Source organism: Chiloscyllium plagiosum, unplaced genomic scaffold, assembly GCF_037043375.1.
Source record: "Chiloscyllium plagiosum isolate Xiang-an unplaced genomic scaffold, Cpla_swu_hap1 HiC_scaffold_27, whole genome shotgun sequence".
NCBI classification, from domain to species: domain Eukaryota; kingdom Metazoa; phylum Chordata; class Chondrichthyes; order Orectolobiformes; family Hemiscylliidae; genus Chiloscyllium; species Chiloscyllium plagiosum.
This window is the reverse complement of record NW_028270165.1, coordinates 82,195,467-82,256,414: the sequence shown is the minus strand read 5'-3', so window position 1 is coordinate 82,256,414 and position 60,948 is coordinate 82,195,467. Positions and strand designations below refer to the sequence as shown.

Below are 60,948 nucleotides of genomic sequence, written 5' to 3'. Positions count from 1 at the left end.
CGCTCCCTGCCCCATTTTTAACATCACAACGCGGAAGTGGCAGTATCAGTTTCAATATGAAACACCCTCTTCTGGGCAACTCCTCATCCTGAGAGAGGGAGGGGAAAATCTGTTCACTTGTACCAACTGGAGTGAATCCAAGGAGGGAATCTACTCTGCCAACTCAGGTATGTGTCTTAATTACCTGGGTGAGGAGGGACGGATGATAGCAATTGGGGAGGGGGAGATACTTCATTTTTATTTTTAAAATGCATCTGATTCCCACAAATAAATGCATCAGGTTCAAGTACAGCACGTGCAATGATCCACATTGCAGCTTCAAGCTGGCTGCAACAGTTTTACATCCTCTGTTCTTGCTCCATGTTGGCTGCAGCACATTTGGCTTCCTTCCCTGATCTCTTCTTTCTGCTCCCGCCCCCCTCCCCCCGAAGTGTTGATGCTTCAAAGCTGACCCAGTGAAAACAGGAACTAATGTCAGTCTTTTGTAAAAGCAAAGTGGCATAAAGCAAACGTGCGATAAATGGGGGATATCAGTTTGCTGATGAGGGATGGGAAGGGGCGATGAAGAGGGGTGGGTGGAGGCTCAGGCAGAGCGAAAACACTGATAGAGGCCAATTGAGCCGACCGACATAGCCCTGTGCTGGAGACTCAATGGGACAGAGACAAATGTATCTATTTCAGACCTACCTGCAGGGTTGGACAAACATTACGCTCCATCCAGGGTAAAAATGCCCTCCATCTACTCCTGCAGATCAATTCCGTAGGGAAGGTGCTATCAGACAGCACTGGAAGTAAAGTGGGTGCGAGAGCAGCAAGCCCGACAGAAAGGATCCTCTTGCCCCTCCCACTTCACCCACTAAACAGGGTTCAAGGTGTGACTCAGCGGCAGTAACAGCAGAATATACTGGCACGAGAGTGTGTCCAGCAGAGATTCACACGATCGATCCCTGGAATGGTACGCCTTACATACGATGAATGGCTGATGATCCTGGAATTGTGTTCATTAGCGTTCGGAAGGATGACGAGAGATCTAATAGACACTTACAAGATCATGCTTGGCTATGAAAGGGTGAATACTGGGAAGTTGTTTCCATTAGGTGGAGGAGACTAGGATCCAGGGACACAGCCTGATAATTAGAGGGGGTCAATTTAGAACAGAAATGAGGAGACATTTCTTCAGCCAGAGAGTGTGGGCCTGTGGAATTCATTGCCAGGGAGCGCAGTGGAGGCCAGGACGTTAAATGTCTTCAAGGCAGAGATTGATAAATTCTTGATTAAGGAATTAAGGGCTATGGGGAGAGTGTGGGTAAGTGGAGCTGAAATGCCCATCAGCCATGATTAAATGACAGAATGGACTCAATGGGCTGAATGGCCTTACTTCCACTCCTATGTCTTATGGTCTTAATTCATTGATGTTGACTACATATTCTAAATTAATCTAGTCCCATATGCCAGCACATGGCCCATACCCCTCTGAACCCTTCCTATTCAGAAACCATCCAGATACCATTCACATATTGTAATTGTACGAGCCTCCACCATTTCCTCTGGCAGCTCATTCTTTACGCTCACTACCCTCGGAATTAAATAGTTGCCCTTAGATTTTTTTTAATCATCCACCTCACCCTAGAGCTATTACACTTTAGTTCTGGACACCCCCAAACCCAGGGGACAATATCTTGTCTATTTACCCTTTCATGAGAGGCAACGTCCTAGTGAACCTTCTCTGCACCCTCTCCCAGAGCATCCACGTCCTTCCAGTAGCATGCTGGCCAGAACTGCACGCAATGTTATGAATGTGGCCGGAATAAATAGCTGTAACATAACTTGCTAACTCTTACACTCAAGGCAAGCGTGCTGTATGCCTTCTTGACCACGTGCCTGCCTGCTTTGCCACTTTCAGGGATCTATATACCCAGATCCCTCTGTATGCGTTCTGTAATTTAATGTACAATTCTTGTATTTCCTTCTCTTCCTTTCTCCCTCATCTGTATCCAGCTTCCCGTTAATTGTATTCCTCTCTTCATCTCTTTCCCCCCCCCGTTCCTCACCCCTCCACACATCAGTGTATCATAAGACCATAGGGGCTGAAATTGTGACTGCTCTGCGATTCAGTCATGGCTGATAAGTTTCTTAACCCCATTCTCCCAGTAACCCTTGATCCCTTTCATACTCAAGAAACTATCTTTCACAGCTTAAATGTACTCAATGATCTGGCCTCCACAGTCTTCGGTGGCAGTGAATTCCATAGATTCACCACTCTAGCTGAAGAAGTTTCTCTTTTCCTCCATTCTAAAGGGTCTTTCCTTTGGTCTAAGGCTGTGCCCTCGGCTCCTAGCCTTTCCTACCAAAGGAAACATCTTCCCAACATCCAGTCTGTTCAGAATTCTGTCGGTTTCAATTAGATCCCCTGTCATCGTTCTAAATTCCATTAAATATAGACCCAGAGTCCTCAAACATTCCTTATTTGTTCAGATGATCATTCCTGGGACCATTCTCGTGAACCTCCTCTGAACACACGCCTAGGCCAGTACATCCTTCCTGAGATTTGGGCCCAAAACTGCGCACAATACTCCAAATATGGCCTGACCAGAGTGTTACAAAGCCTCAAGTACATCTCTACTTTTACATTCAAGTCCTGTCAAATTAAATGTCATCATTGCATTTGCCTTCCTAACTACCGACTCAACCTGTACGTTTACCTTGAGAGAATCCTGGACTCGAACACCCAAGTCTCTTTGCACCTTAGATTTATGCATTTTCTTCAGTTCCAAGGGTGACTGTTGGTGTCGGGGCAGCACCAGAGATTTCCTGACATGTGGATTGTATTCGGGGGTACCAAGTAATCTGAGGAACTGGCAGTATCTCAGGAGAAATGGTTATTCCTGGAGGAGGTAGAGAGGAATGTGGCGTGATTCTGTAAACTCGAGGTCTCCAGAAGTGTGCAGAGGTGGTGTTAGAATTTCACACCACAAATGTGAAAGCGAGGAAACTCCACCAGAATTCAGTTATCAGACATGACAGGCCAATGGTGTCTATCTGTGATGTTCGAATTCTATGATGCTTGAAACTGAAACATAAATTTTCAACCCCATGTATTTCATCTCCTTTGTAATAGAGGCCTCTATTTGTATTTTTCAATTGGTTTTTGTACCTGTCTGCTACTTTTGATGATTTGTGTACTTGGTCTCCAATGTCTTTTTTTCCCTTTTATAGTGCTTAGTTTCTCATAATTTAGCAGTTCTCCAATCAGTCTTTCTTGGGTGAAAAGTAAATGGTTCTGATTTTGTCGTATTGGGTGACATTAAACATTTTTTCCACTCATTCGTTTAACCCATGAATGCTGTTTAGCTTCTTCCTGCTCCTTTCTGCACAAGTTGATGCCCCTCTGTCCTTGGATAGTTGATAGTTGACCAAGAACTAGATAGGTGTTCCCCTTGATCCAACCTCTGAGCAATAAGCTATCAGTAACCAAGGACAAAGGTCTTGGACTCCAATTGTTAGCAGTAAACCTCCACTAGGGACAGAATCTTTGGACATGATCTTTGCTTTTGGCACAGAGGCAGGAAACATCTCACCTGTTTCAGATAAATCAAATTACTGACTGTCAACTCCTTTGATACTGACACTGTCTTAACACTGTCAACTCCTTTGATGCTGAGCAGCATGAATTGAGTATTTACTGGCCCAACAAGAATGGATTTCCCAAACTGCCACAGTGTTGGTGACAGTCATACACCCAAACCAGCTGCTAGTAGGGATCAGCCTTCTCTCTGAATCAGGAGGTCACAGGTTTAAATCACAGGATGTTGCTGGTAAGAGTTTCAGTGATGGAAATGTCATTCAGTGGAAAATACTAATAGCTTCCAGAAATTATGGCGATTGTAGGGGCTAGTATAAATGAAGAACTGACGGATATTAATATGTATGAAACAAAAATGCATCAGAGAATTGAATAGGATTTAAAGTAGCTAAATTCCCTGGGCTTGGTGGTTAACGCTAGTTCACTGGAAAGTGGTAATTGGAAAGTGGCGCATGACATCCCACTGTTTTAGAAAGAAGGAAGAGAGTACAGGGAATCTATAATGAAAGGTACAATAACAGGACAGTTAAAAATTAATGATAGGACTGAGCAGAATCAACATGGGCTTATTGGAAATATATGCTGGTCAAACTCAGGTCATTATAGCTAGCAGAATATATGAATGTCCAAATTAGGAGCTGAAGTAAGCCATTCGGCTCATTAAGCTGCTCCACTCCAAGAAGATAATGGCTGACTACTTTGAGTTATACATTGCACATTCGCATCCATCCCCATAACCTGAGATTCTTCTTAGGTAAATGAATTAATCTACTTCGGCCTTAGAAATATTCAATGGTCCTGTCTCCACTATCTTCTGTTGCAAAGTATTCCAAAGCTGCACAACCTTCCAAAAAATTTTCCTCCTTCTTTGTCACAAATGATTGCGTTTTTTGAAGAAGTAACAAAGAGGATTGATGAGGGCAGAGCAGTAGATGTGATCTATATGGACTTCAGTAAGGCGTTCGACAAGGTTCCCCATGGGAGATTGATTAGCAAGGTTAGATCTCATGGAATACAGGGAGAACTAGCCACTTGGATACAGAACTAGCTCAAAGGTAGAAGACAGAGGGTGGTGGTGGAGGGTTGTGTTTCAGACTGCAGGCCTGTGACCAGTGGAGTGCCACAAGGATCGGTGCTGGGCCCTTTACTTTTTGTCATCTACCAAAATGATTTTGATGCGAGCATAAGAGGTACAGTTAGTAAGTTTGCAGATGACACCAAAATTGGAGGTGTAGTGGACAGCGAAGAGAGTTACCTCAGATTACAACAGGATCTTGACCAGATGGGCCAATAGGCTGAGAAGTGGCAGATGGAGTTTAATTCAGATAAATGCGAGGTGTTACCTTTTGGGAAAGCCAATCTTAGCAGGACTTATGCACTTATTGGTAAAGTCCTCGGCAGTGTTGCTAAACAAAGAGACCTTGGAGTGCAGGTTCATAGCTCCTTGAAAGTGGAGTTGCAGGTAGATAGGATAGTGAAGAAGGCATTTGGTATGCTTTCCTTTATTGGTCAGAGTATTGAGTACAGGAATTGGGAGGACATGTTGCGGCTGTATTGGACATTGGTTAGCCCACTGTTGGAATATTGCGTGCAATTCTGGTCTCCTTCCTGTTGGAAAGATGTTGTGAAACTTGAAAGGGTTCAGAAACTATTTACAAGAATGTTGCCAGGGTTGGAGGATTTGAGTTGCTGGAGCATCGGAGGCTGAGGAGTGACCTAACAGAGGTTTACAAAATTATGAGGGCATGGATAGGATAAATAGGCAAAGTCTTTTCCCTGGGGTCGGAGAGTCCAGACCTCGAGGGCACAGGTTTAGGGTGAGAGGGGAAAGATATAAAAGAGACCTAAAGGGCAACTTTTTCACGCAGAGGTTGGTATGTGTATGGAATGAGCTGCCAGAGGAAGTGGTGGAGGCTGCTACAATTGCAACATTTAAGAGGCATTTGGATGGGTATATGAATAGGAAGGGTTTGGAGGGATATGGGCCAGGTGCTGGCAGGTGGGACTAGATTGGGTTGGGATATCTGGTCAGCATGGACGGGTTGGACCGAAGGGTCTGTTTCTATGTTGTACATCTCTATGACTCTATAAATGGGTGATCTAATTGTTCGTTCACAACAGTAAGTAAACATCCTTCAACATCCATCTTTTGAAGACCATTCAGGCTCCTAGAAACTTCAATCAAATCACCTCTTGCTATTCCAAACTCTGAAAGTCAGACCTGCCTGTCTAATGATTTTCCATTAGACAGTCTGTTCATTGTGGGTGTCAATCTAGTTTACCTTATGTGAATTGCCTTTAATGCATTTTCATTCTTCCTGAGGTAAGGATATCAAAACTGAGCACCGTGTTCAAGATGTAGTCCCACCATTGCTCTGTAACTGAGGCATAATCGCCTTACATTTATGTCATTGGCCTTTCTAATCATTTGCTGTGCTTGCATTCTAACTTGTGACTTATTTGCAAGGCCCCCGGATCCCTCTGCATCTCAGAATTATGCAGTTGTTCTCCAAGTAGGTAACAAATTGCATTTTACCATATTGTACACCACTTGCAAGAGTTTTGCTTATTTATTTAACCAATCTATCAATCTGCATCATTGATATGTCATCCCCACAATGTACATCTCCATCTATCTTTGTGTTGCCTGCAAAGGTAACCACATACCTTTGATCCCCTCCTGTAAGTCATCTATATAATTGTAGAAAGTTGAGGAGCCAGCAGAGATCCCTGTTGGAACCCCACCATACATTGTCATATACAACCAATTTGACAAAATAATCATTTTTGCATATTCTGTTTTCTGCCAGTCAGTTGATGTTCTATAACTATACTCTACACCATGAGCTCCTCTGTGTAGTATGCTTTTCGTGAAAACATGTCAAACACCTTTAGGATATTCAAGTTCAGTATATCCACAGGCTTCAATTTACATACTCTTTCAAAGAATTCCTTTAGGACAGCATGGTGGCACGGTGGCTCCCTCTCATGGCCAGAGACACCTATTTGATTTCAACCTTGAGTCGACTATCTATTTGGAGTTTGCATGTTCTATCTATGTCTTTGTGAGTTTCCACTGGGGGCTCCACAGTCCAAAGATGTGTAGGTTGGGTGGATTAGCTATGCTGGATTGCGTAATGTCCTTGGATGTTCAAGCTAGGTGAGTTAGCCATGCGAAATGCAGGGTTACAGGAGTAGGGTGGCGTTCTGGATCTGGTTGGGATGCACTTGAGGGTTGGTGCAGGACTTGATCGGCCAAATGGTCTCTTTCCACACTCTCGGAATTCTATGAATAAATTGGTGAAACAACATTTCGTTTTCATATTAGCATGCTGATTCTTTTCAATTACCACGAGCTTTTTGACATGGTGGTTATAATCTCCTTAATTGATTCAAAAACAAATGTTTAATTGCCATAGACTCAAGGGACCACATTTTCCGTGATGTATCTTTCCCTTCGAGAACAGAAGTATTAAATATGTTACTCTCCAGTCTGAGGAAAACTTGCCTGAATCTAATAAATCTTGGAAAATCAACATTAATGCAAAATGAACTCATTAGCCACCTTTTAAAATTCTCTGAAGTCCACCTGTACCCAGAGATGTGCCAGCCCATAGCTCAGTAGCATTTATCTAATGATTCTCATTTCACCAAACTCCTCTGTTTGTTCAACCTATGGGGTTAAAGGCAGGATTCTTGACTGTGGTGGAACAGAGGGATCTTGGAGTCCAAGTCCATAGATCGCTCAAAGTTGCCACCCAGGTTGATAAGTTGTTACGAAGGTGTACGGTGTGTTGGCCTTCGTTAGCAGGGAGATTGAGCTTAAGAGCTGCAAGGTTATGCTGCAGCTGTATGGAGTACTGGTTAGATCACACTTGAAATATTGTGTTCACTTCTAGTCACCTAATTTTAGGGAAGATGTGTAGGGAGAATGCCAGAGGAAACATCACAGAAGCGCTTCACAGGAGGCTCCCAAGCACTGAGGATGTCACCTAGACAGGGGACGAAACGTCTGCAACACAAATTCCCAGCTCGGTGAACAGAACCACAACAGGAAGCTGTGTAAGCTGAGAGAGGGTATAGAGGAGATTTACCTCAATGCTGCCTGGAATGGAGGGCATGTCTTAGGTTGGGGGAGCTAGGGCCTTTCTCATTGGAGCGAAGAAGGATGAGAGGTGACTTTATAGAGGTGTACTATGTGTTGAGAGGCATAGATAGAACGAATAGCTAGAGACTTTTTCCCCAGGTCAGAAATGACAGGGCATAATTTTAAGGTAATTGGAAGAAGGTTTAGGGAAGATGGCAGAGATAGGTTTTTTTTACTCCGAATGGTGAGTGCATGGAATGCACTTCCAGGGTTGGAATGAGAGTCCGATACATTTAAGCGACTGCTGAACAAGCACATGGACGGCAGTAAATTGAGGGGAATGTAGGCTAGTCTCATCTTCAAGTTGGATAAAAGGCTGGTACAACATCGACGGCTGATGGGTCTGAACTGTGCTGTATTGTTCTACGTTCTCGCTCCAGAATGATGCAGCAGCAGTATTGGAAGAACAATATTGTGTCAAACCCCTTGACCCTTCCAGAGATGGGCACTGTCGATGGAAACTCGGTTAAATTCTGCCAGCAATCAGGTGATAGCCGGGTGGGGGGAGGGTGGCAACGGTGAGACTGAACTTGCTTACTTGAGGGTTTTTAGTTTTAGTTGCTACGTGCAATGAAGTGTGAATCATTGTTTCAGCAGTTCGTTTCTGAGTCAGTGGCCAAATTAAGGCGATTCACCCACAACCAGAGCAAGAGGCTGGGATTAATATTGACTCCACTGCATTAAACATGACATCACGTCAATACTGTTAGACACCAACCCCCACCCCACCAGAGATCTCAAACCGAAACACCCAAAGAGAAGCGCATCACGCTATAATCTGTAAAATTAATGCGAAAAGTGGTGTAACCTGCTCTAATGTTTAAAAATAAATCCCTGACACTTTAAAATCAACAAAAATCCATTTATTTATCCAACAGTAACGGTGAACAGATAAACTAAACTATTAACAAACCAAATAAATCCTTTCTAACTACTGACTGTTCTGGAATGAAACAAGATTCTCGTGATAGGATGATCCAATAAATATGATTCCCTCTCGTAACAAAAAATGGAATTTAGTCTCTCAGATTACAGCCAGGTTATGTGTCTCTTGGAATACTCTGTGCCGCCTTCTGTTGAATCTTCTGTCAGGAATGCCCTTCTCAGTTTTTTTTTAAATGATGCATTTTCTAATACAGAGATGACTGACGGCCAATTTCCCCCTCTCAATAGAACTGAGGACTCTTGGCTCTCGCGAGGGGGAGTTAGAGATCTGGGTGTTCAGTCGATTGTACCCTGAAGGTGGCAACACAGGTCAATGGAGTGGTCATCAAGGTTTCATTCGGCGGTGTGTAAATGAATTGTTTTCCTGGAAGCCAAGTGATTTGACCAGCTACATGACTCCTGAGATATCTCTGCCGAAAACAACTAAAAAAGGTTAGGGTCTGGGCTACATTCCTAGAATGTTTTGAGGGGATCTGGCCTGGTCCATAACACTGTACACCTGCAAATTGTGTCTTCAGGAAGGATGTAGTGCAACTTGAAAGGGTTCAGAAAAGATTTAAATGGATGGTTCTGAGGTTGGAGGGTTTCCTTCCCTGGGATTGAGTACAATGGTTGGCAGGTTATGTTACAGTTGTATAGGACTTCGGTTTGGCCACATTTGGAACACTTCATACAGTTCTGGTTGCCACATTCCAAAGCATCCACATCCTTTTGGTAGAGGGTGCAGAGGAGGTTCACCAGGATGTTGCCTGGTAAACAGGACGCTTGCTATGAGGAGAGGTTGAGTAGATTAGGATTATTTTCATTAGAAAGATGCGGATTGAGGGGAGACCTGAATGAGATCTACAAACCATGGGGTGGCATGGTGGCTCAGTGGTTAGCACTTCTGCCTCACAGCACCAGGGCACTGGGTTTAATTCCCTCTTGGGCGAGTGTGTGGAGTTTGCATATTCTCCCCGTCTCTGATTGTCCTCCATGTGCTTTAGTTTCTTCCCACAATCCAAAGATGTGTGGGTCAAGAGAATTGGTGATGCTAAGTTGCCAGGTCAGGGGTAAATAAAGGGTAGGAGAATGTGTCTGGGTGGGTTACACTTTAGAGGGTTGGTGTGAACTTGCAGGGCCGAAGAGCCTGTTTTCATACTATAGTGTATCTGATCTAAGGAAAGAACAAGAAATTTTTATTCCCAGAATGGGAGACTCAATTACTAGTGAGGTCACAAGTTCAAGGTGAGAGGGGAAAAGTTTAAGGGAGATATGCATGGCAAGTTCCTTATGCAGATGGTGGTGGGTGCCTGGAGCGCATTGCCACTGGAGGTGGTAGAGGCGGACATGATAGTGTCATTTAAGATGTATCTAGACAGATACATGAAAGGGCAGGGAGCAGAGGGATACAGATCCTTAGAAAATAGGCAACAGGTTTAGAGAGAGGATCTGGATTGGTGCAGGCTTGGAGGGCCAAAGAACCTGTTCCGGTGCTGTAGCTTTCTTTGTTCCTTGTTTAGCTCTGGGCTTCTGTCCAACTGCCCCCTTCTTTTGTACCCTTGATGACATATCTTTCTTTTTTATGATAGGATTATTCCTCTGTTTTCAAAATCATCAGATTGAAATTTAACAGGTTTTTGGAAGCCAAAGGACCTGGTTTAAATTGATTGGCTAAATTGAAAAACTGTTGTCTTACCCTGCAAACTGTATGGCCTTTCAATACAAATGCTTCAGTTCAGGTGCTCTCTGTTGTGACAATGCTGCTCATTTGAAGAAGATGTTGTTCTTGGTTTTTTTTGAAGAGAGGTTGTAAAAGGCAGAGATTCTGATTCATCTGGGGTTAGGGACTTTGCTCATGGCTAACAGATACTGGCTAAGGCAATAATCAGGGAAAAGGGTTTGAGATGTTTTTTCTAAAACGCTTGTACAATGAAACGACAGTTCTCCTTTTTGTTAACCCTGATTTGGTTTGAGTTTTAGCAAGCAGTCTGTCTGAAGCTACTGGGGGAAGAAAGGTTCCCTGATTCAACAAATGTTTCTGGCTGACTCTCTCACTAACATCTCTCCTGTAAGAACCTGTGTTTGAACTAACCGTTCCTTTTTGCCATAGGGGTGTGTTTGAGAATGTTGCAGGAAATCTGAACAGCTGCTTTCTTAAGTTGCGGGGAGGTCGTGACGGTCGGGTTTATGAATGGCTGCTATTCTAAAATCTGTTTTCTTTTACTTGTGTTTCATTCGGCGGTGTGTAAATAGTTTTCCTGGAAGCCAAGTGGTTTGACCAGCTACATCACTCCTGAGATACCTCTGCCTAAAACAACTAAAAAAAGTTAGGGTCTGGGCTACCTTCCTAGAATGTTTTGAGGGGATCTGGCCTGGTCCATAACACTGTACACCTGCAAATTGTGTCTCCAGGAAGGATGTCGTGAAACTTGAAAAGGTTCAGAAAAGATTTAAATGGATGGTTCTGCGGTTGGAGGGTTTGAGTTATAGGGAGAGATTGAATAAGTTGCAGGTATTTTCCCTGGAACATTGGAGGCTGAGGAGTGACCTGGTAGATATTTATCAAATTATGAGGGGCACAGATAGGGTAAATAGTCAAAATCTTTTCCCCAGGGTGGGGAATCCAAAACTAGAGGTTTAGGATGAGGGGGAAAAGATTTAAAAGGGACCTGAGCGGTGACCTTTTCACGGAGAGAGTGGTGTATGTATGGAATGAGCTGCCAGAGGAAGTGGTGGAAGCTGGTACAATTTCAACATTTAAAAGGCATCTGGATAAGAACATGAATAGGAAGAGTTTAGAGGGATATGGACAAGTGCTGGCAAATGGGATGAGATTAATTTGGGATATGCAGTCAGCATGGACGAGTTGGACTGAAGGGTCTGTTTCCCTGCTGTGCATCTCTTTTGACTCGAAGTCTCTAAAAGATACCACATTGCTTCAACTGAACTCTGAAACCAACGTTACTGACAGATTCTTTGTGTGTGAACCCGAGAGGCCGAGTCGTAGAGATGTACAGCACTGAAACAGACCCTTCGCTACAACTCGTCCATGCTGACCAGACATCCAAAATTTAATCTACTCTGATTTGTCAGAATTTAGCTCATATACCCATCCAGATGCTTTTTAAATGTTGTAATTGTACCAGCCTCCACCACTTCCTCTGGCAGCTCATTCTCTACATGCACCATCCTCTGTGTGAAAACTTGTCCCTTGAGGTCCATGCTAAGTTGCCTGTAGTGTTAGGGTGGGTTACTCTTCGGAGGGTCGGTGAGGACTTGTTGGGCCGAAGGGCCTGTTTCCACGCTGTAGGGAATCTAATCAAAAGGCACCTGGATGGGTGTATGAACAGGAATAGTTTAGAGGGATACAAGCCAAGTGCTGGCAAATGGGACTAGATTAATTTAGGATATCTGGTCAGCATGAATTAGTTGGATCAAAGGGTCGGTTTCCAGCGCTTGGCCTATATCCCTCTCAACCATTCCTATTCATGTCCCCATCCAGATGCCATTTAAAAGCTGTAATTGTACCAGCCTCCACCACTTCTTCTGGCAGCTTATTCCATACATGCATCACCCTCTGTATGAAAAGGTTGCCCTTTAGGTCCCATTTAAATCTTTCCCCTCTCACCATAAACCCTCTGGTTCTGGACTGCCCAACCTCCAGGGAAATGACCTTGTTATTTGCCCGATCCAAACCCCTCATGATTTTATAAACCCATATAAGGTCACCCCTCAACCTCTGACACTCCAGGGAAAACAGGCCCAGTCTATTCAACCTCTAGGCAACATCCTGGTAAATCATTTCTGGTGGAGAAGTCAATGATTTGGGTTAATACCTGAAACACTGACGTCACTGCTGGTGCTGCCTGGCTTGCTGCGTTCTCCCAGCATCCTGCTTGCCTACTTTGGATTCCAGCATCTGCAGTTTGCTTTTGTCTCTAACGAATGGCAGAGCAGATTTGATCGGCTGAATGGCCTAACTTCTGCTCTGATGGTCTTGCAGGCTTAGCTTTGTGCAGATTGTTTCAGTGGGAACGTGCAGTAGCGCCCAATGGATCAAAGTTCATAGAATCACAGAATCCCTACAGTGTGGAAACAGGTCTTTCAGCCCAACAAGTTCAAACTGACCCTCTGAAGAGTAACCCACCCAGACCCATTTCCCTACCCTATTACTCGACACTTCCCCTGACTAATGCACCACACCTACACATCCCTGAACACTGCGACAATTTAGCTTCGCCAATCCACCCTACCTGCACACCTTTGGACTGTGGGAGGAAACCGGAACACCCAGAGAAAACCCACGCAGGCACAGGAGGAGAATGTGCAAACTCCACACAGATAGTTGCCCCAATGCCGGGCCCCTGGCACTGTGAGGCAATGCTACTCACCACTGAGCCACCGTGGGAGTGGGTGCAGTCCAGCAGTAAACAAAACAAGCTCACCAACTCTCCCAGCAGGAGGTTCAGTCCTGGGGGTGACCCACAGCAGCCTCACCGGCAGAATCCAATTGTTGGGAGCGCTGGTGCCCCCGCTGGTGCCTCTGCAAGTTGCAGGCCTGGGTGAATGTCTTCCCGCACTCAGGGCAGCTGAAGGACCGCTCACCGGTGTGAACCCGCTGGTGCTTCAGTAAGTCAGAGGAATTGCTGAAGGCCTTTCCGCACTCAGGACAAGCGAATGGCCTCTCCCCGGTGTGGACCCGCCGGTGGATCAGCACGTGGGAGAAATTGCTGAAGGCCTTCCCACACTCGGGGCAACTGAAGGGCCTCTCCCTGGTGTGGACCCACCGGTGGGTCAGCAGGTTGGAGGCATGGGTGAAGGCTTTCCCACACTCAGGGCAGCTGAAAGGCCTCTCCCTTGTGTGGACACGCTGGTGGGTCAGCAGGGCGGAGGAATCGCTGAACCCCTTCCCGCACTCTGGGCAAGTGAATGGCCTCTTCCCTGTGTGGAAACTCTGGTGCCTCAGCAGGGAAAAGGCCTGGGTGAAGGCCTTCCCACACTTAGGGCAGCTGAAGGGCTTCTCCCCTGTGTGAACCCGCTGGTGGGTCAGCAAGGCGGAGGAACTGCTGAACCCCTTCCCGCACTCTGGGCAGGAGATTGGCCTCTCCCCGGTGTGGACCCGCTGGTGCTTCAGTAGGTCAGAGGAATTGCTGAAGGCCTTCCCGCACTCCGGGCAGCTGAAGGGCCTCTCCCCTGTGTGGACCCGTCTGTGCCTCAGCAGGGTGGGGGAACTGCTGAACCCCTTCCCGCACTCAGGGCAGGAGAATGGCCTGACGCCAGTGTGACTGCGCTGATGAGCCTCCAGGACAGACGGCACATGGAAGCCTTTCCCACAGTCGCCACATTTCCAAGGTTTCTCCAAGGGGCGGGATTCCTCGGGTTTCTCCATGGCTGAAGCTTCAACAGCACACAAACACGTGTACAGTCCCTCCCCGCCATGAATTCCTCTTTCCAGGCTGGATAACTGTTTTAGGTTCCACACTCAGTGCCCTGTAACAGTAGGGTCTCTCATTCAGTCCCACTGATGCTGAAAACTTACTGAAACAGGGACCAAAAAACTTTGCTTCTTCTCACAGAATCTTAGTCAAAACTCGTTACAGTCCCAATGGACTGAACGACTGTCAGACATTGACTTGAAATTGAGAACAGCAGACGCTGGAGAGTCAGAGTCGAAAAGTGCGGAAAAGCACAGCAGGTCAGGCAGCATCTGAGCAGCAGGAGAGTCGGCGTTTTGGGCATAAGCCCTTCATCTGTTGATTTTTAAACTTCAGTTTTCAGATCAAATACTCTGTAAAAAGAGATTACAAAAGTCATCATTGTCACTGAGAAGGTCTGTAAGCTTAAAACTTGTCTTTAAACATTTAGACTAAATGTAATGCTGAATTATGGAACACATTTATTACACTAGAAAATACAGACAGCAAGGCTCAGAAAAGGGGGGGATCTTAAAGAATGCAAAAGATAGGGAGACCTGGGCTTACCAAGTGATAACAGGATGCTGTAAGACAATTAAGAATGTTTGCCTTAGCATTGGTGAATCTGCGTGAACAGGACACCAAGTGATAACATTCACAGCCGTTCCCTTTTGAAATTAATGACAGTGTTTGATTCTGACCCTGAAACGAAACTTGGTACTATCAAAAACTTTGTAATTAACAGTCAGTTGCTGTCAATTATAATGGATTCTTATACCCCTTGCAAGCAGGGCAGTCACAGAAAAAATAAATCTTTGCTGTTACAAAATCCTGACTTGAGAGTTCAAAAGGACACTAGAGAGAGACACCACTTTCGTGCTGAGACTGTTGAATCCAGTAGAAAATTAACTCTTAGTGCTTAGCTGCTATGGATTGAATTTAATTGCATTTTGTGACTTCTTGATGCTTTTGAGTCGCCAATTCTGGTTATGAAATGCAAACTCTGTAAAAGGAAATACTGATAAAGCTTTAACTTACTTGCTGTTTTTACAGACTTTACAGACTGCCCCACTGTCAATTCTAACTAATCAGATCGTATGTTTTATTTGAATTTCAATCACAAACTTGAAAAGAAGGCATGTTTCATTCGAAGACGAATGAATCAGTTTAAATGCAACCTTACAGTAACATCTTAGCCTCAGGTACAGAATGATTCAGTGCTTAAAAAGCAGGAGTCTGCTCCTAGCTTAGAAATTATTCTAGGTCGAATATTGAAGAGATTCTTGCACAATGTGTCGGGAAGCCATTTTATGATTGAACATTCGCCCTCCTGACTAAGAAGCCATTTTATAAAACAACTGTATCTGACATGTGAGCTGTGCAAGGTTATCTTGTGAACTCTCCAATTAGCTGGGACTGGTACCTCTTTGAGAGGAGTTTATCTCACTAGCAGGCACCTAACTCAGCTGTTTTTCCCCACCTGACGAATGGCTTAGGGCCTGTAGGAGTGATTAGTCAAGCTTCACAGATCTGTCAATTAGCTTTTCTTCCTTATGAATTATTGTCTTTCACTGTTATCTGTCTAATTAAGAACATGCAATTTCTTTTTCAAACTTTTGTACAAAGGAAGCCACTTTGTATCAATACTTTGGAGTAGCCTGCTGGGCATTTGAACAGCTGGTAACCTACTCTCCTAGATTATTAGAACCTAGTTAGTTTAGCTGATAGGTATCAATGTTATGTTGTCACAGTGATGCGATTAGTGAATAAAGGGGATAACTAAAATTATACTAAACTGTCCATAACAGGTTTTTATTCCAGACTTCCAAACAGTACGATTTCCGGGACGAATCAAAAGAGAGGCTTTACAGGTCTGAGTCCACAAGGGATTCCCTGGGCCGTCTCAAATCTCCACTTTAACATCAGTCCAGGGTCGAAATTCAGAACAAGCAATTCTTTTTCTGCAGAACAATCTTTTCTTTTGTTATTCCACAAAATTGAAAGCACCATCCCAATCTCTCTCCCCCCATCCATTCTCACTCCACTCTAATTCTCCTGAAGGATGCTAATTCAGGATCTTACAGGGCCAAAAAAGTAAAAACATCTCTTTTGAATAACTCTACCTGAAAGTTAACAACTTTCACGACATTGGGATACTGCTCAGTGTGAGCAGATCTGTTTTTGGGAAGCAAAGGAAAACTGTATAAATTCTGGATAAACCTGCAATACAACGTCTTTAGAAACAACCAGACATGGGGTCAAGGCATTGACACCAACACCAGTGAGAAACTAAACATACAGACGTGGCAAACCATCAGTCTTTAATCTTTTAGAATGGGTTGTAGGTATCATTAATATGTAAATCTCAGAACTTCTTACAAATCACCTTCTCGAGATAACTTAAGGTTTTTAACAAAAGGTGACATCTCAGCTCAGACAATGCATTAAAGGTATGAGGTCACAGTCTGTATCCCAATTTTGAATCTGACAGGTTCTGTTTCCAAAGTGAAATTTACAAAATATTACATGCATGCACTGCCTGCATTGACTGCCAGCAGACTGCGCATTTTTTGAACAAAATCAAATTTTTGGATCAGAAATTGGCTAGCTGAAAGAAGACAGAGGGTGTGGTTGATGGGAAATATTCATCCTGGAGTTCAGTTACTAGTGAGTTACCACAAGGATCTGTTTTGGGTCCACTGCTCTTCATCATTTTATAAATAACCTGGATGAGGGCATAGAAGGTGGGTTCGTAAATTCGCGGATGACACTAAAGTCGGTAGAGTTGTGGCTACTGACTAAGGATGTTGTCAGTTACAGAGGGACATAGATTAGCTGCAGGGCTGGGCTGAGAGGTGGAAAATGGAGTTTAATGCGGAAAAGTGTGAGGTGATTCACTTTGGAAAGAGCAACAGGAATGCAGAGTACTGGGCTAATGGTAAGATTCTTGGTAGTGTAGATGAGCAGAGAGATCTCGGTGTCCAAGTACGTAGATCCTTGAAAGTTACCCAGGTTGATAGGGCTGTTAAGAAGGCATACGGTGTGTTAGCTTTTGTTGGTAGAGGGATTGAGTTTCAGAACCATGAGATCATGTTGCAGCTGTACAAAACTCTGGTGCGGCCAGATTTGGAGTGTTGCGCACAGTTCTGGTCACCGCATTATAGAAAGGATGTGGAAGCTTTGGGAAAGATTCAGAAGAGATTTACTAGGATGTTACCTGGTATGGAGGGAAGGTCTTAGGAGGAAAGGCTGAGGGGCTTGCGGCTGTTTTCGTTAGGGAGAAGGAGGTTGAAAGATGACTAACTGAGACATACGATAATCAGAGAGTTAGATAGGTTGGATAGTGAATGCCTTTTTCCTTGGATGGCAATGGCTAGGACGAGGGGATATAACTTTAAATTGAGGGGTGATAGATATAGGACAGATGGTCAGAGGTAGTTTCTTTACTCAGAGTAGTCGAGGTGTTGACCGTACTGCCTGCAATAGTAGTAGACTCGCCAACTTTAAGGGCATTTAAATTGTCATTGGATAGACATATGAACGAGAATGGAAGAGTGTCGGTTAGGTGAGCTTCAGATTGGTTCCACAGGTCGGTGCAACATTGAGGGCCAAAGGGTCTGCACTGCGCTGTTATGTTCTATGTATCTATAAATATAATTCTACAAATACAAATTCACCCTATACACTTATATGCATATGTGCATGCATGAGAGAAAGCAAATGTCTATGTCTATGCTGTTTATCTCTATGTCTATTTGATAACAAATGCTTTATTTCTGTAAATGTTGTTATAAATCAGAGTTGGGTACTAATAGTTAGATGGAAGGGAGAGAGAATTCCTCAAGTTGGGTACCATAAGAATCCTGGGAGACCCTTATTTCTGGCTTACTTCCTAATGAACAAACATTAAACAAGCTCACCTATTTATTTCTAATTTTGTTTCATTTTTCTTGTTTATTCCCCACTACGATAGTCTCTCTGGATGGTTGACAGGCTGGGGCAATGTGGGTTGGGCCTTGAGTGGCTGAATGTTTTATTGTTCTGGAAGGTGGAAAAGGGGGTCAAAGTTTCAGCAAAAACCCAGCAGAGCTGAGGACATACGACACCTTACTCTGTGGGAACAGGGAGATCAACAGAGGACAGAGAAATCAGGACCTGAAATCCGAGCTGACACCAGGCTACCCTGTGATCAGTGCTTTGATTACCAGTGCCAACCATCTACCTTTACCGAGCTTCACATTAAACCTCTTTATAAGGAGTCTCAGATCATAATTATTCTCTTCAATGTGTGCAGCCAATTCACAATTCATTACAATGCAGCACACATGCAGCTTTTACTTTTATTTTTTGTGATCTTTTGAATCGAGCTTTGATTGCTGTTACGTTTATCCTCCTTGTCCCTTTTTATCATTCTCCAACGTTCATTTTCCACATCACCACACTGCTCACCGGCCTTGATTTGGATTGGCCATGCTAAATTGCCCATTGTGTCCAGGGATGTGCAAGTTAGGTGGTTTAGCCAAGAGAAATGCACAATTATAGTTTCACAGTAATAGAAGCAGGAGTAGGCCATTTGGCCCATCCAGCCTGCTCTGCCATTCATTATCATCTCAGCTCCTCCTATCTGCATTGTCCCAACTACCCTTTAATTCCCTACAATGCAATAACCCAGCCAACTGTATCCTGAATATACTTAATAAAGCTGCTGCTACTGCTTCCTTGGGCAGACAATTCCATAGATTCACCACATTCCAGGAAAAACAGTTCTTCCTCATCTCTGTCCTAAATCTACTCTCCCTAATCTTGAGGCCATGTCCCCTAGTCCTAGTCTAATTCACCAGCAGAAACGACAGGACAGGATAGGTGGGGTGGGGTGGTCTGTGTGGCATGCTCTTCAGAGGGGTCAGCGTTGCCTTTATGGGCTGAATGGTCTGATTCCACACTGTAGGGCTTCAATGATTTACCAGGGTTGTGTGCGTTTCGGATGACATCTCCCAGAACCTCCCACTTTCTGCAAATCGAAAGACAAGTCCCACCCTGCCCTCTCGTATGTGTGTTCTGTAACTGCTTAATCGTTTCTAGTGAATACAGCCCACACCTGCTGCTGCCAGTAACCTTTACAATGCTGATGAAACAATGCAATACCTGCTGTTTTGAAAATCGTAAGGCTTCTAACGATACCAGTTACTGATTCACCGCTCCTTCTGATGGACAGCGTTGGAAATACAATGTTGAAGGCTGAATGAAATGAGCAGTTTAAAACAAAAACCCACATAACCCTTCACTAGGTTCTCTACTCAGCACACTGTACTTACTGCCAGTAAACCTGAAAGCACTTCATCCCCACAGTGCAATGAATTCCCACTTTCCACTAGAATTCCAGATGTGCTCCCTCACTCAGTTACTGTCTCACAACTGGAAGAATTCGTTGTAACTTCTGCTCCCAGGAAGGGCAAAACATCTTTGAAAACTGCTCTGAAAGTCTAGTCTTCACAACCACACTTCTACTTTCACTGAGGACGATTAGAGTCATACAGCACGGAAACAGACCCTTCAGCCCAACTCATTGGTGCCGACCAGATATCCTAAATTAATCCAGTCCCATTTGCCAGCATTTGGCCCATATCCCTCAAAACCCTTCCTATTCATGTACCCATCCAGATGCCTTTTAATATGTTGTAATTGTACCAGCCTCCACCGCTTCCTTTGGCGGCTCATTCCACAGAGACATCACCATCTTTGTGAGGAAGTTTCCCCTCAGGTTACCCCTCTCATCTCAAAACTATGCCCTATACTTTTGGACTCCCATATCCTGGGGAAAAGATCTTGGCTATGCATCCTATCCATGCCCCTTATGAACTTCTGTAAGGTCACCCCTCAGCCTCCACTCCAGGAAAAATTGACCCAGTCTATTCAGCCTTTCCCTGGAGCTCAAACCTTCCAACTCTGGCAACAGCCTTCTAAATCCTTTCTGAACTCTTTCAAGTATCACAACATCTTTCCTACAGCAGGGAGATCAGAACTGAGTGTGGTATTCCAAAACATGGTCTAACTCAATGTACTGACCAATGGAGGAAAGTAGACCAAACAGCTCCTTCATTATCTGATCGACTTGCGACTCCACTTTCAAGGAACTATGAACCTGCTCTCCAAGATCTTTTTGTTCTGCTACACTCCCCAGGACCTTAGCATTACGTGTACAAGTCCTGCCCTGATTTGCCTTACCAAAATGTAAAATCTCATACTCATCTAAATTAAACTCAATCTGCCACTCCTTGGCACATCAGCCTATGTAATCAATTCTAATTTATATCAAACATTCTTTCCTCTCTTATTCCCAGAAAGCTGAAAATCTCCATCCCTCAGACTCTTCCCCCATTCTCACTTTGCTGAACCTAATTCCTCTGTACCTCATCCTGAAGGGTGTGGTTCATGCTGATTAACAGGCCCACACTCGGGGGGATCTAAATGAAACAGACAGAATGCTGAACAGCCAGGACAGAGTGGACATTGACAAGATGTCTCCATTGGTAAGAGAGGGCACAGCCTTCGAGTAAGGGGAAGACTTTTCTGAATGGAGATAAGAAGAAATGTCTTCAGCCAGAGAGTGCTGAATCTATAAAATTCATTGCCACAGGAGGCCAGGTCACCGAGTATATTTAGGACTGAGATAGATAGCTTCTTGAGTATCAAGGGATTCGAAGGTAATGGAGAGAAAGCAGGAGAATGAGGTTGAGAAATTTATCAGCCATGATTGAATGGCGGAGCAGACTCGATGGGTTGAATGGCCTAATTTCTGTTCTCATGTCTTATGGTCTCTCACAGTATGAGCAGGGGTAGACCATTTGGTTTTTCGAGCTTTCGCCAGCACTGAACAGATCATAACTGGATATGAATATACTTACATCTGGGTGGATAGGTTGAGATGTTTTTCACTGGAGTGTAGGAGGTTGAGGCGACTTTATAGAGAGGATTATAAGATCATGAGGGTATAGATGAAATGACCAGCAGATGTCCTTTCCCTAGGGTGGAGGTTTCAAGTTGAGGGAGCAAATTTTGAAGGGGAGAGGAGAAAGATTTTTAAAAGATATCAGGAGAACTTTTTTTTCAGAAAGTGGTTTGTGTGTGGAATCAATGTCCAGAGGAAGTGTGGATGCAGGTGCAGTAACAATGTTTAGAAGACATTTGGATAAGTACATGAATAGGAAAGGTTCGGAGGGATATGGGCCAGTCACTGGCAAATGGACCAGTTTAATTTGAGAACATAGCATGGACTAGTTAGACTGAAGGGTCTGTTTCTGTGCTGTATGATCTTGTAGCAGTTCTCTTCTGGTCTGAAAACCATTTTCTTGGAGATCCAAGATGGCGGTGGTCTGCTGTGTTGGGCTCTGTGCCATATCCTCTGGCAATGTGGACCTTTACCACCCCCCCCCCACTCATTAACCATCCTTAGGAGAAAAATTACTAATATAAACTTAGTGAACATCTGGAGCTGCTATAATTGTGGTTTGACAGCTTTAAGACCAGGATGAAAGCAAATGAAGAAAAGGGGCCGAAAGGAGTGCAGCAGGTAGGGTATTCCCCTACTGCATCGGGGGGGCCTGGAGCCATTGCTCATACTCCCAGGGCAGACGTTTTGGGTTTAATGGGGTAGCAGCAGTTACTCTCGGAGTTTGCCAAACTCTGAGAAAAGATTGAAGCAGTGGTGGAACCACTATCTGCCACGCTGGAAAAGCATGGACAGGAAATTCAAATGTTGGCCCGAAGAGAATAGGCAGCGGAGGAGAGGACCGTGGCATCGGAGACCGTGGCGGAAGTCTCAGGAGGAAGGATCCAAACGCTGGAAGACCAGGTTCGGGTCCTTCAGGAGCAAGTGGACGACCTTCAAAACAAAAGTAAGAGAAAAAGCTTACAGCTCGTGGGTCTTCCGGAACGCGAGGAAGGCAAAGACCTCGTTGGAAAACTGGAGAAGTGGTTCCTGACGTTCTTGGGGCTGGAGTTGGAGTCGGGCCTGTTGAGTTTGGAGCGGGCCCACCGAATTGCAATGTGCAGGTCAGGACCGGACCCACGCCCCTGCACGGTCCTTGTGCGACTCCTGCATTATAAAGAAAGACAGTTAGTGATTGAAACAGCAAGAAAACTGGGAAGAGATCCACAGGCTTTAAAGCACAAAGGCTCAAGAATAATATCTTTTCAGGACTTCTCAGGAGCAAGAATTAAGAAGAGAAAGGGCTTTTGATGAGGTTAAGAGAAAATTAAGGGATCTGAACATTCAATGTTCCTTCAGGTCCCTGGCCATGTTGCATTTTGCTCATGGGGGGTCAGTATCTCATTTTGATTCAGCAGAAAAGGTGAAGGACTTTGTGAATTCTCTGAATTCAAGGACTCAGGTTGGGATAGGGCCATCGATATGGACAATGGTACAGTTCTTTCTGCCCTTCTTTTCTTTTCCTCTCTCCATTTTTTTTGTGGTTATCGGCTTCTCTGTACTGCCTTGATGTAAAACCGGAATTATTTAGTATATCGTTCAGTTGTGCATTATGTGGGGACATTTGTTTTAACTGCTGTCCTTTTGCTTTTGCTTTGGGGGTGGCTATACCTCTGGTTAAGATGTATGGAGAAGGGGTGTGTGTGTGGGGGTGGGGTTGGGGGTGGGGGGTGGGGGGGGGGAGGGCGGGAGAGGGGGGAATGGGCATCCATTTTTAACTCTCAGAATGTAAATAACGTTTTTTTTTTCATCTGTAAATTGCCTGGGGCTAGGGCACGGCCTCAGCTGGAAGGATCCAGGATGTTAGCTATGGGCAAGGTGGGGTGGGGTGGTGGGGGAGTTATGACAGGGTATTCTTCTCGTTTAGCTCCAAGAGTAGAGGAGTGGCTATACTGATAAGAAGGAACCTACCTTTCCAGGTAATTGAGCAAATTAAGGATGAACTTGGACAGTTCATCATTCTTAAAGCTCAACTACATGGAGAAGAGTATGGCGTCCTGAATGTGTATCCTCCCCTACCCCACCACATGCACCCTCTTACATTTCTAATTGATGCAGTTGCTAAATTAATGAGTCTTGGGGTGCACAGCACAATCATAGGAGGGGATTTTAATCGCCTCATAGATCCTGAGGTAGACAGGGTAACAAGGGGCCTGGCATGTATGACTGCACAATCTAAGCAGTTGGTGGACATGATTAGTTTGATGAGTTTCCCTACAGTGTGGAAATGGGCCCTTCGGCTCAACAAGTCCACACTGACCCTCCGAAGAGTAATCCACCCAGACCCATTTCCCTCTGGCTAATGCACCTAACACCATGGGCAATTTAGCATAGCCAATTCACCTTACCTGTACATCATTGGACTGTGTGAGGAAACCAGAACACCCAGAGGAAACCCACGCAGACACGGGGAGAATGTGCAAACTCCACACACAGTCGTCTAATGCCAGAATTGGACCTTGGTCCCTGGTGCTGTGAGGCAGCAGAGCTAACCACTGAGCCACCGTGCTGCCCCAGTGTGAGGAGTTGGGGTTAGTGGATGTGTGGAGGCACCTCCACTTGAATGGAAGAGACTTTACTTTCTATTCCAACCCACACAAGTGCCACACGCGAGTTGACATGTTTTTTACGTCATCAGATATTTTGGATATAACACTGGCTTGTAAAATTGGGAATATAGCTGTCTCAGACCACATGCCAGTGTATTTAGATGGTAAAATCAAGGGTGGTGGAATGGATGCACGGCACTGGCGCACGGACCCATTCCTGTTAAGGAATGGCAAATTCGTTGAGTACATCAGAAGAAAGTTCAGGGTCTTCTGGGATATCAACTCAAGTGAGGCCAGTAATCCGGCAATACTGTGGGAGGCCACGAAGGCATATTTATGAGGCCTAGTTATTTCGTATTAAACAACTAGAAGGAAGCAGAGGGAGGAGCAACAATAGATGCTGAGGAAGTATATTATATTAGGCCTGCACTGGTCAAGCTGCAGCTCTCCGGGCTGCTCTCGACTCATTGCACACACAGGTTGCAAAAAAGGGTCTCCTTTGCCAAAGATCGCTTGAATTTGGAGAACCTGCCCCTCCCCAGTATAAAGGCGGAACAGGTTTCCCTGTTGAATGCATCTATGATGATACAGGAGGTGCAGGAAACAATAAAGCATCTCCAGAGTGGCAACACACCGGGGTCAGATGGATTTCCAAGTGAATTCGATAAGGAATTCATAAATGCCACCTCTGGGGATGTTTAGCTATTCAGATACACAGGTTTGTCTTCCGCCCTCTCTTAGAGAGGCTAATATCGCCTTCATTTTAAAGAAGGGGAAAGAGCCTGAAGAATGTGCTTCATACAGACTCATCTCACTGTTGAATGTAGATTTTAAAATTCTACCCAAGATACTGGCCCTGAGGTTGGAAAAGGTGTTGCCCTATATTATGAAAGAAGATCAGATGGGTTTTAAGGGTCGTAGCTCCTCCAACAATATCAGGAGGGTATTGAACATGGTGCAGGTATGCCACAATGATTGATCCTGGGCTCGGTGGTCTCCGGAGACGCAGAAAAGGCATTTGACCGGATAGAATGGCTGTACTTGTTTGGGGTCCACAAGCATTTTGGTCTGGGGGGATCCTTTGCTAGACGGGTGGTAGTGTTGTATAATGATCCTAAGGCAGCAGTCATCACAAATGGCACTAAGTCAGATAACTTTAATAGTGGGAGAGGTAGTAGACAGGGGTGTCCTCTTTCACCGCTGCTGTTTACCTTGGCAATTGAGCCATTAGCTGAGGCTATCAGGAGGGATCCTGAAATAGTGGGGCCAGGAGTGGGAATGGGCGAGCATAAGATCACCCTATATGCTGATGACATCCTTTTGTTCTTGGCCAATCTGGAGGAGTCAGTTTCTCGATTGATTCAAACAATTAATTTATTTGGCTGTTTTTCGGGCTACAGGATCAACTTTACAAATTCGGAAGCCGTGCCGGTAGGGGGGATTAGTGGAGGTGCCTGATCTGAAGGATGGAATGCAGTTCCTGTTTAGATGGTCGTCAAAAGGATTTTTGTATTTGGGAATTTTTATTACTCCTGCCTTCCACCAGCTGTATAAAGCTAACTATGTACAATTACTCGAGAGGATAAAGCAGGATTTGCAGCAGTGGGAGGGATTACCGTTATCATGGTTAGGCTGAATAGCCCTGAATAAAATGAATGTTATTCCTCGCCTATTGTACCCCATGAGAATGCTCCTGTTGTTGCTACCCAGATGAGTATTACTGAGGCTCAGTGGTTGGCTCGGTTCTTTTATTTGGTGTTGCAGCCGCCCCCTAATTAAATTTACCAAATTGCAGCTCTCACAGGGTGAGGGAGTGGGGTGAACATTCCGGACTCGAAGAGACATCAAATATGCACTTTGTTACCATATCTGGGTGGCTGGGTATGGGGGTGATTCGGGGTCAATTTGGCTTGATGTTGAAGCCTCGCCATTGCGATGTCCCCTAATTATTTATGGATAAGATGAAATCCATGACCGAGCAGTGTAAGAGTCCAATCATTTTAAATACAGTGAAAGCCTGGAGGATAATGAGGCAAGATGAGGGCAGTTGGCTTAAGACCTCACTGTTTACCCCACTGGTGGGAGCCCAAGGATTTAAACCTGGGGCAATGGACTCCGGCTTTAAGTCATGGGAGAATAAGGGAATCTCCTGTCTGGGAGATTTATTCAAGGGGGAGGTCTTGATGTCATTTAGCCAGCTAAGTCAGAAATATGGATTGTACCTATTCCGGTACTTTCAGATAAAGGGATTATATACAGAAAAAGACGATGGTCCCAGCTCAGCTTTACAGGTCAGACGTGGAGAAAGAGTACTCCAGTGTGTTGGTGTTCTTTCAGTCAGTACTTTGTATTATTTACAAAAGGGACGTGCCTTATGGGACATGGAGGGAATCTGTAGGATGTGGAATCAGGAGCTCGGAGAGGATACTTCATTGGAAGTATAGAAAGAAATATGGGAAAATGTAAGGAAAATTTCAATACGTAACAAAGCATAGGCCATGAAATTGAAGATTTTACACAGGGCTCATATGGTGCCAGAGAGGCTAGTTCAAGAGAGGAGTATCACCAGGGTGTCCCAAATGTAAAATTAGTAGAGGCACTCTCTCACACTGCTATTGGTCATGTTTTAAGATCCAGACTTACTGGAGTGCTATAGTAAGGGAGCCGAAGGACATCCTCGGGATTGAAGTTAAAGTGGATCTGGCATTTCTTCTTCTGGGGTTGGCAAATTTGCCCTCTCCTAGGAAACATGGGAAGAGACTGTGTAACATTCTTACTCACTATGCAAGGAAGAACATTTTAATGAAAGAGACATTGGGGAAAAAACCCAGGTCTTATGGGGTGGCGTCGGCTAGTGATGGAGCATCTCCACCAAGACTACCCCATGAATATGGTGCACCACAGAACAGAGCAGTTTTACAAGACGTGGCAACCCTTTCTAAATTATATGGATGCAGACTTATCAGCAATATTGATTAGGGCCGTGGTATGCCATGGGAATCAGATTGGGCACCAGTGGGCCCTGGGAAGGGCGGCTGGGGGAAAAGATTATGGGTACAATAACTGGAGCTCCCAGGGATGGGAGCCTCAGTGGAGGTGTAGTGAGTGAAATAGAATAAAATAATGTGATGTAATTTAATTTGAATTCAGTTTAATTTAATTTTTTAAAAATTTGATTGTAGTTTAGTTTAAGCTAAGTAGGTACGGTTGTTCTGGTAGAATAGTTGTTAGTTCATTATTAATAGTATCGTGATATGACATTGTTGTACTGCCTCTATCTTTCTGTATTTTGGTATTGTTCTTTTTTGTCTATAGATGTTTTGTAAAAGATTTGAAAAAGTTTCTAATAAAATTTTTTTTTAAAATGTCCTTGCCTTCCCCCATAACTACTTTTAACATTTAAAAGTCAGATAAACTCAGCTTTGAATATATTCAATGACCCCCTAACTGCAGGAAGACATCCCAACTTCTGAACTCAATTCCTCTTGCTAATACACCACTTGCCTTGCTCATTGCTTGCTGCACCTATCTGACAACTGGCATTGACTGGGATAGAAAGCCTGAGTAGAACGTAGCTGAGGCACCTTTGCACATCCACACATCATCCCTGATGAATGTTTTTTGCCCAAAACATTGACTGTCCTGCACTACGGATGTTGCCTGATCTGTTGCACTTTTCCAGCGCCACATTTTTCGACTCTGATCTCTAGCATCTGCAGTTCTCACTTGTTCTACATCCCAATATAAACAACGTATTTAAACAATGCATCTCCTTTCTGTTTTTATTTCACAGGAAAGACTATAACTTCACACTGTGTTACTGCATTTGCCATGTGTTTGCTAATTAAGACACAGACCTGAACCAACTTTGCTGCAGGTCAAGAACTGAACTCCAGAATGAAAAAATAAAATGGAAAAGGGGCTGAGAAAAGAGTGTGTTGTACTCACAGATGTTGGACAGAGGAAAGTTGCAGTCTGAGGTGAAGCTCAATTTTCATTCAGACAGACAAGAACAGCAACTACAGCTTCACAAGCTCATGGTCCAATGTCCGCATTCAGAGAATAGGTGCGCTCTCAATGGCAAGAAGACCACACTCCTTCCGGTCTTCTAGCGCTTTCTATAGGTCCATCAAAAGAATGTGGCGCGCTGTTTCCGCTGTCAGATAGGAGCATGCGCAGTATGTTGCTGACACCGGGACACATGCGCAGTATTTTGCTGACACCGGCGTACATGCGCAGTGCTTGCTGACACCGAGAAGCATGCGTAGTATGTCCTGTGGAGATGTTGGTATAGCCGACAGATTTTCAGTCCAAATGCTAATAGGAGAGAAAAAAAAAGACTGGTGCGACAACTTTGTTTTCCTGGTACTCAACATTTTATTCTTTTTGAACTTTGTCTGGCTGCTCAATTTTATATGTCTTTTCCCCAGGGTAGAGGAAGTCCGAAACTGGAGGGGCATCGGATTAGGGTGAGAGGGGAAGGGTTTAAAGGGGACAAAAGGGATCAATTTTCACGCAGGGCGTGGTACGTGTATGGAATGAGCTGCCAGAGGCCGTGTGTCAAGGCTGATACATTTACAACATGTAAAAGGTTTCTGGATGGGTTCTGGAAAGGCCTCTGTATGAATAGGAAGGGTTGAGAGAGATATGAGCCAAATACTGGCAAACAGATCACTAGATTAATTTAGGATGTGTGGTCGGCGTGGACCAAAAGGTTTGTTTCTGTGCTCTGCAATTCTATGACTCTATTTCTACATATTCTGTACCAATTTCACAAGACTAGGAATAGTTCATTCCTCCCTCACAGCCTGTTCTCAACTGTGGCTTAACTGCAAGTTTCAGAATGATGTCTGCAGTTTTTTTGAAGCAATTGAATATGCTTTCAGACTTTATTGATGTTTCTAAATACATTATTTTAGCTATTCTCAATGTTTTAAAGATCAGCCATTTCGCTGGTTCAGTGGTTAGCGCTGCTGCCTCTCACTGCAAGGGATCCGGGTTCGATCCCACCGTCTGGCAACTGTGTGTGGGATTTGCACATTCCTCTGCCCTCCTTTCAGTGCTCCAGTTTCCACCCATGGTCACAAAGATGGGCAGGTTAGGGTGGATTGGCCTTGCTAAATTGCCCCACAGTGTTCAGAGATGGGTTTTGGGGTGGGATGCTCTTCGGAGGGTCAGTGTGGACTCGATGGGCCGAATGGCCTGCTCCCACAGTGTGCGTATTCTATGATTACAAGAGTTGTCAAACCAATTTTAATTGGTGAAGTAGAAGACCAGGAGGCAATCTTTATGCAGTTTTCCATTCATTCACAGAGTGAAACTTTAGAATTGTATCACTCTGAGCTCTACTCCAATCTCCATTTACGACAGAGATGAGGAGAAACTTCTTCACCCAGAGAGTGGTGGCTGTGTGGAATGCTCTGCCCCAGAGGGCAGTGGAGGCCCAGTCTCTGGATTCATTTAAGAAAGAGTTGGATAGAGCTCTCAAAGATAGTGAAATCAAGGGTGATGGAGATAAGGCAGGAAGAGGATACTGATTAGGAATGATCAGCCATGATCATATTGAATGGCGGTGCAGGCTCGAAGGGCAAAATGGCCTACTCCTGCACCTATTGTCTATTGTCAATGTCAATAAATGTCTTTTTATCTGTCCTCAAACAATCATATAATCAATATGTCCCTCCTTAACCTTGATTTTTTAAAGTTAGCAGTTTCTTCCTTTAGATAAACCTTATCAATCAAAACACAAAACATCGTTTCAAACCTAATTAAAGATTTTTCAAGTTCTGTACAAATCTTCTGGGATCCCCAGTAATCATCCCATATGAGCTGTTATCTTCATCAAATAATCTGACAATTATTGACTGCTATCAAGCTCTTCCGTCCCAGGAAATTTCCTTTCTCTGCAAAGTTTGGTTCATGTTGGCAAGTTCAATCCTCCTCCATTTCCCAAGAACACAGTTTAAAACGTGTTACATTCTCAGTATCTGTTTAACGCTCAGTGGGAAAACTGTTTTCACTCTCACAGTTATACAGAATTCCTCCAAAATGTTTTGAGGAATGCACTGCTCCCACAAGAGCTGGTGGTTCCACACTTAAAATACTATTAACAGCACTTTTACTAATTTACCCACCTTCCCAGGATACAGGATTTCTCTCACCAGAAACTGTGCCCCCTGAAAAAAATCCAGCAGGAAGATCATTATGCAGCTATCAGTAAAAATGTCTCATTTGGGTCACCCAGTGATAGAAATGGAAGAACCTGTCTCTTCAAGAGAGATATCCGCTGGCCTTGTGTTGGTGCTTGCTTGGTTGTCTTTGCTGTTTCCCCTCTAACTGTTCAAAACATCTGGTTTTATACCCCAAAACATCAGATCATTTCATTGGTTTGGTGTCATTCCAAAGAGTAAAATTCAAATTCGATAGGGGTATCAGGGGCATACTTTAAACTGATTGGCTGAATTGAATTTGTTTTTGTTCCATGGCAACACAACCCCAGCTATTTGTTTCAACCAAATGTTACATTTTTAAATTGTTCAGCACACTTTGTGCTTTCAGTCAGTCCTTGCTCGCTTCCTCTCTCTCAAAAAGGTACACTACACACCTACACCTTCATTACACCATCCAAATGTCTTTTAAATGTTGTAACTATACCTATGTCTATCACTTCTGGAAGTTCATTCACTCACAAACTAACGTCTATGAAAAAAACGTTATCCCTCAGGTTCCTTTTAAAATCTCACTCCTCTCACCTTAAAAAAATGTCTCCCAGTTTTTAATTCTCCTTCACTGAAGGAACAGAAATTTGCTAATCACTTTACCTACAACCTTCATGATTTTATAAATTTCTCAACCTCTTACGCTCCAGTGAAAAAAGTCCAAGCCTCTCCTTATAACTTGAACCCTTCATCCTGGTAACATCCTGGGAAAGCTTTTCCAAACCTTCTCCAATAGTATTCTTCCTATAACAGGGCGACCAGAACTGTACTCAGTACACTAAAAGTGGCCTCATCAACATCCTGTACAACCTCAACATGACATCCCAACTCCAACACTGAATGACGTGAAAAATGAAAGCAAGTGTGCTAAACACCACCTTAACCACCCTGTTTACCGGTGATGCAACTTTCAAAGAACTCCCCCCCCCCCCCCCCCCCCCCTCGCCACCAGGTCTCTCTGTTCTACCATTACCATTTACTGTACAAGTCTTGCCCTTGTTTGCTTTACCAAAATGCAACCCCTCGCTTTTATCCACACGCTCTCTCTCAGGTACACACACAAATACACCCTTTCCACAGGCTTACACTCCATCACACTTACACTTTACCAAGTTAAAAAATCACACAACACCAGGTTATAGTCCAACAGGTTTAATTGGAAGCATTAGCGTTCAGAGCGCCGCTCCTTCATCAGGTGGTTGTGGAGGACACAATTATAAGACACAGAATTTATAGCAAAAGTTTACAGTGTGATGTAGCTGAAATTATACATTAAAAATACCTTGATTGTTTGTTGAGTTTTTCATCTGTTCGAATACCATGATAGTTTCACTTTTTTCATATGTAAATTAAAAAAGGTTTTGTGATTTACATCAGTTACATTTTCAGGTTAACTGTAACAATTGACGTTAGCGAACACCAATTGTTACAGTTAACCTGAGAACATTTAAGAGGCATTTGGACGGGTATATGAATAGGAAGGGTTTGGAAGGATATAGGCAGGGTGCTGGCAGGTGGGACTAGATTGCGTTGGGATATCTGGTCGGCATGGATGGGTTGGACCGAAGGGTCTGTTTCCATGCTGTACATCTCTATGACTATTTACATATGAAAGAAGTGAAACTATCATGGTTTTTGAACAGATGAAAGACTCAACAAACAATCAAGGTATTTTTCTATGTATAATTTCAGTTACATCACACTGTAAATTTTTGCTATAAATTCTGTGCCTTACAATTGTGTCCTCCACAACCACCCGATGAAGGAGCGGCGTTCCAAAAGCTAGTGCTTCCAATTAAACCTATTGGACTATCACCTGGTGTTGTGTGATTTTTAACCTTGTACACCCCAGTCCAAGACCAGCATCTCCAAATCATGACACTTTACCAAGCATGCAAACACGCACTCTCTTATGTGCGCACACACACACACACAATTCTATGGGGCAAATTTGGATTTTCAGAATTATATTTGCAGATACATTCAGTTTTCCGCAAAATGTGTGCAATCTGCAGGCAGTCAAGCCATGTCATATTTTATAAATCCCTACTTTGAAAATACAACCAGTCTAACTCAAGATTGGGATACAGACAGACTCAAACCTTACACTTTTAATGCATTGACTGAGGTGAGATGTCACCTCTTTTTATAAAACCTGAAGTTATCTGGAGAATGTGACTTAAAACTAGTTCTGGGATTTACATATTAATGAACAGAAACCTTCAACCCATTCCACAAGAAGAAAGACTTAACAGCAATCTAAGTTGGTTCAATATATCATTTCAATTGCATGACACTAATCTTTTGCTATAAATTCTGTGCCTTATGATCCTGCTCCACAGCTACCTGATGAAGGAGCAGTTTTCCGAAAGCTAGTCCTTCCAAATAAACCTATTGGATTATAACCTGGTGTTGTGTGATTTTTAGTTTCTAGTGAACACAGCCCACACGTTCCTGCTGCAGGCAGTAAACTTTACAATGCAGATGAAACAACGCAGTAAGTGCAGAGATGACAAACTTAACAGTTTCTAACAATACTAGCTACTAGTTCACTGCTCCTTCTGATACATAACATTGGAAGCTTAGTGTTAGAGGCTGAAAGAAATTAGCAGCTTTAAAACAAAAACCTGTTGGACCTCATAGATATCAGTGTCTGAGTCTGATGGTAAGTTCAGGTCACCTTTATTGTGATACAACTTCAGTACTGCTTCAGATCTCCCCAGCAAAAAGGCATATGAAAACCAATTTATTTCATTTAAAAACAGTTCAAGGTCAAAGTGCATACACTCCCCATCCCCACTTTCTTTACTATTGGTCAGCACAGACGTGTCCCTTTGTAATTGGATCCTTGGTACAGCCTTAACCCAGAGGAAGTATTGCCTCACTCAGCAATTTCAACCTATGCTCTGTATCCAAGTAAATTTCTTCCCACCTATTTTCCAAGCATGAGGGAGCGTAGTCAAGAGTCCACCACATTGCTGTGGGTCTGGAGTCACGTATAGGTCAGATCAGGTAAAGGATGCAGCTGGGATGACTGAGTGAATCCTTTCCCACAACGGCAGTTTCCCTCCCTCAAATGGACATGAATGAATCAGATGGGGGTTTTCTTTGTTGCCCTGAAAACGGTTTCATTGTTAGATTCTGAACTCCAGATTTCTGACCAAATTCCAATTCCGTCATCTGCCACAACAGGATTCAAACCTGTGAGTTTCCAGACCTGGGTTGATAGTCCAGTCACTAATGGGACTCGGCCATTGTTCTTTCAATTCCCCTGCAATGGCACGTGAATTTACTGGTGCCTCCACAGGTGGGAGGAGCTGGAGAAGCCTTCCTGCACTGAGAGCGGGGGAGTGGGCTGTCTCCAGCGTGGACCAGCTGGTGGGTCAGCAGGCTGGAAGAATCAATTAATTCCTCCTCACATTCAGAGCAGGTGAACGGCATCTTCCCTGTGTGGACCCGCTCATGTTGCTGTACGTTGCCCACAAGCCCTTCCTGCACACGGGACATGTGAATAGCCTCTCTCCCGTGTAGACCTGCTGGTGGATCAGCAGTGTAGATGACTGCACGAACCCCCTCCCGCACATGGGATACGTGAATGGCTTCTCTCCTGTGTGGACCTGCTGCTGCATCTGCAGGTTGTTCATCCACCTGAATCCCTGCCCGTACATGGAACAGGTGAATGGCCTATCCCTGGTGTGAATGCGTCTGAGAGTTTCTAGCACCGAGGGGCAAGGGAACCCTTTCTCCCAATACTCACATTTCCACGGTTTCCCAATAGGGAGAGCTTTCCTTGTGTTGCTCTGGATTTGAAATTACAGACAAAATGTGTTCACAGTCTCTCCCCACCGTGAATGGTGAGAGTTTTATCCCCCAAGCTGAGTCATTAGGTTGAAGCAGTTTTCACAGTCAGCGCACTGAATCTCCCTCACTTGTGTGTCTCAGTATTCTTCCTGCCACACCAGTATCCAAAATCTCTCAAGCAAACAAAAGCAAACATTTCATCTCAATTTGAACAGTTGCTGATATTCAAGTCCCAATGAATCAAGTGTCTCTGTCAGAAGTTCTTGTGTCATTTGCTTTCAGATTTCTTTCCACATGTCTTCCTGCAAAAGAAATTCACAAAATATGTGATTAATGTCACTACAGTTAAATAAACATAACATAGGCGGCAATTCCTGTTTGCCAGATGCCTGCTGATCACATATTATCCAGGACACAGAAACCTGAATACCCTCATGCAGCCAGATAGCCTTGTGTGTGTATGGAGGAAAACTTCATTTAGGTAACAATTAGCTTGATCAAGCTGCTTCCAAAGTTGCTGGAAATGAAGCTGAATCAGGGACATGATAATGAAATGTCAAGGTTGCTTGAGAAAAGAAAACCAGTAAATTTGCTGAATGACTTCCTGCTGTCCAAGCTTGCCACAAGGTTGGAATTCTCCTCTGGAAAGACGGTTGATGGGGCCCTCACCAAGATGGCTGCCCGCGCTCCCCGCCCCAAGACAGCGCCTTACCCTGACAAAGATGGCGGCAGGTTGCACCGGCAACCCGAGAGGTCCCTTCCCAATGAAGTGAACACTGTGGGTTTTATTCCGAGGCCTCGGGCCTCCCCCTCGGAGTTTATAAACTCCCCAGTCTCCCTCCTCCCGCGGTTCCCAATCCTACCCTGTCTCACTGTCTCCTCTCCCCGGGGGCAGGAGCCAGGTCTTGGCGCTCGGGCCTGGCGACCTCCCCGGGATGTTCCTGAAACCTGGTCCTGTTCTGAAGGAGGATCCCCGGACCCGAAACACCTCCTCACATTCCTCCCGACACGAGCTGCCGGACCTGCTCAGCTTTTCCAGCGGCTCCTGTTCTTGTTCCTTCAGCCGCCGGCGCCATTCCTCTCCCACACTGCCTTTGTCCTGCTACAGGACCTACACTGCACATGCGCCAGTTCACAAGGGGCGGGGTCCGAGCTCGTGACGTCACTCTACGTGCAGCGGGCGTGGCTACATTGGTCATCCAACCAATCGGAGACAACGGGCGGGGAGATCGTGTTCCTTGCCCCAAGACAACTGAAAGGTCCGGGTTTTATTAAAGTTTTAACGGAGAATATTTTTGAATTTTTCAGTCTTTTTCGAAATATTATTCCAGACCTCTGGAAGGCTCAAACATTGGAAAACTTTCAAACATAAACAAAAGGATATTCATAAATGAATAAAGGTAAATTACAAAAGAAACCTCGCACAAAATATCAAAAAGTGTAGCAAAAGCTTCTGTTGATACGCTAAAGGGAACAGAGTCACTAAGGTAAATGTTGGTCCCTCGGAAGATGAAACCGGTGACTTAAGGGGGGAACACCGAAATGGCAGAGATGCTAAGTCAATGCTTTTCCTCAGTTTTCAAGTTGGAGGACAATAGTACAATTCCTATTGGAACGGACAAGTCAGAGGCTACAGAAACAGTAAAACTTAAACAATCAACGTCGATAGGGAAAAGGTACACAGCACACTATTAGGATTGAGGGCAGACAAGTCCACTGGGCCTGATAGCCTACATCCCAGGGCACCATATGGACTTCACTAAGGGGTTTGACAAGGTTCCCCATGGAAGATTGGTTAGCAAGGTTAGATATCATGGAATAGAGGGAGAACTAGCCATTTGGATACAGAATCGGCTCAAAGGAAGAAAACAGAGGATGGTGGTGAAGTGTTGCTTTTCAGACTGGAGGCCTGTGATCAAGGATGGGTGCTGGGTCCACTGCTTTTGGTCATTTATATAAATGATGTGGATGTCAATATAGGAGGTATAGTAAATAAGTCTGCAGATGACACCAAAATTGGAGGTATAATGGACAGCAAAGACGGTTAGCTCAGAGCACAACACGATCTTAATCAGATGGGCCAATGGACTGAGGAATAGCAGATGGAGTTTAATTTAGATAAATATGAGGTGCTGCATTTCAGAAAAGCAAACCAGAGGAGGACTTCTCTATTTAATGATAAGGTCTGAGGGAGTGTTCCTCAACAAAGAGACCTTGGAGTGCAAGTTCATAGTTCCTTGAAAGTAGTCACAGGTAGGCAGAATATCCAAGAAGGCATTTGGTGTGCTTTCCTTTATTGGTCAGAGTATCGAGTATAGAAGTTGGGAGGTGATGTTGCTGCTGTACAGGACATCGGTTAGGCCACTTTTGGAATATTATGTGCAGTTCTGCTCTCTTTCCTATTGGAAGTTGGTTGTGAAACATGAAAGGGTTCAGAAAAGATTTACAAGGATGTTGCCAGGGTTGTAAGATTTGAGCTAACGGGAGAAAGTGAATAAGTTGCGGCTGTTAACCCTAGAACATCGGACGCTACGGGGTGACCTTATAGAGGTTTATAAAATCATGAGGGGCATTGATAGCATAAACAGACAAGGTCTTTTCCCTGAATTGAGGGAGTCGAGAACTAGATGGCATACATTTACGGTGAGAGGGGAAAGAAATAAAAGGGACTTAAGGGACAACTTTTTAACGCAGAGCATGTGCGGTATGGAATTAGCTGATTGAGGAAGTCGTGGAGGCTAGTATAATTACGACACTTAAAAGGCATCTGGATGGGTACATGAATAGGAAGGGTTTAGGGGGATATGGGCCAAGTGCTAGCAAATGGAACTAGACTGTTTAGGATAACTGGTCAACATGGATGAGTTGGACTGAAGGGACTCTTTCCATGCTGTAATTCGTGTGACTCTGTGGAATTCTCTGCACAAGGGAGCAGATGAGGCATTAATTATATTCAAGACACAGTTGGATGGGATATTGCATGGAGGGGAATTAAGGGTAGATGGATTAATGCAGGTAGGAGGAGCTGAGTTGATGGATAGATCAGCCATCATCTGAATGAATGGTGGAGCAGGCTCGACAGGCCAAATAGCCGACTCCTGCTTCTATTACTATGAAACGATAACTCTGCATTTCCCATGGCTAACCTGTCTAACCTGCACATCCCTGGACATGATGGGCAATTCCAAATCAAGGCAGGTGAGCAATGTAGTCATGTGGAAAGTGCATGTCAGAGAACAATAGAAAGGGACAGGGGGAATAAATGTAGCACCAATCAAAGCTAGATTGAAAAGATCACAAAAATTGAAACGAAAGACTGTGTCTGAATGTGTGCTGCACTGTAAGAAAAGTAAATGAATTGACTGAAGAAAATAAGTGTGATCTGGGACTCCTTACAGAGACATGGTTTTAGGATGACAATGATTGGATCCTGAATATTGATGGTACGTGACATTCAAATCAAATGGGAAGTTCGGTAAAGGTAGAGAGTTGGCAATGCAAATCAAAGCACTGATAACATGGTAGTCTGGTGTCAGCTTGGATTTCAGGTCCTGACTTCTCTGTCCTCTGTTGGTCTCCCCGTTCCCACAGAGCTAGGTGTTGTCTGTTCTCAGTTCTGCTGGATTTCTATTGAAGCTTTGACAGGCCAGCCCACCACCCCGCCCGCCCAACCGCACCGCACCCCCCCCCCCCCCCCCACCCCGCCCCGGCCTTTTACACCTTCCCGAAAAATAAAACATTCAGTCGATCAAGGCCCAACCCACAATTTCCCAGCCTGTCAACCATCAGACAGAGAGAGTCATCTTGGCAGGTAATAAAACAAGTAAAGTGAAAATGATTGTCCTCAAGTTTCTCTCTGAGGTTCGCACTGCCTTCACCTGTCCAACACCCAATTCTAGATACTTGGAACTCTTGCACAATTAAATAATGAGAAGTTCAAATCCATTATGTCCAAATCACACTGCAAACACCACTCCCATCTATCCTCATGCCAAATGTGTGAGGCTGAAGTATATTTGATTTGATTACATTACAGTGTGTAAACAGGCCCTTCGGCCCAACAAGTCCACACCGACACGCCAAAGCGCAACCCACCTATACCCCGACATTGCCCCTGACCTAACACGACGGGCAAACATGGCCAATTCACTTAACCTGCACATCTTTGGACAGTGGGAGAAAACCAGAGCACGCAGACTCGGGGAGAACGTGCAAATTCCACACAGTCAGTCGCCTGTTGCGGGAACTGAACCCAGATCTCAGGCGCTGTGAGGCAGCAGTGCTAACCACTGTGCCAACCAGAAGTAGCCGCTGGAAAGCTTGGTAAATGCTTTACCTCTCAGATGAGCTGCATGTCCACACTTTCATTGGGACCACCTCTTCAAATCTCAGGAATAATTTCTTACCCTGCCCCACCTCAGTTCATCTGATTCTGAAAATTACACTATGCCTTTGTCACCTCTTGAGTTTGATTCTTCTGTCACACACCTGAAGGCCTGAAACATTCTACTCCCCATAAATCTGAGGTCATCCAAATCGCTAAACAAGAAACAAATAACTGTGGATGCTGGAAATCTGAAACAGAAACAAAATCAAAAATTGCTGGAGAAGCTCAGTAGGTCTGAGAGCATCAATGGGCAGACAGTACAGTCAACATTTCAGGTCCAGTGATCTCCTTTCGTTCCAGATCACAGCTGCTTCTCGCCTTCCTCACACCAAGTTCATTTAATCTATGATTGCTGTGCCTGCTGACGCACACAGGTTCCTGGTGATGCAGCAGATCCATTATAAAATGTTAATCTTTGCTCATAGTCTTGTCCCTCGCTATCACTATCATCTTCTCCAGCTCTAAACCTCTGAACTCAAGGAGCTCAGTAAATGCCCAACATTCTCATTCAAACTGACATCGAACCCCAGGGTTTCCTGATGAAGGGCTTTTGCCCGAAACATCGATTCTCCTGCTCCTCGGATGCTGCCTGACCTGCTGTGCTTTTCCAGCACCACTCTCTAGAATCTAACTCCAAGGGTCTGAAGTCTGGAACTCAGAATAGCACAATTAGGTATAGCAAATAGATGCTAAAGACGTTCAGGTCCCATGTATGAGTAAGATTGAGGAGTGCAGCTTAACAGTCGTAGCAAACTACAAACCACCAAAATTATCATGTGAATGAGACAGAGGTCAGAAAGACTCACCACACGACTCCAGTCAAATATTCAAACATTACTCGAGGAAAAGCCTGTAAATGCCCCCCGCCCATTAGGGCGGCACGGTGGCTCGGGCGGTGGTTCCCACCTTGGGCAACTGTCTGTGTGGAGTTTGCACATTCTCCCCGTGTCTGCGTGGGTTTCCTCCGGGTGCTCCGGTTTCCTCCCACAATCCAAAACTGTGCAGGTTAGGTGAATTAGCCATGCTAAATTGCCCATAGTGTTAGGTGGATTAGCCAGGGGTAAATGTAGGGGAATGGATCTGGGTGAGTTGCTCTTCGGAGGGTTGATGTTGGGCAGAATAGCCTGTTTCCACACTGTAGGTAATCTAATCTAATCTGTGAGAGGAGTTTCTCGGAGCCATCACTGTCAGTGTTGGACCGAAATTGACATCATTCTCCCTTCCGGCCTCCGGACCATCAGTCCGCATGTTCCCAACTCCAGCCCATGTGCCTGTAAGCGCGCATTGCGCGTGCTCGTGGGACTCCTGCATTAAGAATGGGGTGCGATCACATTCGCATGCCATGTTGGGTAAAATTTATGCCACGGAAGCCCGCGATTTTACATTCGACAGAACAATTATAGATTGGTCGCTGAAAAAAGTTCAAAATTAATAAACATGGAAATTTTCTGAAAGGTAGCTAGATTCAAGCAACGGTTTTATAGACTGGAATCTAATCAAGAGATGAGGCTTGTTAACTGACAGAATAACACAATCAGAAGTGATCTACAGACGGAAATTTGATTGAGGGAATCAGGATGATTAAATCCAATATAACAGAAAACTGAGTGTGTAATACAGGCTATAATCTAATTGAGGGGTTCGGGATTGTTTGTATATAGAATAACATACTCGGGAATGAATTACAGACTGGAACCTAATCAAGAGGATCATTGTGATTTATATAGAGAATAACATACGCAATAGTAAATTACATCCTGGAATCTAATCAAAGCACCTTGATGCCACACTGGGTCGAATGCAGCCTTGAGATCAAGGGCTGTCAATCTCATCTCACCTCTAGGATTAAGCTTTTTTGTCCATGTTTTAACCAAGGCTAGAATGAGGTTAGTACCTGAGTGAGACTGGTGGTACTGAGAGGATGTTATTCGATATTTTGCATACCTTTATCGATAATCGAGAGTATATTGATAGGACGATTAATCCTGAGTTGGATGTGTCCTGCTACTTGTGCACAGGCAATCTGGCAAATTTCCAGATTGTTGGGGAGATGCCAATGTTGTAACTGCACTGAAGAGCTGAGAAAACTGAATGCAGTTTGTATTACACTCGGAGCAAGTGGATGATCTCTCCCCAGTGTGAACTCATTGATGTGTCGGCAGAAGTGAATTGTTTTACACACTCTCACCAGAATGAATATGTTGATGTATCAGCGGGTTGTGGGACTATCCGAATCCCTTTGCAAAATCTGAGCAAGTAAATAATTTATCTCCAGTGTGAACTCGCTGATGTTGCAACTAGTTTGATGTCCGTGCAAATTCCTTCCCACATGCAGGGGACATAAACAGCCTGTCCCCAGTGTGAACTCGTTGGTGCACAGTGAGGTTGACTGACTGTGTGAAACACTTTCCACAGAGGTTCAGCTAAATGGTATCTCCTCAGTGTGATAAGCAATTTTTTTTCTGGAAGCTGGAATACACTGTGAATCCCTTTCCACATGTAAAGCAGGCAAAAGCTCATTTCCAGTGTGACTGTATCAATCAATTTCCAGCGAGTCAGGGTAACTACAATCTCTTCCCATAATCTCCACATTTACATGGTTGCATCATGGTGTTGGAGTCTTCGTGTTCGTCCAGGACAAATGCTCAATGCAATGTTATGAATTCGAAAGCATGTATTGTCAGGTTAAGATAGAGAGTGTTTTTCTCAACTTAAAGTACAGCCATAGCTGCTCGCAAAAGGTCGGGCTGTTTCAAATGTAGCAATTGGCTGTTAAATGGATACCTGTGTTCGGCTTGATGTTTTTACAACAATTCAAATTTAATTAATTTAAGCTGTGCCCAGGATACCAGAAGACAATGAGATTTTGAATTTTATTGTTTTGATCCCTGGAAATCAATCAAATAAGAATTAAACGTGTCCTATGGTGGAATATAAACCCGGCATTTTGAAAGTTAGTGGGAGAGCAACTGCGGATCTAATATCTTACTCTCAGATAAATTGAAAACACCCTCCATCAAAGGTACCTGTTCACGTGAAACATACAGTAAAAAGAAGAGCACCCAGAAAGATCAGCAGCTAGAAAAGTGAAAACATCCATGAAGAGGAGACTGTGTGGCCTTGACATTAAGTTAATGTAACGTTTAATAAATATGTTATTAGAATAGCATATTAAGTTGCGTCGAGTTGGGGTCAGACAGTAAGTAGTTAAAGAAAGGGGGTTTTGGATTTGTGAACAGGTTTTGTTTATTGTTCACTATTAGATTAGAAAAATATTTTCTTTAAATAGTGGAATTTAGGAATTCTGTCACTGACATTTTAACAGATTATGAGGCAAGATGAGCTTTTCTGGGCGGTTCGTTTAATTAACAGGGTTTGATCTCCATGACGTAACAATAAGTATTATTCTTACTCACACACGGACTTATGGATTATGATTCTTCTTTTCATATGTAAATCTTCACCCTAAAATCCTGTGAGGGAGTTTTACAGAAGTTATTCCTGTCAGTTCATGATGGAAATTCTGAATAGATACTTCTGGTTTCCCTGAAACATTGTGTCCTCTTGTTGACTAAAGCTGGAAATTCCTGTCTCAGAAGACAGTGGTTTTCTCTCAATGTAACTGGTCTAGTCCTAGCGAACCCTGGTTAATGTTCTGTGAGAGGTGTTCACATCTCACCAGGCCAGATAGGGGTGTTCCGTTAAGTCATTAAAAATCTGGACTGTCAATTATTTTAAGATACCATTGGGCTCACCTTTCTCCGGTTAGACTTACATGTGACTCCATTGTGGTTGACTCCTCACCGCCCTCCAGTCAACGAGGGATGGACAATAAACACACGCCGGCTCAGAGATGAACACATATCTCTTTTATGCTTCAGCTCTTGTGTGACTGACAGCATGTCCAGCCCAATAGAAAGTGGGGCAGCTCGGGATGACATTCTGGAATTGGCGGGATCCCGAGCCAATCAGAGTGAACAAAAGGCAGCGCCGAGGTGTTTATGGAGCATGCGCAGTCCGGGTGTCTGAGCTGGAGGAGTTGAAAAGTGAGAGACAGAGCTGGAGGGAGGGACTGGATGGGTTTAGGAACAACCTGCTGGAAAGTGTTTGTATTCGAGTTAGTACTGAACTCTGGGAAATTCTTTTACACGAGGTTAGAGTGGAAGAATTTCCTCACAGCAATCTCAAACCAAGAGGAACGTTTGTCTCTCCTGCACTGAGAAGGAGAGGCTTCGGAGCGGCTGGTTCTTGAAGGTCAGTGAGCTGCAATTCTCTCTCTCTCTCTCTCTCCCTCTCTCTAAAGAAACAAAAATATGTATCTACAGGAGGACAGTGTGTGTCTGAGAGCGGAGTTTATAGGTGATGCTTCTTCATACACTCTGATCTTGATCTTCTTGAAGTGAGGATCTGTCAGTTATTCCTGTGATGGAGATGGAGGAAATTGTCTGTAAGTACCCCACTGCTCTCACTATCTCTACTCTCATTGAGGGATGAGTCTTGTGGAGGGCCAGAACACGCCCTTCCCCGAAGGGCATTTGTCAGCTAGTTGAGTTTTTCATGACAGTCCAGTAATGTTTCACGGTCAGTATTTGAGTTACTTTCACACAAATTGCTGGATTCAAAGAACTCCGTGGTGACCCAATGGTTAGCACTGCTGCCTCTCAGCTCTGGGGACCTGGGTTTGATTCCAGACTCGGGTGACTGCGTGGAGATTGCCCTTTCTTCATACGTCTGTGTGGTTTCCTCTCGGTGCTCCTGTTTCCTCCCACAATTCAACGATATATGCGTTAGGTGGGTTGGCCATGCTAAATTGCCCATAATGTGCAGGGATGTGCAGGCTGGGTGGGTAATCCATGGGGAATGCAGGGATATGGGGTGAGTCTGTGTGGGATGCTCTTCAGAGGATGGGTGTGAATTCAAACGGCCTGCTTCTGCACTATAAGGTTTTTATGATTCTTAACTCCTTTTAGTATCTTAAACAGTACGATTGCTCAATCTCTAATTTTTCCTGATTTAAGTTTGTTTTACAGAGAATCACAGAGACACATTTATCAGCGAGAATTCCGAGCAAATATCTTATCAGAATCTGAGAGTGAGTCAATTCATCAGGATTTGAAAACCATTAGATTGTCAATGTTTGTGTGTGGGAAAAGTTTGTAAATATCAGTGTACCCAGTGACAAATGGACAAGTCCTGCACCAGTTCCACAGATTGAATAGCATCCCACCATTCACAGCAGGGGGAGATTGTATCGCCACAGTGGCTCAATCCCAGCCTCAGGCGACTGTCTCTGTGGAGTTTGCACATTCTCCCTGGGTCTGTGTCAGCTCCATCTGGGTACTCTGGTTTATTCTCCCAATTCAAAGATGGGCAGGTTAGGTGAATTGACCATGTACAATTGCACATTGTTTTCAGAGACGTGTTGGTTAGGTGCATTGTTCAAGGGTAAATGTTCAGTAATGGGGTAGGAGAATAGGTCTGGATGTCTTTATCCCCAGAGGGTTGGTGTGGACTTGTGGACTGTAGGGATTCTATAAGTCTATTAACCCTGTCCTGTGTCTGGGTGAGGAATCAGCTGATCATCCAATATAGAGAGACATGATCTACACCACAGAAACCATGCAAATGTGCAAACTGTGGGAAGGGATACAAATGTCGAAACATGCTGGAAATTCATTGATGCAGCCACACTGGAGATAAGTCATTCATCTACTGTTTGTGGGAAGGGATTCAATCAATCACCCGTCCTTGAGAAACAAGAATGCACTCAGTGGGAGAGGCCATTCATCTGCCCGGAGTGTGGGAAGAGATTCAGTGACTCATCCTACCTGACGCACCAGTGAGATCACACTGGGGAGAGGCCATTCCCCTGCTCTGAGTGTAACAAGGCATTCTCAAATGCTCACATTGAGAGAAAAGCTTTAAACACAGACATGAAATGCTGATACATGAGTACGTTCACTCTGGGGAGAGGGCATTCCCCTCTATGTGTGTGGGAAACGATGTGTCCATTCAAAAAAATCTTCTGAAACCACAACGAATACACACTAGTAAGAAGCTGTTACCTGCTGCTTTTCTGGGAAAGGATGTACTCAGTCATCCCACTTTCTGAGTTCACACCTGACTCAGGCAGCTGTGTGCTGCTGTTCTCAGTAAACTTCTGATGGATCTCCCCCAGGAAACAGATGCAGTGGAACAGGGAAATGTGGCACTTGTGATGTCACATGTGTAGGCCAGCAGAATGCGGCATTGTGTTACTGTACTTCTCAGAGAGAGGGAAACTCTGACTTTGAAAGAATGAATTATAAACGTGATGAATCAAAGTTTGTCCCATTGCAGGCAGAACTGGGCACACACCAACACTCACAGGCACAAAATCAGATTCACAGACAGCTATAAAGAAACTTTCAGACACACGCTTCCGGGACAATGTGTGCCACTGCAGACAGTTTGTCATTCATACACAGACAGACACACTCAAACTTCCCTCCGACATAATCTGTGTCCCATTGTTTGCAGAGATAGTCACATCAACACAGAAAAACAGACATTAACACAGAGATGGAAGCGCAATACGGTCAGAGTGAGACACAGAATCACTGACTTTTACAAACATGTCCAGAGATATATTCAGACAATGTTGTGTTCAGCTGTGTGAAAATCCTTGTTTCCTTGTGAAATAAATTTGTGTCCTTTGGATGCAGAAGCCTGTGTTTTGTTGTCGAAATGAAAGTGTGTTGTAGCTGCTGCTGGTTTGAAACTGCAGCTTTGTCTCTGTGTGGATTTTAAGTCTGTAATCTGTGTGTGAGGTGAGGAGGTGGGGGAAGGAGGAGAGGTACAGGCAGACAGATAGTTTGGACTAAACTATTGAGCTGCTGCTTTCTCACACACCACCGCCGCCTCCTCTCAACTCACAAAGATGCCCCTTGCGATGCTCCATCCCTGAGGGAGATATACTCTCGGTAGAAGAGCTGAGATTTGGGCACAGAAGGGTCTTTAAGTCATAGACCTGAAGGTATTTAAAGCAGGTCCTGTCAGCCATAGTTCCCTTTGCCATGTGGATGGAGCAGGAGGTGAGTATGTGTGTGTGTGTATGCGTGTGTGTGTGTGTGTGCGTGTGTGTGTGTGTGTGTGTGTGTGTGTGTGTGTGTGTGTGTGTGTGTGTGTGTGTGTGTGTGTGTGTGTGTGTGTGTGTGTGTGTGTGTGTGTGTGTGTGTGTGAATGAGTGTGGGTACTGTTAGAGTCTCAGTATCAGTTTAGATCGATTAAGCACCGTCCATCACCCCCACACCGTCCCTCAACCATCCAGACTGACGTAAATTCTAGGAGCGGGGCCTGTCTCTCATGGATGAGAGGGAGTGTATGAAACCATAGAGAAAGCTGGGACACACTGGAATTGTATCCCTTCCGCAGTCTCTCTATGTTTTTTTCCTTAACTTCTGTTTTTCTGACTTTTCTCCCTTTTCTCGCTCACTCTGTGTCTCTCTTTCTTCTTGTCTTCCACTCCTATCCGTCTGTCCTATGGGTTCAGGAACATGATTGCTTGAAGTTTGCGTCACCTACTGACCCTGATCACTCCCTGTACGAAAACGTTCTTCCTAATATCACTTTTACTTCTTTTCCTCGTGATTTTAAAACTCTGCTGAATCGTTGTCGATCCTTTCAGGCGTGGGAGCATTTGCACTACATTATTCCTGTGTCTAGACCCTCATGACTTGAAAAACGTCACTCAGGCCAACTTTCAACCTACTGTTCTCCAAGGAGAACTGTCCCAACTTTCCAATCTACCTTCATTGCTGACAAGCCTCATACACGGCACCATTAACGTCAACCTGTTCAGCTCTGTCTGCAATCACTTCACTTCCCCACTTCCTGAAATTTCACGCTCACAATTGAGCAATAATGCAGCTGGAGGATTCATTCAGAGTCGGACTGCGCGGGCGAATGATGTGCAATGCTTGTTTTCACTTTGAGCAAGTGTTTCCTTTTACCCTGTTCGCTGTAATGGGAGCTCGGCCCCATCCCGACTTCAGGCAGTCTGATCTCGTTTCATAAAAGTGCTTTTTGAGAAAGCTGCGCCGGCGTTTCTGCACAGGGCAACTTAAGAGAAGCGAGTTCGTCCGGGATTCGAACCCGAGACCTTCTTGCATATTGACCCAATTGAAGTGCTGAGGCGAGAATTATACCGCTAGACCAACGAGCGACAGGCTGCCCGAAACGCGCGCTGCCCTGACCCCGGACGCTCCAACCGCCCTCCCCGAAGCAGCTGAGACTTGCTCAGTGTGTAATTCGTTTGAGTTGCTCCAAGAATCGCAAGCAGCAAAGAGATTCCACAACATTTGCTTCTCATTCCGACTCCCTGCTGTTTGTCCCGTTCCCAGTAACTGGACTCTCTCCACTGGCGGATAATTAAACCATTTTGTTTCGACTTGCAACCTGTTCTGGGGGAGGGCAGAGCCCATTCGCTCTTCTGCTTTCTCTCAATCATTTGGGATGGGAGACGTCAGTTATACTAATGCGGAGGAAATGGGCAAGTTTTAACTACATTACAAAGGTCTGTAATCAAAGAGACAGAAAGATGCTGTGCTGGTGGGACAGAGAGGAATGGGCACCGGAAACTGTTCCCTGAGGTAAATTCGTCTGAGTGTATTTGTGTGCAGCCGGCTCGGTGCTCAGAATTCGTCTTCACACAGCAATCCTGCAGAAAGACTTTTCTAACACGGGCGTCTGTTTCTTTGCTGCGAACGGGCAGCAGTGAACATCTGAGCCCCAACTGTCCCAGATGAAGTTGAAAATGAGCCATTGTTTCTCCCTCAGCCGCTCTGTCCCAGAGACAGGGAGAGGGGCGGCATAAACACGTGACGTCATTCCGCCGCAGCCTGAAGCCGTTCAGTCCATCATTTCCATGCGACTTTCTGTCACTTGTATCTCTCCGAGGCGATTCGCAATCGGTGATATGTGTCCTAACCATGGGAACTGTGTCTGTATGGTGATTCTGCTTCCGAAATGCTGATCGTCCTGTCATTCACGTCTGAACCGGAGTGGGGAATTATTGCAGGGAATGAATACGACCGCAAATAATGTGGCTTTGCGGCTCAGGGGTTAACACTGCTGTCTCATAACGGTACCTGAATTCGATCCTACCCGTGTGCGCCTTGTTTGTGTGGAGTTTGTTCAATCCCTCGTGTCTGCGTGGGTTTCCTGCGGTGCTCCGGTTTCCTTCCACAGTCGAAAGATGTGCAGGTTAGGTGGACTGACCATGCTAAACTGCCCCATAGTGCCCAGAGGTCGGTAGGTTCGGCGCATCAATCAGAAGTAAATGTCGGGTCTGGGCAGGTTACTCTTCGGAGGGTTGATAAGGACTTGTTGAGCAGGAGGGCCTGTTTCCGCAGTGTAGGGATTAGAATTCGAATTGTTTCTACTTCACCAGCCCGTTCGCATTTCAGAGAAGAGGTGTTAGGATTCAGTTCAGAGCAGACTGGCGGAAAGCAAGTCAAATCTCCACAAGCACTTCCCCTCAATTGTGTAAGTTGGGCCAATGTTTAGTGACACATTCAGCTCAGATGCTCGAAGATTTGTGAAGCAGAAGCAAAGGCAAGATATAGAACAGAGTACCGTTACAAAGGGAATCAATAGCAGACGAGAGTTTCAATCGAGGGACATGAACCCAGCACCCTCCTGCTGTGCCCCTCTACTTTCCCACGCGGAGTGTTTTCCACAGGTCCCTTCAGCCTTTTGTCTGCAGTGTGGCATGCACGTTCGAGCCTGATGTCAAAGATCTCCACTGCTGTCGTGTAATATGCTGTTTCGCAGACGTATGGAGGCTGTGTAAATATAAACTTATTTCTAAATTCCCACCTTCTGTTGATCGAACTGTGATTTCACTCTGAATCACAACATGTGTCACAGCGCAGACGGAGGCCATGTGGCCCACCTTCGATCTGCTGGTTCTACACTGTTAGTAAACGTGTGTCTCAATTCGTATTTCCGTGCCTTTTCCGTGTAAATCTGCACATCTGAACGTGACCACCGAATTCCCTTTCGGGTCCATTGAATCTTCCTCTTTGTCAATGTCAGACAGGGATTTACTGACCCTAACCACTCACTGTACGAAAACGTTCTTCCTAATGTCACTTTTACTTCTTTCCCTCCTGACTTTAAAACTCTGCCGAATCGTTGTGGATCCTTTCAGGCGTGGGAGCATTTTCACAACATTATTTCCTGTGTCTAGGCCTTTCATGATTTGCAAGGCTTCTGTTCTCCGTGGAGAGCAGTCACAATTTTCCAATCTTGCTTCATTGCTGACATTCCTCAAGCACCGCATCTCTGGCAAGTCGGAGTAGTAGAAGACCCAAAGCGAGATTCATATCCCGAGACAAACCAGGCGCACCCCATCGCCCGTACCCGCCCCACCTCTTGAACTAGCTGAGACTTGCTCAGTGTGAAATACATTTGAGAATGCTCTTAGAATTGCAAGCGGAAAACAGTTTTCAGAAAAGCTGCTTCTCATTCTGTCTCCTTACTGCTGTTTGTCCCGTCCCCAGGAACCGGGCTCTCTCCACTGTCAGATAATTCAACCGTTTTGTTTCTAAACATTTTTCTGATACCCAGGTGGCTAGTGACAAGCACTGCGCTCCTCAACATAGCGTACAGAGAACAGGAGAAGACCACGAAGACCTCCACGAGTGTGTCACCTCAACTGTGCACATTGGGCCAGTACATCCATGTGAAATATTTATGTTGAGTTTTTTGGGAAGCAAATGAGGTGCAGAACAGAGCGCCCTAAGACAGGAAAGCTGCTAAAGACGACATTACGTGAATAGGAGAGAATATGACATGGCGGCTTTCAGGCACTAAAATAATGGAACTGTAGGTGGGGCTGGAGGGTCTTCAAGTGGAATATGAGGCGTTGTTCTTCCATCAGGAGCTGAGCTTTGCTGGAACACTGCTGCATGTCTGAGACTGAGATGTTGGCCAGGGAACAGGGTGGTGTGTTAACGTGGCGGGCAACCAGAAGCTCAGGGCCTTTTTTGCGGGCTGAATTGAGATGTTCTGCGAAACAGTCACCCAGTTTATGCATCATGCTACGTTGGGGAAACGACACTGTGAGCAGCGAATGCAGTAGACGAGGTTGTGGCAAATGTGCAGGCAAAGTGCTGCTTGACCTGGCAGGTATGTTAGAGCCCTTGGATATTCAGGAGGGAGCAGGTAAATTGGCAGGTGTTTCACATTCGTCGGTTGCAGGGGAAAGTGCCTTGGGACTATGGGAGGTGGGTGTGGTTGTTGCGAGTGAAGGAAGAGTGGACCTGAGGTGTAAGCCCTGCCCATTTACCTCCTCGTTTACATAAATCGTGAAGTTGGAAGAAAGTTCCATAGAATGATTCAGTACCACGTGACTCATGAACTAATTTGTATTCATGTTCCGGGACCAGCATCATTATTGTGTCACAGCAGCTGCAGGCCATCCTCGGGGGCCCGCCGTATGACGTCACGGTACGGCTGGAAGCCTCGGGACAGTTTATCAAAGGAACCTCCCTGTGGGTCAGGGCAACCCTGCATCGGAAAGCACTGAGATGGTCAACCACTACCAGTTAACATGGGGAACATATCTCCACATTACGCAGCCTCGAGGCAAACTTCCCGTCCTTCCACTTAAAGTTCAAGAGCACTCAAACCGAAATTCCCCAGGTACGTTTGGAAAAAATTTTTCCAGGTGTTCGCAAAGTATATCTATGAGCACTTTGTTAAAGTTTGAAGTTTGCAAGTGTTGAAATTTTGTGCTTTTGAGCGAAATCACAGTTCGAAAAAACAGAATGTGGGAATTTAGACAGAGTTTACATTTGCGCGTCGGTGATATGTCTGCGGGTGCGTGATGGGAGCATCACACAGAAGGGAAACCATCTCTCCTATTCACTCAATGTCCTCTTTAGCAGCTTTCCCGTATAACGGCGCACTGTTCTGCACCTCGCCTCCTCATCTGCTTTCCAAAACACTTCGACATAAATATTTCACATTGATACACTGGCCCAATGTGCACAGTTGAGATGCCACACTCGTGGAGGTCTGCGGGGTCTTCTCCTGTTCTCTGTTGAGGAGGGCAATGCTTGTCACTGGTCACTCAGGTGTCAGAGAAAAGTTTGGAAACAAAACGGCTTAATTTTCTGCCAGTAGAGAGGGGCCGGTTCCTGGAGACGGAACAAATGACAGCAGGGAGACAGAATGAGAAGCAGCTGTTCTGGAAATTCTTTGCCTGACCCCATTCAAAACAGACAACTTCGCAACTGGAGGGAGAGCAGCAAACACACCGCCCCGGGGCGGGCTTGAAACATCAACCTTTAAATTAACAGCCGAACGCGCTGACCATTTGCGCCACAGAGGAAAGGAGCCACGCCCCCTTCCCCATCGCTTAGCGGAGGCTATTAGTGAATTCATAATTCAGCTTGCCCATCCGAGAATTACAATTGTCGTCCATCAGTTTTCCTTTTCCTTGATAAAGCCACCATGCTGCAGAGTTCTGACGTTAACACGGACATGCGCAGCAATGGAAACATTCACAATGTGAACAACCAAAGATAATCACCGTCACTGATTCCCTTCCACAGGCCCAACTTTGTGAAGCAGTATCTTTCACTGGCAAAGGAAACACCCTTGTCCACAGGTGCCTGCTTCATTTCGATCACGATTTCATGCCCCTCACTGTTCTAGTCTCATTTCCAAACACTTTGCTCATAGCCTCAAAAGAAGTTCTGCGGGTATCTGCTTGTTCCACCCGAACAGGCAGTGGGTTGCAGATTCCCACCAGTCCCAATGTGAGTGAAATTCTTTTCCCCCTCCACTGATTTGAATCTTGAAGAAGAAGCCGGGGAGCAAGCTCCCTTTCTTTTCGACGACATTTCTCATTTTGTACTCGGCAGGGTTCACACCTGCGTGGGGAAACCGCAATGGATTTCAAGTCCATCGCATGAACCACTCGGCCCACGAATACAGAACCACACTGACAACTTCACTTCCCAGGTCTGTCTGCCTGTGGAGCTAAGAAAGAGTGAATCATCGCAGAGTTTGTTTGAATCCAATCACTTCACAGTGATTCGAAAGGGTTAAATATCTGCACACGGTGTTTGCAGATAAATAGGAGTTTCATCCCAAAAGGTGAAATGAACTTTCCGTTAAAAACAAAACGAGAAATTGCAGGAGGAACTCAGCAGGTCTGTCAACATCTGTGGAAAGAGAATCAGAGACAACATTTCAGGATTCTCTTTTCTCCGACAGGTGCTGTCAAACCTGCCGAGTTTCTCTTTTTGTCTCGGCTTCTCAGCATCTGCAGTCCCTTCCGTGAGACATTGATTCAACTCAGAAAACCCTTTGCGGAGAAGATTTGCGTTTGGGGAACATTTTCCTGACCCCATTAAAAGCGCACTGCTTCGAAGCCAAGGAAGAACAGCGAACAAACTGCCCCTGGGTGGGCTGGAGCCACCAACCTTACGGTTCACAGCCGAACGCGCTGACCAATTGCGCCACAGAGACAGGCGATGTCGCGGCCTGCGCCATCCCTTAGGGGAGGCTATTAGTGAATTCATAATTCAGCCTCCCCGCCTAGAATTACAATTGTCGTCTATCAGTTTTACTATTTCATAATAAAGCCTGGGAGATTTATTGTGGAGACACCGGGGACAGTCTGCAGACACATCCATGTCACGAGGAACTAGATTTCTTACTCCGGGGCCGTCGCCCTTCGAGCCTTTCAGTGTTTTGCCTGTTCCAGAGTTCTCTCATTGGCTCGGAGACGAAAAGGGGTTTGAATTCCTGATGTGCAGGAACGACAATTCTTTCAATATCTCAGATCAGTTCATGTCCCGAGAACATCGGAGTCAATCTCCCGGCCTCTTCAACAAGGGGACGGTGTCTGGACTGTCTCTACTCAGTCGGACAGTTCATCTTTCATTCTCCTCTCAATCCGCTTCCCAAAGAGTTTCTAAAGATTCACAAAGCTGGAGACTGGGATTTCTGTTTTGCTTCATGAACATTTTTACATTTCCCAACTGAGAATATTTTGCCAAAATCTCTTCCCAATTGTACCCCTTGCGTCATGTCCAGGGATGAGGAATTTCCATTTTGGGGAGACATTCCCAAGGTTGGGAATGTTCGCTTTGGAGCAAAGAAGGTTAGCTGGAGATTTCCTGGGGCTGTTGGTAATGATGGGAGAAGAAGCGGTGGGAATGGGCAGATTAATGATCAGAAGAATCAATTGCCACTGACCAGAGTCAGTTACCAGAGGACAGGAATTGAAGTTCTTGAATGAAAAGCAGCACTTGTGCCGAATAAACACAGAGAATACTGCAGAAAACCAACAGGTCGAGCAGCATCTGGTGAAAGGTAAACAGAGCTGACGTTGTGAGTCTGGTACGTTGTTTGTTCAGAACCCGAGGTTCCTGCATGGCAATCAATTCCCAGACATGAGAAAACGGGACTTTATTGAGACGGGTTTTGTGAAGTTTGAGCGACAATGTAACCAACAGGAAGTCATTTAAAATCGCCAGCGAAGAAAGCATAGTCAGCAGGTTACCACCTTGGGCGGGGGAGCCCCAAAGGATCTCTACGCCAACACCTTAAGTGTTCGGCCACAACTACACGCCCAAAGGTGTGGTGTAAAATTTCGCATGGGATGGTTCTAACAGGAAAGGTGAGTATTGGGCTTGTCCTGTCCGCGCCATAGCCCCAACGCATCCTGTTCCCCTGGATTTGATTAGGACAGAGGAGGCTGATGGGAGATCGAACTGAACTACACACATTGATGAGGGATAGAGCGGGTGGGAAGGATCCATTCCCATGCGTAGAGAGATTAATAATCAGGGCCGAAAATAAGGAGCCACTTCAAGAAATTTGGGGTTCATTCAGCAAAGCTCAAGCAGAACTGTTCACAGAAAATTGTGATGAAAGTCTCTCGAGTTATTTTGATGAGAAGTGTTGATGATGCTAATACAATCGGTAGGATGAACGTAGATTGGTAAATGTATTTGGTGACAGTTCTGTTCTAGCCCTGTGAGCGAAACCTGGATCTGAAGGAATAAAAGGGATATTAACAACATCGATCTGAAATTGGATACGTGACAAGAAACAGAGCCATCATTAACAGTTGGCTTTTGAACTGGAGAAGGTTTCTCGTGAAATTAGCTTGAGGCTTGAGGTATGCAAGGTCAAGATAATTTAGGTAAAACACGGAAACGCTATCCTCATTAGCAGACAGTGAAAGGATTACAAGACGCAAATTAAACATTTTGGACAAGTGATACAGGGGATTGGGAAGATAAGTATGAGAAACTGTGAACAACAAAGTTCTGGAGCACAACACTTACATTCAAAGACCGAAAACATCCAGGTCCTGATTAATCAGATTGCATTGTGGTGCTTTTCTGCTAAACATCCACTTGCAATGTCCTACAAAAGAGTGACAAAACCCATCCCTGTCAGCCCAAGATAGAAATTCCGAAGGGATGAACGTTTGCTGATTTTCTGAAGATTCACAAAGCTAAGACTGGGTTTTGGTGATTGTTTCCTTTCCACTCCCAGGAGCCGCAGTGGTTGAGACGGTGAGTTGGGGAAAGTAAAATGTGCCCGTGAGCAGCGTGTGGGGCTATTTCAGCTTCCCCTCATCTGACAGCGCTGTGACTTGACTCCGATGTTCTCAGGGACACTTACTGACGCGAGACAGTGAAAAGATTCCCATTCCCGCAGATCGGGAATTCAAACCGTATGCCGGCTTCAGGACAATGAGAAAGATTAATTGGGGTGTGTGAAGAAGCTGTGAGCTGCATTTCAAACAGGTAGGTGGAGTCAGATGCGTCATCCATTGCGCCCCGGCCCTGTGCGTATCTAACGCCACCATGCTGCAGAGTTCTGACGTTAACACGGACATGCGCAGCAATGGGAACCTTCACAAGGTGAACAACCAAAGATAATCACCGTCACTGATTCCCTTCCACAGGCCCAACTTTGTGAAGCAGTATCTTTCATTGGCAAAGGAAGTACCCTTGTCCTCAGGTGCCTGCTTCATTTCGATCACGATTTCATGCCCCTCACTGTTCTAGTCTCATTTCCAAACTCTTGGCTCATAGCTTCAAAAGAAGCTCTGCGGGTATCTGCTTGTTCCACCCGAACAGGCAGTGGGTTGCAGATACCCACCAGTCCTAATGTGAGTGGAATACTTTTCCGCCTGCACTGATTTGAATCTTAAAGAAGAAGCCGGGGAGCAAGCTCCCTTTCATTTCGACGACATTTCTCATTTTGTAGTCGGCAGGGTTCACGCCTGCGTGGGGAAACCGCAATGGATTTCAAGTCCATCGCATTAACCACTCGGCCCACGAAAAGAGAACCACACTGACAACTTCACTTCCCAGGTCTGTCTGCCTGTGGAGCTGAGAAAGTGTGAATCATCGCAGAGTGTGTTTGAATCCAATCACTTCACAGTGATTCGAAAGGGTTAAATATCTGCACATGGCGAATCTAGGTGTTTCATCCCAAAAGATGAAATGAACTTTCCGTTAAAAACAAAACTAGAAATTGCAGAAGGAACTCAGCAGGTCTGTCAACATCTGTGGAAAGAGAATCAGAGACAATATTTCAGAATTCTGTTTTCTCCGACAGGTACTGTCAAACCTGCCGAGTTTCTCTTTTTGTCTCTGCTTCTCAGAATCCGCAGACCCTTACGTTAGACATCAATTCAATTCAGAAACCCCTTTGTGGAGAAGATTTCCGTTTGGGGAACATTTTCCTGACCCCATTAAAAGCGTAGAGCTTCGAAGCCAAGGAAAAGCAGCGAGCACACCGCCCCTGGGTGGGTTTGAACTACCAACTTTTCTGTTAACAACCGAACGCGCTGTCCAATTGCGCCACAGAGACAGGCATTGAGACGTGCTGCAGCAGCGCAATGGGTAGGCTATTATTGAATTCCTAATTCAGCCTGCCCTGCCGAGAATTACAATTGTCGTCTATCAGTCTTTCTTTTCGATAATAAAGCGTGGGAGATTTATTGTGGAAACACCGGGGACAGTCTGCAGACACATCCATGTCACGAGGAACTAGCTTTCTTACTCCGGGGCCGTCGTCCTTCGAGTCTTTCCGTGTTTTGCCTGTTCCCGAGTTCTCTCATTGGCTCGGAGGCGAGAAGGGGTTTGAATTCCTGATGTGCAGGAACGACAATTCTTTCAATGTCTCAGATCAGTTCATGCCCCGAGAACATCAGAGTCAATCTCCCGGCCTCTTCAACAAGGGGATGGTGTCTGCACTGTCTCTGCTCAGTCGGACAGTTCATCTTTCATTCTCCTCTAAATCCGCTTTCCAAAGAGTTTCTAAGGTTCAAAGTTTGTGTGAAGATTTGTAGCTCGGGTGCTCGTTGTTGTGGTTCTGTTCGCCGAGCTGGAAGTTTTTGTTGCAAACGTTTCGTCCCCTGGCTTGGCGACATCATCAGTGCTTGGGAGCCTCCTGCGAAGCGCTTCTTTGATGTTTCCTCCGGTGTTTATAGTGGTCTGTCCCTGCCGCTTCCGGTTGTCAGTTTCAGCTGTCCGCTGTAGTGGTTGGTATATTGGGTCCAGGTCGATGTGTTTGTTGATGGAGTTTGTGGATGAATGCCATGCCTCTAGGAATTCCCTGGCTGTTCTCTGTCTGGCTTGCCCTATGATAGCAGTGTTGTCCCAGTCGAATTCATGTTGCTTGTTGTCTGCGTGTGTGGCTACTAAGGATAGCTGGTCGTGTCGTTTCGTGGCTAATTGATGTTGATGTATGCGGATTGTTAGCTGTCTTCCTGTTTGTCCTATATAGTGTTTAGTGCAGTCCTTGCATGGTATTTTGTACACTACATTCGTCTTGCTCACGTCCTGGACGAAGGACCCGATACCCAACATGAGCAAGACGAATGTCGTTTACAAAATACCATGCAAGGACTGCACTAAACACTAAAGAGGACAACAGGAAGACAGCTAACAATCCGCATACATGAACATCAACTAGTCACGAAACGACACGACCAGCTATCCTTAGTAGTCACACACGCAGACAACAAGCAACATGAATTCGACTGGGACAACACTACTATCATAGGGCAAGCCAGACAGAGAACAGCCAGGGAATTCCTAGAGGCATGGCAGTCATCCACAAACTCCATCAACAAACACATCGACCTGGACCCAATCTACCAACCACTACAGCGGACAGCTGAAACTGACAACCGGAAGCGGCAGGGACAGACCACTATAAACACCGGAGGAAGCATCAAAGAAGCGCTTCGCAGGAGGCTCCCAAGCACTGATGATGTCGCCTAGCCAGGGGACGAAACGTTTGCAACAAAAATTTCCAGCTCGGCGAACAGAACCACAACAGTTTCTAAGGTTCACAAAGCTGGAGACTGGGATTTCTGTTTTGCTTCATGAACGTTTTTCCATTTCCTAACTGACAATATTTTCCCAAAATCTCTTTCCAAGCTTCATTTTCAGGGATGCAGAATTTCCATTTTGGGGAGACATTCCCAAGGTTGGGAATGTTCGCTTTGGAGCAAAGAAGGTTAACTGGAGATTTCCTGGGGCTGTTGGTAATGATGGGAGAAGAAGCGGTGGGAATGGGCAGATTAATGATCAGAAGAACTAATTGCCACTGACCAGAGTCAGTTACCAGAGGACAGGGATTGAAGATCTTGAATGAAAAGCTACACTTGTGCCTAATAAACACAAAGAATACTGCAGAAAGCCAACAGGTCGAGCAGCCTCTGTGGAAAGGTAAACAGAGCTGACGTTGTGAGGCTGGTACGTTGTTTGTTCAGAACTCGAGTTTCCTGCATGGCAATAAATTCCCAGACATGAGAACATTCTTTTCTTTTTCCACAAAATTGAAAGCACTATCCGACCCCCTCTCACCCCTCTATTCTCACTCCGCTCAAACTAAATCTCCCGACGGTACTGATTCAGGATCTTACAGAGACCGAAAAGTAAAAACATCAAGGCAAACACCTCTGAATTTTGGATACCTCCACCTGAAAGTTAGTGTCTTTCACGACATCTAGGAGTCAGTAAGTCTGATTTTGGGAAGCAAAAAAAAGTGTCAATACAGGATGAACTTTCAATGCAGCTTCTTGAGAAACAACCAGACACGAAATGGTTAACATCTGGGGAAGTAGAAGTGGGGAGATGGGGGAAATGAGATATCAAGGCATTGGCACCGACACCAGACAGAAACTGAACATACAGGCATGGCAAACATTATGGGCAAGCCAGAGTCATAGAGATACACAGCACAAAAACAGGTCCTTCAGTCCAAATCATCCGTGCCAGATAGTCTAAATTAATCTCGTCTCATTTACCAGCACTTGGCCCATATCCCTCTGAATTCTTCCTATTCATATACCCATCCAGATGCCTTTTAAATGTTATAATTGGACGTACATCCACCACTTCCTCCGGCAGTTCATTCCTTACACTTGCCTCCCTCAGCCCAAACATATTACCCTCCTGTTCTGGACTTCTCCCATCCCAGGGAAATGACCTTGTCTATTTACCCTATCCAAGCTTCTCAATAAATGTCTGCAAGGTCACCTCCTCAGCCTCTGGTACACCGGGGAAAACAGCTCAAGCACTGCGTTTACTTTTGGGTTCACACTCACTGAACCTTCCTCCCGTGTAAAACATTGTTTCCCTCCCCAACACTGTCCAGGGAAAAGCAAGGAGTTCTGAGACTCTGGAGTTGGGGGAATGCCAAGTAGAATTCCTACAAAGTGGAACACGCCATTCTGCACAACAAGTCAACACTGACCATCCAAAGTGTAACCCATGCAGACACATTCCCCTATCCCATTACTCGACATTTACTGTACACTGTGAGCCCATTTCGTATGGCCACTTCAGCCAAAACTGCACGCTGTTAGATTTTGAGAGGAAACCCACGCAGACACGGCAGGGAGAATGTGCAAACTCCACACAGACAGTCGCCCCAAGGCTGGAATCGAACGCGGATCTTTGGTGTTGGAATACAGCAATGCTAACCACTAATCCATCGTGCTACCCGCGTGCACAATAAGAGATGGGGATTGGGAACTTTGTTAATTGTATCACATAGTGGATTGTTGAGTAAGGTTAAATCTCACGGGATCCAGGAAGAGCTAACCAACTGGGTACAAAATTTAGAAGCGCATTGTTGTAGATACTGGAATCCTTCCTGAAAACAACAAATGCTGGAGATCACAGTGGGTCAGGCAGCGCTGTGCTACTCTATGACTGGATAGTGTGGATGTGGAGATGATGTTTCCACTAGGCGAAGGGGTGAAGATGCCAAGTCATTGAGAGCATTTAAGACAGAGATAGGTTCTTGATTAGGAAGGGGTCAAGGGTTATGCGGAGAGGGCAGCAGAATGGGATGGAGAAACATATCAGCCATGATCGACTGGTGGAGCAGACTCGATGGGCCAAATGGCCTCATCCTGCTCCTGTATATTATGGTCTTAAAGCTGGGCAGATGTCTTAAGGGGTTCTCACAAACTATTTCAGAATCCTGAAGAGGAGTTGTTGGACTCGAAATTTTAACTCCGCTTTTTCTCCATATATGCTTCTCGTCCTGCTGAGATTTTCCAGTGTTCTCAGTTTTTGTTTCAGATTTCCAGCATCCACAGTTCTTTGTCTTATTTATCACAGTCATTTCTTGCCCTTCCCAAGTATCTGGAACTTCATCTCTCTGATCTACAAACTGTACACTTACCATAGAAATGACCACTACCTCCTTATTAGAGTAGATCCCTTTGTTGCAAAATGATTGTTCAATTCTGTGATCAGAATTATTGTCTTCGTAATTAATTACACCAGGGACTCTCAAGATCTGAGGCAAGAACACAACCAAATTGTTTCAGACAGAACATTTATGTGATTTGAAGCATTTCCCTAATCCCTACTTTATCAGCATGTTGCTGGGAATGGAGGGTTTGAGTTAAGAAGAAGCTGGGACATTTTTCCAACGGAGCCTAGCAAATTGAGAGATAACTTTATAGAGATTTTTAAAATCAGGAGAGGTATAGATAAGGTGTCATTTCCAGGAGGCTCAGAATATTTTATTGCTCCAGAAGGTGTAAAAGGGGGTCAAAGCTTCAGCAGAAATCAAGCAGAGCTGAGAACAGACAACATCTAGCTCTGTGGGAACAGGGAGACCAGAGGACAGAGAAATCAGGATCTGAAATCCGAGCTGACACCAGACTACCATGTTATCAGTGCTTTGATTAGCAGTGCCCACCCTCTACCTGAACTGAGCTTCCCACTCGACGTGAATGCCACGTATGCCCTCGATATTCAGGATCCAATCCTTGTCATTCTGAAGCCATATTTCTGGAACGGGTCTCAGATCAGAATTATTCTCTTCAACGTGTGCAGTCAATTAATTCGCTTTTGTTAGAATGCAGCACACATTCACATACTGAGCTTTTAGTTTTTTTTGTGATGGTTAGAATCCAGTTTTGATTGCTAGTACATTTGTTCTCCTTGTCCCTTTCTATCATTCTCTGGTGTTTGGTTTCACATCACTGCATTGCTCACTGGCCTTGATTTGGATTGGCCATGCTAAATTGCCCAGTGTCCAGTGATGTGCAGGTTAGGTGGGTGAGCCATGGGAAACGCGGGGTTATAGTTTCAAAGTAATAGAAGGAGTAGGCCATTTGGCCCATCGACCCTGCTCCGCCATTCATTGAAATCATGGCTGATCTATCAATCTTCTCAGCTCCTCCTAATTGCATTATCCCAACTACCCTTAATTCCCGTACCACGCAAAAACCCATCCAACAGTGTCTTAATGAAGCTGCCTCTACTGCTTCCTTGAGCACAGAATTCCATAGATGTACCGCCCTCTGGGAAAAACAGCTCCTCCTCATCTCTGTCCGAAATCTCCTCTCCACTAATCTTGCAACCTCCTCTCACCCACCAGCAGAAAAGACCTGATGGGGTGGTGATGGTGGAGTGTTTAGGAGGTGTGTCTGAGTGGTATGTTTTTGGAGGGCTCAGTGTGGACTTGATGACCTGAATGGCCTGCTTCCACACTGTAGGGATTCAATGATATACTGCAGCTATGTTTGCCCCAGATCACCGCACCCAGAATGTCCCATCTTCCACAAATCGAAAGACAATTCTCACCCTGCCCTCTTGTATGTGTGTTATCTAAATGCTTAATAATTTCTAGTGAATACAGCCCACACCTGCTGCTGCTGCCAGTAACCTTTACAATGCTGGTGAAACAATGCAATACCTGCAGTACTGAAAATCGGAAGGCTTCTAACGATACCAGTTACTGATTTACTGCACCTTCTGATTGACAGCATTGCAAATACAATGCTGGAGCCTGACAGGAATGAGCAGTTTAAAACAAATACCAACCTAACCCCTCATTAGGCTCCCCGCTCAGCACACTGTGCTTACTGCTGGGAAAACTTCCAACACTTCATGAAAATGCAATTTCCACTTTCGAACAAAATCCTGGATGTACTCACTCACCAACTCCTATCTCACAAATGGAAGATTTCTGCTCCTCGTAAGGGCAAAACATCTTTGAAAGCTGCTTCTGAAATTCCATTCTTCACAACGACACTTCTGCTTTCACCAAAGATCATTATCGTCATGCAGCACGGAAATAGACCCTTCGTCCAACTCGTCCGTGCCAACCAGAGATCCAAAATTAATCTCGTCCCATTTGCCAGCATTTGTCCATAACCCTCTAAACCCTTCCTATTCATATACCCATCCAGATGCCTTTAAATATTGTAATTGTACCAGCCTCCACCATTTCCTCCTGCGGCTCGTTCCATACACACATCACCCTCTGCATGAAAATGCTGCCCCTCAGGTCCCTTTAAAGTCTTCCCCCCTCATCTCAAACTTATACTCTCTATTTTAGGACTCCCATATCCTGGGGAAAAGATCTCC

At 45.0% G+C, this 60,948-nt stretch overlaps 1 protein-coding gene, 1 long non-coding RNA gene and 1 other non-coding gene across 3 annotated transcripts; all 3 read right to left on the bottom strand.

The window, feature by feature from the left end:
• Positions 1-11,861: 11,861 nt before the first annotated feature.
• LOC148144715 (uncharacterized) lies at positions 11,862-27,632 on the bottom strand. Its single transcript, XR_015751591.1, has 4 exons — positions 27,557-27,632; positions 21,985-22,166; positions 14,197-14,445; positions 11,862-12,739 (listed from the first exon to the last, which is right to left on the bottom strand). It is a non-coding gene; the product is annotated as an uncharacterized LOC148144715 (long non-coding RNA).
• Positions 12,902-14,046, bottom strand: LOC148144716 (uncharacterized). Its single transcript, XM_087975055.1, has one exon. The coding sequence runs from the start codon at positions 14,044-14,046 to the stop codon at positions 13,123-13,125; it is 924 nt and encodes a 307-aa protein (XP_087831181.1). The 3' UTR covers positions 12,902-13,122.
• A 23,832-nt stretch (positions 27,633-51,464) lies between the features above and the next one.
• On the bottom strand, positions 51,465-51,538 carry trnah-gug (transfer RNA histidin (anticodon GUG)). The gene has a single exon. It is a non-coding gene; the product is annotated as a tRNA-His (tRNA).
• Positions 51,539-60,948: the final 9,410 nt, after the last annotated feature.

Bases quoted from the DNA above. Each gene is read 5' to 3' on its own strand.
- LOC148144716 (XM_087975055.1), bottom strand. From the start codon at position 14,046: ATGGAGAAACCCGAGGAATCCCGCCCCTTGGAGAAACCTTGGAAATGT.